The sequence below is a fragment of the Hordeum vulgare genome, chromosome 4H (genome assembly GCF_904849725.1).
Source record: "Hordeum vulgare subsp. vulgare chromosome 4H, MorexV3_pseudomolecules_assembly, whole genome shotgun sequence".
Classification (NCBI taxonomy): domain Eukaryota; kingdom Viridiplantae; phylum Streptophyta; class Magnoliopsida; order Poales; family Poaceae; genus Hordeum; species Hordeum vulgare.
The window spans coordinates 581,359,599-581,431,687 of NC_058521.1; the positions used below are offsets into that span (position 1 = coordinate 581,359,599).

The following is a 72,089-nucleotide window of genomic DNA, read 5'->3' on the forward strand; positions in this document are numbered from 1 at the left end:
ATCGCCTGCCAGAGACGAGCTACCCAGCTGACTGTTGACCGCCGGCTCACCGCCGGTCGCTGCATGCGGTGTCCAAGCTCCGAAGCCACGTTTGCTTCTACTTCTGCCACTACCAGCAGGTACCAGCACGCCGTCGACTTCCATCCAGGCGCTGGGCCAACCAAGATGGACCGGCTGACTTGGGCTCTACTCACACGTAGCACGTTTCCTGCTCCACACGGCAACGCTTGTCCCGCTAGCTGATGACCATGACTGGTGAGCCACTGTGGCTTGACTCGTTTGGAGTCGCACGAGCCAACTTTTGAGATCTAAGTGGGGGTAGTTCTGTTTTTTGCCCCTATGATTTGTGCCATCGATTGAAGATGGATTTCTTTTCGTGCATTTGATCAATTAGCAAATAAATAAAGATGTGATATTTAAACAACGCACGGGCATTTAGCTAGCGCACACATGTTTATTGTTGACCTTGTGCGCTCGATTGTAAAAGGCATGCCATCGCAGACATATATACGTACGAAAGATGCTATCAACACTTTGATAAGACACTGATATATACAATGCCATATTAATATATTTTGTAAATAAACAAACCCAAATGGCGTTTTTTTTAACAACAGAGGTGGCAGTGGCACATACCGAACTAACCCCAGAAAATTTATATTAGAAGTGTGTGAGATAATTGTCTACACAAAATTACGATGCATTGAAAACCTTGAAAATACTACTAGGACTAGTTTTTTTGACGGCTTAAGAGAACAAGTTGCCTCCTTCTTAGTTTTTCTCATAAGCTGGATTTTTGGTTCATTGTCTTAACAAATTTTAAGAGCGACTTCAAGTTGGGGAGACAAAGAGTATGTCCCACGGACCAAATCAAAATATAATGTGCTTTTAGCGGTAAATAACTAACTGTGTCCCCGTGTTCCCCCCCTCCCCTCGTGTATGTAACACATGTACTCTCGGTCGCTGTTTTATCCGAGCCTCATGGCTCGCATATATGGTAATATATTCAGGTGGGAAGAGTGGCGGAGACAGGGGGGGGGGGGGGGGGGGGGGACAAGGGCCTGGCCTTCCTTAATGTCATTGATTTAAGCCTAATACTAGTGTAAACATTGATTTTATTTTGTTACTGTTAGACCGGTGTATTTTAATGAACTGGCTATCTTCAACAAGATTTAGCAACGTTTGGTCCTTTCCATTTCATTTTCCTAGCTTCACCACTGGGTGTGAAGAACTCCCACCCGTTGAAAATTAAAAAAAAAAGAAGCTAACTGTGTCTCACATTGTGGAGTACTGCAAGTCCTGAATTAGTCCACCTTGACGCGCCAAACTAATCAGCCGTACGTCGTCCGTCGACGCCACCGCTTTCCGCAGCAGCAGCGAAGCAAGCGCGTGCTTCCCTCCCGCCCTCTCCTCTCCTCTCCTCTCCTCTCCGCGGCTGCCGCCTCGCCACGCCGCCTCGATGAGGAGCAACAGCAGCGCCGGCTCGGCGCCGAGGAGGAGGCCGACGAGCGACCTCATCGGCGCCAGCGACGACCTCTCCCGCTGCTCCGTCGCCACCACCACGGCCTCGTCCGAGCGCTCGTCCGGCAGCGGCAGCGGCCGCGCCGCCGCCGCCTTGCTCGACGCCTTCCGCTCCTGCTTCGCCCCCGGGGACGCGCGCTCGCCGGACGCCTCCCTCTCCGACGTCGACTTCGACGCCTCCCACCAGCGTACGTCCTGCCCGCACGCCATCCCTGGACTTTCTTTTCTCCGGCAGCCCCTCTGCTATCCCAAATTCCAATCCTAAGATGCCATTTTTCTCTAACTTCTTCTTCTTCTAATAATTTCGTTTTGTGATATACACCTTCTGTCCGGAATTACTTGTCACAAAAATGAATACAAACAGATGTATCTAAAACTAAAATATAAATATTTTGTTTGTCAACTCTGCCTGGTCAACGCGTACGATTGTACTTCAACTTTGCTTTTTATTTTTTAACTGGGTACTACGACTTCTAGGATCTTTGCAGAACACTGTTTTGTGTAGTAATCATGTAGCTTAAAACTTGACGTACAGTCGAATGCTAGGGAAGAGTCCCCCTCGTACAGTCGCATGTGTACGGCATAATAAGAATACAAAATGCATTTTCCTTTAGCATGTACTTTCGTACTCCTTATTAATATAAAAAACGCTCTTATACTATAGGATGAAGTTCGTAGTTACTACTCCCTCCGTTCCTAAATATAAGTCTTTTAAACGATTTATTAACGGTCTACATACGAAGCAAAATAATTGAATGTACACTTTAGAGTATGTCTATATACATCCGTATGTATTTTATTAGTGAAACCTCTAAAAAGGCTTATATTTAGGAACGGAGGAAGTAGTACTTATTATAAAATTATACTAAAGCAACGACAATTAATATGGATCGAAGGGACTATTTTTTCCAAGGCATCTGTTCCATTTGATTTGTCGTGATTTGATCGTGACAGAACCCATCTTGGTCAAAATGTTCTCTGTTTCACAAAGTAAGCAAACCCTCATCATATAAAACACCATTTGCATTTGCTAATTCCTTCCCTGTTTCAAGGACATAGGGCTCCTTTGATTCAAAGGAATTCTATAGAATTTTTTAAGGATTGAAATCCTTAGGAATTTTTCCTACATTGGTCCTTTGATTGATAGGATTGGATCCAATAGGAATTTTTCCTGTGGAATCTTTTGTACTACATTTCATAGGAAATCTAACATCCACTCCAACCTCTTTTTACAGTTCCTTTGTTTTTTTCCAGTGGCATCAAACACTCCTTCCTAATCCTATAAGGTTCAAATGAACATGCCACTCCAACCCTTTATTTTTTCTGTTCCTGCGTTTTCAAAATCCTGCAAATCAAAGAGGCCCTAACAAGGCCTGATACTAGTCATGATAGCCTCTTGAGTGAAAATCGGATTCGTTATGAGATACTATCGTGGAATGGAATGCGGTCATGCGGATAAAACTTTGTGTACAAGAATCATCGTTAAACTCTCTGTAAAACTTCAGATATGACGGTTCTTTCTTATGAATCTACAGACTCGCAGTCGCTGAGCTCTCAAGGTTCTACCAGCGGGAGCACATTCGAGAGCAGGAGATCAGCTAGAGGGCCGTATGGCTCCACCCTCAGGAACACTTCAGAAAGGGAGATACCTGGCGACAGGAAGTTCACCTTGCCAGAGATCCAGAAAGCAACAAAGAACTTCTCACCCAACCTCAAGATTGGGCAGGGTGGTTCTGGGACAGTCTACAAGGGTCAGCTCAGCGATGGCACCGTCGTCGCCGTCAAACGGGCCAAGAAGGTCTGCAAGCACATACTCACTTCTTATATACGATCAGTTCTCATAACTTGGTGACAGTCACATAACATGGCAATGTTCGTCTTCTTTGCATTTCAGAATGTGTATGACAAGCATATGGGCCACGAGTTCCGGAACGAGATCGAGATGCTGCGATGCATCGAGCACCTGAACTTGGTCAGGTTCCATGGGTTCCTTGAGTTTGGTGGTGAGCAGTTGATCGTCGTGGAGTATGTTCCCAATGGCAATCTTCGGGAGCACCTTGAAGGTAGAAATCATAGGACCCTGCCCATTCCTCCTATGTGTATGACAGGTGCCAATAATTTCTTTTTGCTAATTATACCTTACCGAGTTTAGACGTATGCAGGTCTGAATGGAAAGGTTCTGGAGTTCTCTGTCAGATTGGAAATCGCGATCGATGTGGCCCACGCTATTACGTATCTTCACACCTACTCTGGTAATGCAGATTAATTATAAATGTTTCCTTGCATTTTGGTTTCAAGTTTGTCAGGTTATTTGGACGATTATTGTTCCTATTTTGTTCATGCATCTGAAAGGTTCAGTAAATGATTATTGGACACTGGGTGGGCAGGTGGCCAATACTTGTTTGTGATCAGAAATGATCATCGAGAAGTTAAAGAAAGATCATTAAGAATTTAATTTAGCACTTCCTTGTTTTAGTTCAGATATGATGATATTGCAGAATCCTTTAGGAAAAAACAGAGCACTATAGTATCTGTTGGTCTGCTTTTGCTTAACTTCACAAGGAAGATATAGCTGAAACCTGTGTTGAATATTTCTGGAACTGCCATCACAACAACCAGCGCCTAGGGTATTTTCTAGCACCAATAGGAAATACAGCCTATATTTAAACTGGGATTCAACTCCCAAAACAAATTTAGATTGGAACTATCACTGGTGGGCTGTGTGCATCACAATGATGCAGAGGCTGTGGGTTTCAACCTCCTTTTTGAAAAAAAAAGAACTATCACCGGTGATAGAAGAGGACCACATAGTTTTTATGTCAAATATCTCAATTCAAAAGGGAAAACTACAATTCATTGCACTATTAGGATCTGATCTGCAGATGCCCCAAAACAAACATATATGACCTGTGAAGAACCACAAGATCAGTTAGATTCTGACCAAATATTTCACGTATGCAGATCAGCCGGTCATCCACAGGGACATTAAATCCTCAAACATTCTTCTCACGAACAACTGCCGAGCTAAGGTCGCTGATTTTGGATTTGCGAAACTGGCTCCAACTGACGCTACACATGTCTCTACTCAAGTGAAAGGAACAGCAGGTTATCTCGACCCAGAATATCTCAGAACATACCAGCTCACTGAGAAAAGTGATGTATATTCCTTTGGAGTGCTGCTAGTGGAGTTGGTTACCGGGAGGCGCCCAATAGAGCCAAAGAGGGCGATCGTGGAACGCGTCACCGCGAAATGGGTTAGTTTGTGATGTTCTTATCATCATCTTTGTATCCGCACTGGTTTCAGAATCAGATAAAATCTACTTATAAAAATTCATTTATACATGACACTGATCAATATCTCTGGTTTTGCTAAGTAAGCGTGCTCCATTTATGGTCGGCACAGGCAATGGAACAATTCTCGAAGGGCGACGCGATATTAACACTGGATCCGAATCTGGAAGTGAACGACGCGACCAACCTGGCGATCGAGAAGATGTACGAGCTGGCACTGCAATGCTTAGCTCCCAAGAAGAGGAACCGGCCGAGCATGAGGCGATGCGCAGAGATCCTGTGGAGCATACGTAAGGATTACAGGGAGTTGGCTCAGCCAACCTCCTCTTGAACCAAGGCAGCTGATATGGAGCAATCAATCAAGAAAACAAAATGCAACAGCATGCCAGTTTGTCTCACTTGAATTCAAAGCATGGAGGTAGGGGCGAGGCGAACCGATCGTCGAGCTACGGTCTGCCAAGCTGTGAATAATGGGGCTTGTGGTTGTGGCCTTCCTAGAAATTGTGTGCTTATTAGGTAGCAGCCAGGAAGAGTTACATGGAACTTCTCCTACACATGAGCATGCGGTAAATAGTCGCCTTAGCAAACACAAACAGTTTCAAATTCGTATGAATATACTGTGCGATGGTGTTTGTGTGTTGTAGAAAATATATAGTATGATTTCTGAGGAGAGCATACGTTTCCCATGGATTAGATGCTTTCTCCTGTGATGATGAACAAAATTCAACAACAGTAGTAAGTAGTATATCTTACTTTCTGGGTGTTTTTGTGCATCATTATCAATGTTTGGCATAGTGGCGCGGAAAATTACAGATGGAGGTCGTATTCAAAACTGTCTGCTCGCTCGTGTGTGTGATGGTGCATCTTGCAGTCTTGCTCCACTGCCTCCGCACCAACCCGCACGGTCAAATAATGCCATGATCAACGGCGGAGGTGTGCTCTTCAATAAGAGTATGAACCCAACGCTCACCCCAGACCCAGAGGCGGTTTGCGTACGTGTTGAGCATGTTAGCATGCCACCAACTTGCAGGCTAGCCTATATATGCCCGGTGCTTTTCTAACTGCGTGTATCTAAGGCTTGACATACCCAGCACTAGAAATCTTGATTCGAGCATGCGCATTCTGCAATGTGTTTTCAGATCGGGGGAGATTGGGGTGATTAGTTTGTCAGATCGGATTTTGTGCTAGCTCTACGACCCTAACCGAACCTTAGTAGATCTATGTGTTCCTCTTTGTTATTATACATAGCTACTAGCTAGATGTTGCGTATTTGACATGCATGGTTAGCTTCTTGCAGTTTAGCATCGCCTTTTATTCTAACATTCATGTGGCCAACTTCTAGTAGTTTCGCATCGTTTACACTTTCAACATACTAGTAACAGTGCACGTGCAACGCACGTGTCCATAAACATGAAGTTCATAGCCACAACCGATGACATGGATAGCTTCCTTCAGAAGAGAAGCAGGACTATCACACCTCAGGGTTCCACCATTCTCAAGAAGTGTGGATGCAACAAAAACGGCAGACTGGCCAAATTTCTTCTCTAGCTTCTGTTGGTTTACAATACCAGCCTTCTGAGTTTCAGCTCCTGCCGAAAACATTGCAACATAGATCATGTTAATACTAACTAATGAGGATGTTCCTAGAATAACCACAATGCTGGAAGTTGAGTGGTACTTGCGGCGGCTTCGTCAATTTCACTAAGTGCGTACGCAGGTGATTGATTCTCTTCCTTCTTGAAAAACAACCTCTTCTTCTTTTCTGTCTTTGGCTTGGTAACCTTCTTCTTGTTCTTCGTGGCAGGGGACGTCGGTAGGAGCGTGCGTGCGCGGCGGTGGCGGCGAGGAGCACGCGGGGCGGGGCGGAGCGGCGAGGAGCACGCAGGGCGGGGTGGGGCGCCGCTGAGCGTGCGTGCGTGGTGGCGGCGGCGGGGAGAGCGCGGGGCGGCGGCGGGGAGCGTCTGCGAGAGAAGATGCTTTTCGTGTGATCTGCGGTAGCCGTTCACGGGAAGAGTTTTTTTTTTAGATCGATCAGTACGAGGGAGTTGTGAGGGAAACAACCGAGGGCGTTTTCGTTAGCGAGAATTTCCTTAACAGCGTCATTAGACCGTTGATAACATGATTAGACGCTCCAGATCTGTAGTTGGATCTGCCCTCTCGTGCTTTTAATAGTACAGATACGTGCTAGTTGTTGCAGTTTAACATGATTTACACTTTTAACGCTTAAGTAGTTAGTTCTTGCAACTGAATTCGTTTATACTTTCAACATTTGCGGTCAAGTTCACACACACATTATGAATTTTATAAGGATGGAATTTCAGGATGAGATGCCTTTGATAACTACATTGTGCCTATTGCCTGCAGGGCCGATCTATATGCAACTGTGATGTCATAGAGAAATTCAATGACGAGCCGATCATGAATGAAAAGCTCAAGAAAGATGAGGTTGCCGGATGGACCAGGATGTCTCATCTCAGAGCACCTCCACTCCCCCCCCAACAGCCCCCCAGGGCGCCTTTTTAGCGCCAGCGATGCAAAATCAGCCTAGTCGCGCCCCCAACTCCTCGTTTAGCGCCGGTTTGGGTCAAAATAACAGCCGGCGAACCCGTGTCGAACTCAGCCGGGGGGGGGGGGGGGCGCTTGGGAGCGTCGGTCGAAGCGAAAAGCCAAGCGGGCCCGCTCTATCGGCGGCAGCCGGGCCATTCCCGCCGTTTTCTCCCCCTTCATCCTCCATTTTCCTTCATTTCCCCGCCTCCTCCCGCCATTCTTCTCCCGCCCCCGCCATCCGGCTGTTGGAATTATGCCCTAGAGGCAATAATAAATATAGTTATTATTATAATTCCTGTATCAAGATAATCGTTTATTATCCATGCTATAATTGTATTGAATGAAGACTTATATGCATGTGTGGATACATAGACAAAACACTGTCCCTAGCAAGCCTCTAGTTGGCTAGCCAGTTGATCAAAGATAGTCAGGGTCTTCTGATTATGTACAAGGTGTTGTTGCTTGATAACTGGATCACGTCATTAGGAGAATCACGTGATGGACTAGACCCAAACTAATAGACGTAGCATGTTGATCGTGTCATTTTGTTGCTACTGTTTTCTGCGTGTCAAGTATTTGTTCCTATGACCATGAGATCATATAACTCACTGACACCGGAGGTATGCTTTGTGTGTATCAAACGTCGCAACGTAACTGGGTGACTATAAAGATGCTCAACAGGTATCTCCGAAGGTGTTCGTTGAGTTAGTATGGATCGAGACTGGGATTTGTCACTCCGTGTGACGGAGAGGTATCTCGGGGCCCACTCGGTAATACAACATCACACACAAGCCTTGCAAGCAATGTGACTTAGTGTAAGTTGCGGGATCTTGTATTACGGAACGAGTAAAGAGACTTGCCGGTAAACGAGATTGAAATAGGTATACGGATACTCACGATCGAATCTCGGGCAAGTAACATACCGGAGGACAAAGGAAATGACATACGGGATTATATGAATCCTTGGCACTGAGGTTCAAACGATAAGATCTTCGTAGAATATGTGGGATCCAATATGGGCATCCAAGTCCCGCTATTGGTTATTGACCGAGGAGTCACTCGGGTCATGTCTACATAGTTCTCGAACCCGCAGGGTCTGCACACTTAAGGTTCGACGTTGTTTTATGCGTATTTGAGTTATATGGTTGGTTACCGAATGTTGTTCGGAGTCCCGGATGAGATCACGGACGTCACGAGGGTTTCCGGAATGGTCCGGAAACGAAGATTGATATATAGGATGACCTCATTTGATTACCGGAAGGTTTTCGGAGTTACCGGGAATGTACCGGGAATGACGAATGGGTTCCGGGTGTTCACCGGGGGGGGGGGGGCAACCCACCCTGGGGAAGCCGATAGGCCTTGGGGGTGGCGCACCAGCCCTTAGTTGGCTGGTGGGACAGCCCAAGAAGGCCCTATGCGCCATAGGAAAAAAATCAAAGAGAAAAGAAAAAAAAGGAGGAGGTGGGAAAAAGGGGAAGGACTCCTCCTTCCAAACCTAGTTGGATTCGGTTTGAAAGGGGAGGACTCCCCCCCTTGGCTCGGCCGACCCCCTTGAGGGTCCTTGGACCCCAAGGCAAGGCTCCCCCTCTTCCCCCTATATATACGGAGGTTTTAGGGCTGATTTGAGACAACTTTGCCACGGCAGCCCGACCACATATCTCCACGGTTTTACCTCTAGATCGCGTTTCCACGGAGCTCGGGCGGAGCCCTCGTGAGATTAGATCACCACCAACCTCTGGAGCGCCGTCACGCTGCCGGAGAACTCTTCTACCTCTCCGTCTCTCTTGCTGGATCAAGAAGGCCGAGATCATCGTCGAGCTGTACGTGTGCTGAACGCGGAGGTGCCGTCCGTTCGGCACTAGATCATGGGACTGATCGCGGGACGGTTCGCGGGGCGGATCGAGGGACGTGAGGATGTTCCACTACATCAACCGCGTTCACTAACGCTTCTGCTGTGCGATCTACAAGGGTACGTAGATCGAATATCCCCTCTCGTAGATGGACATCACCATGATAGGTCTTCGTGCACGTAGGAAATTTTTTGTTTCCCATGCGACGTTCCCCAACAGTGGCATCATGAGCTAGGTTCATGCGTAGATGTCTTCTCGAGTAGAACACAAAAGTTTTTGTGGGCGGTGATGTGCGTTTTGCTGCCCTCCTTAGTCTTTTCTTGATTCCGCGGTATTGTTGGATTGAAGCGGCTTGGACCGACATTACTCGTATGCTTACCAAAGACTGGTTTCATCGCTACGAGTAACCCCGTTGCTCAAAGATGACTGGCAAGTTTCAGTTTCTCCAACTTTAGTTGAATCAAATTTGACCGAGGAGGTACTTGTATAAGGTTAAATAGCAATTCATATATCTCCATTGTGGTGTTTGCATAAGTAAGATGCGATCCTACTAGATACCCATGGTCACCACGTAAAACATGCAACAACAAAATTAGAGGACGTCTGACTTGTTTTTGCAGGGTATGCTTGTGATGTGATATCGCCAACGTTGTGATGTGATATATTGGATGTATGAGATGATCATGTTGTAATAGATAATATCGACTTGCACGTCGATGGTACGGCAACCGGCAGGAGCCATAGGGTTGTCTTTAAACTAACGTTTGTGCTTGCAGATGCGGTTACTATTTTGCTAGGATGTAGCTTTAGTAGTAATAGCATGAGTAGCACGACAACCCCGATGGCGACACGTTGATGGAGATCATGGTGTGGCGCCGGTGACAAGAAGATCGTGCCGGTGCTTTGGTGATGGACATCAAGGAGCACGTGATGATGGCCATATCATGTCACTTATGAATTGCATGTGATGTTAATCCTTTTATGCACCTTATTTTGCTTAGAACGACGGTAGCATTATAAGGTGATCTCTCACTAAAATTTCAAGACGAAATTGTGTTCTCCCCGACTGTGCACCGTTGCTACAGTTCGTCGTTTCGAGACACCACGTGATGATCGGGTGTGATAGACTCAACGTTCACATACAACGGGTGCAAAACAGTTGCACACGCGGAACACTCGGGTTAAGCTTGACGAGCCTCGCATGTGCAGACATGGCCTCGACACACATGAGACTGAAAGGTCGATCATGAATCATATAGATGATATGATTAGCATAGGGATGCTTACCACTGAAACTATACTCAACTCACGTGATGATCGGACTTGAGCTAGTGTAAGTGGATCATGAACCACTTAAATGACTAGAGAGATGTACTTTTTGAGTGGGAGTTTAGCGAGTAATTTGATTAAGTTAAACTCTAATTATCTTGAACATAGTCTAAGTCCACTTTGAATATATTTGTGTTGTAGATCATGGCTCACGCGACAGTCACCCTGAATTTTAATACGTTCCTAGAGAAAGCTAAGTTGAAAGATGATGGAAGCAACTTTGTAGACTGGGCTCGTAATCTTAAGCTAATCTTACAAGCTGGGAAGAAGGATTATGTCCTTAATGCTGCGCTAGGAGATGAACCACCCACTACGGCTGACCAGGATGTTAAGAATGCTTGGTTAACACGTAAGGAGGACTACTCAGTAGTTCAATGTGCAGTCTTGTATGGCTTAGAACCGGGACTTCAACGTCGCTTTGAGCGTCATGGAGCATTTGAGATGTTCCAGGAGTTGAAGTTCATCTTTCAGAAGAACGCCCGGATCGAGAGGTATGAGACCTCCGATAAATTCTATGCTTGCAAGATGGAGGAGAACTCGTGTGTCAGTAAACATGTGCTCAAAATGTCTGGGTACTCAAACCGTCTAGTTGAGCTGGGAATTGAACTCCCGCAAGAGGCTATCACTGACAGAATTCTTCAATCGCTGCCGCCAAGCTATAAAGGCTTTGTGTTGAACTACAACATGCAAGGGATGAACAAGTCACCCGGCGAGTTGTTTTGCGATGCTGAAAGTCGCAGAGTCTGAACTCCGTAAAGAGCATCAAGTGTTGATGGTGAATAAGACCACTAGTTTCAAGAGAAACGACAAAGGCAAGAAGGGTAATTCAAAGAAGAGCGGCAAGCCTGTTGCCAATCCGACGAAGAAACCCAAAGCTGGACCTAAGCCTGAAACAGAGTGTTACTATTGCAAGGGTATGGGTCACTCGAAGCGCAACTGCCCCAAGTATCTGGCTGATAAGAAGGCGGCCAAAGAAAAATCAGGTATATTTGATATACATGTTATTGATGTGTACTTAACCGGCTCTCGTAGTAGTGCCTGGGTATTCGATACCGGTTCTGTTGCTCATATTTGCAACTCGAAACAGGAACTGCGGAATAGACGAAGGCTGGCGAAAGATGAAGTGACGATGCGCGTAAGAAATGGTTCCAAGGTTGATGCAATTGCCGTCGGCACGGTTTCACTTCAGTTACCATCACGATTAGTTATGAACTTGAATCATTGTTATTTAGTGCCTGCGTTGAGCATGAACATTATATCTAGATCTTGTTTATTGCGAGACGGTTACTCTTTTAAGTCACAGAATAATGGTTGTTCTATTTCTATGAGTAACATCTTTTATGGTCATGCACCCAATGTGAGAGGATTGTTCATATTGAATCTTGATAGTGATACACACATACATAGCATTGAGACCAAAAGAGTTAGAGTTAACAACGATAGCGCCATATTTTTGTGGCACTGCCGCTTAGGTCATATTGGTGTAAAGCGCATGAAGAAACTCCATGCCGATGGACTTTTGAAGTCACTTGACTTTGATTCACTTGACACGTGCGAACCATGCCTCATGGGCAAGATGACTAAAACTCCGTTCTCCGGAACAATGGAGCGTGCAAGTGACTTGTTGGGAATCGTACATACCGATGTGTGCGGTCCGATGAGCGTAGAGGCACGCGGCGGATATCGTTATTTTCTCACCTTCACTGACGATTTGAGTAGATATGGTTATGTCTACTTAATGAAGCACAAGTCTGAAACATTTGAAAAGTTCAAACAATTTCAGAGTGAAGTAGAAAATCATCGTAACAAGAAGATCAAGTTCCTATGGTCTGATCGTGGGGGTGAATATCTGAGTTTCGAGTTTGGTGCTCACTTAAGACAATGTGGAATTGTTTCACAGTTGACACCGCCTGGAACACCACAGCGTAATGGTGTGTCCGAACGTCGTAATCGTACTTTATTAGAGATGGTGCGATCTATGATGTCTTTTACCGATTTGCCGTTATCGTTTTGGGGTTATGCATTAGAAACAGTTGCATTCACTTTAAATAGGGCACCATCAAAATCCGTTGAGACGATACCATACGAACTGTGGTATGGCAAAGGGCCAAAGTTGTCGTTTCTTAAAGTTTGGGGATGTGATGCTTATGTCAAAAAGCTTCAGCCTGAAAAGCTGGAACCCAAAGCGGAAAAGTGCATCTTCATAGGTTACCCAAAAGAGACAGTTGGGTACACCTTCTATCTCAAATCCGAGGGCAAAGTGTTTGTTGCTAAAAACAGAGCTTTTCTCGAGAAGGAGTTTCTCTCGAGAGAATTGAGTGGGAGGAAGATAGAACTTGATGAGGTTGTCGAACCTCTCATCCCTCTAGATGGTGGCACAGGGCAAGGGGAAACCTCTGTCATTGCGACGCCGGTTGAGGAGGAAGTTAATGATGATGATCATGAAACTCCGGTTCAAGTTCCTGTCGAACCACGCAGGTCGACGAGACCACGTGCTGCTCCAGAGTGGTACGGTAATTCCGTCATGTCAATCATGTTGTTAGACAACAATGAACCTGCAAATTATGAAGAAGCAATGGTAGGCCCAGATTCCAACAAATGGCTAGAGGCCATGAAGTCCGAGATAGGATCCATGTATGAGAACAAAGTATGGACTTTGGAAGTACTACCTGAGGGCCGCAAGGCTATTTAGAACAAATGGATCTTTAAGAAGAAGACGGACGCTGACGGCAATGTAACCGTTTATAAAGCTCGACTTGTGGCAAAGGGTTTTTCACAAGTTCAAGGAGTTGACTACGATGAGACATTCTCACCCGTAGCGATGCTTAAGTCCGTCAGAATCATGTTAGCAATAGCTGCATTTTTCGATTATGAAATCTGGCAGATGGATGTCAAAACGGCGTTCCTTAACGGTTTCCTTAAGGAAGAGTTGTATATGATGCAACCCAAAGGTTTTGTCGATCCTAAGAATGCTAACAAGGTGTGCAAGCTCCAACGATCCATTTATGGGCTGGTGCAAGCATCTCGGAGTTGGAACAAATGCTTTGATGAGGTGATCAAAGCATTTGGGTTTATACAAGTGGTTGGAGAATCTTGTATTTACAAGAAAGTGAGTGGGAGCTCTGTGGCGTTTCTAATATTATATGTGGATGACATATTGCTGATTGGAAACAACGTAGAGTTTTTGGAGAGCATAAAGGATTACTTGAATAAAAGTTTCTCTATGAAGGACCTAGGAGAAGCTGCTTACATTCTAGGCATTAAGATCTACAGGGATAGATCGAAACGCCTGATAGGACTTTCACAAAGCACATACCTTGATAAAGTTTTGAAGAGGTTCAAAATGGAACAGTCCAAGAAAGGGTTCTTGCCAGTTTTACAAGGTACGAGATTGAGTAAGACTCAGTGCCCAGCAACTGATGAGGATAGAGAGCATATGAGCACCGTCCCCTATGCTTCAGCCATAGCTTCTATCATGTATGCAATGCTGTGCACTAGACCAGACGTTAGCTTGGCCATAAGTATGGCAGGCAGATTCCAGAGTAATCAAGGAGTGGATCACTGGACGGCGGTCAAGAATATCCTGAAGTACCTGAAAAGGACTAAGGAGATGTTTCTCATGTATGGAGGTGACAAAGAGCTCGCTGTAAAGGGTTACGTCGATGCAAGCTTTGACACAGATCCGGACGACTCTAAGTCGCAGACCGGATACGTATTTATTCTTAATGGGGGTGCGGTAAGCTGGTGCAGTTCCAAGCAAAGCGTTGTAGCAGATTCTACATGTGAAGTGGAGTACATGGCTGCCTCGGAGGCGGCTAAGGAGGGTGTCTGGATGAAGCAGTTCATGACGGATCTTGGAGTAGTGCCAAGCGCACTGAATCCAATAACCTTGTTCTGTGACAACACGGGTGTCATTGCCCTAGCAAAGGAACCACGGTTTCACAAGAAGTCCAGACACATCAAACGACGCTTCAACCTCATCCACGACTACGTCGAAGGGGAGGACGTAAATATATGCAAAGTGCACACGGATCTGAATGTAGCAGACCCGCTGACTAAACCTCTTCCACGGGCAAAGCATGATCAACACCAGAACTGTATGGGTGTTAGATTTATTACAATGTAATTCGCATAATGATGTGAGAGCTAGATTATTGACTCTAGTGCAAGTGGGAGACTGTTGGAATTATGCCCTAGAGGCAATAGTAAATATAGTTATTATTATAATTCCTGTATCAAGATAATCATTTATTATCCATGCTATAATTGTATTGAATGAAGACTTATATGCATGTGTGGATACATAGACAAAACACTGTCCCTAGCAAGCCTCTAGTTGGCTAGCCAGTTGATCAAAGATAGTCAGGGTCTTCTGATTATATACAAGGTGTTGTTGCTTGATAACTGGATCACGTCATTAGGAGAATCACGTGATGGACTAGACCCAAACTAATAGACGTAGCATGTTGATCGTGTCATTTTGTTGTTACTGTTTTCTGTGTGTCAAGTATTTGTTCCTATGACCATGAGATCATATAACTCACTGACACCGGAGGAATGCTTTGTGTGTATCAAACATCGCAACGTAACTGGGTGACTATAAAGATGCTCTACAGGTATCTCCGAAGGTGTTCGTTGAGTTAGTATGGATCGAGACTGGGATTTGTCACTCCGTGTGACGGAGAGGTATCTCGGGGCCCACTCGGTAATACAACATCACACACAAGCCTTGCAAGCAATGTGACTTAGTGTAAGTTGCGGGATCTTGTATTACGGAACGAGTAAAGAGACTTGACGGTAAACGAGATTGAAATAGGTATACGGATACTCACGATCGAATCTCGGGCAAGTAACATACCGAAGGACAAAGGGAATGACATACGGGATTATATGAATCCTTGGCACTGAGGTTGAAAAGATAAGATCTTCGTAGAATATGTGGGATCCAATATGGGCATCCAGGTCCCGCTATTGGATATTGACCGAGGAGTCACTTGGGTCATGTCTACATAGTTCTCGAACCCGCATGGTCTGCACACTTAAGGTTCGACGTTGTTTTATGCGTATTTGAGTTATATGGTTGGTTACCGAATTTTGTTCGGAGTCCCGGATGAGATCACGGACGTCACGAGGGTTTTTGGAATGGTCCGGAAATGAAGATTGATATATAGGATGACCTCATTTGATTACCGGAAGGTTTTCGGAGTTACCGGGAATGTACCAGGAATGACGAATGGGTTCCGGGTGTTCACCGGGGGGGGGGGGGGGGCAACCCACCCCGGGGAAGCCCATAGGCCTTGGGGGTGGCGGACCAGCCCTTAGTGGGCTGGTGGGACAGCCCAAGAAGGCCCTATGCGCCATAGGAAGAAAATCAAAGAGAAAAAAAAGGAGGAGGTGGGAAAAAGGGGAAGGACTCCTCCTTCCAAACCTAGTTGGATTCGGTTTGGAAGGGGAGGACTCCCCCCCTTGGCTCGGCCGACCCCCTTGAGGGTCCTTGGACCCCAAGGCAAGGCGCCCCCTCTTCCCCCTATATATACGGAGGTTTTAGGGCTGATTTGAGACAACTTTGCCACGGCAGCCCGACCACATATCTCCACGGTTTTACCTCTAGATCGCGTTTCTGCGGAGCTCGGGCGGAGCCCTGCTGAGATTAGATCACCACCAACCTCCGGAGCGCCGTCACGCTGCCGGAAAACTCATCTATCTCTCCATCTCTCTTGCTGGATCAAGAAGGCAGAGATCATCGTCGAGCTGTACGTGTGCTGAACGCGGAGGTGCCGTCCGTTCGGCACTAGATCGTGGGACTGATCGCGGGACGGTTCGCGGGGCGGATCGAGGGACGTGAGGACGTTCCACTACATCAACCGCGTTCACTAACGCTTCTGCTGTGCGATCTACAAGGGTATGTAGATCGAATATCCCCTCTCGTAGATGGACATCACCATGATAGGTCTTCGTGCGCGTAGGAATTTTTTTGTTTCCCATGCGACGTTCCCCAACACCGGCCGCCATGCCACCGAAGAAGAAGTACAGCTTCCCTCGCCCCACAACCGCTGTTTATTCCAGTCAGCCGAAGCAGAGGAAGCCGATGCCTAGGCCGGTGGGCGTTTTAGACGACGAGTGGAGGGCGGATGTCCAGTGCCGCAGGCGGTCAAAACAGAAAGGCGAAGGAGGCTCAACGCTAAGAGGACCAGGGATGCGGCGGAGGCGGCGACGGTGGCGGCGACCACGGTCATCAGGAAGAGGCATCCCACGCGGGGATGATGAATCCGTCCGGCCGCAAGCCGCAAGCCACATGGAGGGGTCGCCAGGGTGTTGCGCCGACCACCCTCTCGCCGATGATGCCCCCCTAGGGGTACGTGCCCTCACCTGGCTACTCCGACGACGATGCGCATGGCGGCTTCAATCCCAACACAACCTTCCCGCACGGCGCACCGCAACGTTCCTCCCCCACCAGTTTTGGCCACGAACCGCGCACTCCCTCACCCCGCGTTCAGCGCCAGCCTCAATACCGAGTACAGCTACTCGCCGTCGGCGTACTCGTCAGCAGCCTCGCCTGCGCCGTGGTGTCCTTCCATTCGCGCCCACTCCGTCGCTACAGTTTAACTACACCGATGCCGACATGGACGAGATCATCACGAGCGGCTCCGTCGCCGCCACGTCGCACCCGGAGTTCGCGTGCAGGATGAAACCATGGACACCGCCGGCGACATCGACGACGAGCTCGACGATGCCGATGAGGAGGAGGGAGAGAAAGAGGCGGTGGAGGTGGAACTGGAACCAGTGCCATAGAAGAAGGGAAGGAAAAGAAAGTGGGCGACGAATGCCAAGCCAACCGAACCACGCGTCAAGTGGACGTCAAAGGAAGATGAGTGCCTTGCCGAAGCGTGGAAGACCATCAGCATCGGCCCGATCATTGGCACGAATCAAAACACCGACACGTGCTGGGGGAGAATCAAAACGACGGTCGACGAACGCAAGCTGGTCGACCCCACTTCGCCAACATCCACATGGACCGCGGCGAGAAGCCATGACAAACCACTGGTCAACGATCCAGACGGCCTGCAACAAGTGGCATGGCATCGTTGAGGAGGTCGCTGCTTGCCCGAAAAGCGGCGCCAATGTCGAGGGTCAGGTATGGCCAAAGTTCGCCGGCCCTAGTTCGTCGCGTCGCCGTGTACTTTGCCGACATGCTTTTTCCGTGGTTTTGTGCAGATGATTTGGATGTGTTCGAATTAAACCGAGGAACGTGGTCAATCCATCGAGGAACAAGCAATCACAACGCGATAACGACACCGAGATTTGTTAACGAGGTTCGGCGAACTCGCCTACTCCCCAGGGCAATGACTACGGGCGCTCCTCCCCGAGATACCGCAACACCGGCCACCCGGGCACCGGCACAAGCCACCGGCTCCCCCTTGCGAGTCTGTCGCTATCTAGTCGTCATAGGTTACAACGTGGGGTGCCTTCTCATATATAAGAGGCCAAGGGTACGACGTGTCCGACTACGACACTACATGTATCCTACCCACACTACAACACCAAGTCCATATGTAACCCAACTCGTACATCAATATTCGACACAACTCTAACAAACTCCACCTTGGCCAATAATTTCACCACTTTGAATTTGTCCATGCATCAAACTTCCATGTACTCCGGACTTGTGTTGTCTTCTTCGTAGCTTACCGAGAACTACCCGACGAGTCTGCCCGACACCCACCGCCTCCGTGGGAACCTGCTGCTACTCCTGCAACTCCAGTCTCCGTGACTCCACCTGCAATAGTGCTTCCTTGCAACTTGTAAAGATGCGAAGCCGTCCTCGCTCCAATCATCACGGTCACCTTATCTTCCATGATTTCCATGGTCTTCTTATCCTGATCACAACGGAATACCATACCACCATCATGAAGAACTCCAAGCGAAATTAGATTCCTCCTTAGCCCCGACACATGCCTGACTCCCCGAAGCATCCGCTCAACTCTGTCAAACATCTTGATTTTGATGTCACCTACTCCAGCCACACGATAACCAGTGTCATCGCCCATATAGGCTAAACCAAAATCACCAGTCTTGTACGAAGAGAACCACTCCTTGTTGGGTGTCGCATGAAAAGAGCAAGCTGAATCCAACATCCACGCTTCACTTTTGGTTGACCGCCTGTGTGATACTACGAGGGCACCACTACTGCTGTCTGAGTCATCACCATGAATTGCCATATTAGCACTTGACCCACCATTGAGCTCTGGACAGTCCTTTTTAATATGTCCCCACTGCTTACACTTGTGACACTGTATTTCTTTTTTCTTTTTCTTGTTCTTCCCTGCCTCATATCCCTTCCGCCACTCTTCGCCCTTGACTAGCAAACCTTCACCATGAGTGACTTTCATCGCATTCTTTTTTCTCATATGATAAGATAGCAAGGCTGCAGTAATATCCTCATTCTTGACGGTCTCCTTGCCGTGCGTCAGAGTAGTGATTAAATGGTCATAGGATGATGGCAATGAACAAAGAAGCAGAATTGCCCTATCCTCGTCGTCAATCGTTGCACCCAAGCGTGCTAGATCCGTCACGACTTGATTAAAGGCGTTCATATACTCCACAAGATCCGACCCCTCCTGCATCTCCATCCCATACAACTTTTGCTTCAGATATACCTTGGTCGTCGCAGTCTTGGACATAAATTGACTCTCCAGCTTCTCCCAGATCTTCTTCGGCGAATTCTCATCCATCACATGATAAATAACCTGGTCCGACAGACACAACCGTATAGTTTCGGCTGTCCTCAACTGTAACTCCTCCCAGTCCTCAGCCTCCATCTTAGCTGGCTTGGATTCCTGCAACAACGCCTTCAAACATCCTTATTGTGCCAACAAATCTTTCATCCTTGTCTGCCATAACCCAAAGCTTCCAGTCCCGTCGAACTTCTCCATCTCAAATCTGGTACTCACTGGCGCCATGGTTTTTTGTATGGCTGACTGTGTGAAAAAATAATCCGAACTTCCAACACGTGTTCAAGTACACAAGATTTACTAGTAGCAAATTCCTATCAAAAAATCATCCCTGTATTCACGAGCAGTATCTCTTAAGCACAACTACCGATGCTGAGCAATTTGCTTTGCCTTGCCCTTGCCTTTCCGATGGATGGATGCAACGATGGACTTTTTTCTTCCCTGATTCGATCTGCTATGCGTCTTGTCTAGCCGCCGCTGCTTTTAACATGCATGCGTACAGGTGCAGCTGTCCGGCCGGCTCGAACACGAACTGTCCTGGGACTCGGTCCCTTCTTTTTCAAAAGGAAAAAAGTCCAAAACAAACCTTGAATTATAGACGAAAGCTAAATCAAATCCTAAACTTTGAATCCCTGAAATTGGCACACCGAACTCACTGATCCTGGTCCATTTTAAGGCTTGACAGAACTTAGCCGGGATTTGCTGAATTGGACCGGGCCCATTAGCGCAGTTGCGCACGCGCGCACCCTCTGCTCTGGTTTTTTTTGTTTTTTCATTTTCTTTTTGCTTTTCCATATGTGTATATTTTTTTTCAGTATCCAATGTATTTTTTAACACATATATGTATATTTTTTGATAAACTTTCAATATTTTTCAACACATTATGTGCATTTTAAAAGTACATCTTACAAAAATAATACATGATAATATTTTTCTAAATAAATATTTTATAAATAACAATAAACATTTTATAAAATTGATATATATTTTTTTGAGGTATAAATAACAATAAACGTTGAATGCTTGGCGCTAGGATTATGCTCCTACAAATTTATAAAATGCATGTTGGTATAGAATTTGTGACAAAAATAGAAAACATAAATATTTTTAACTTCTGAACGATTTTAAAAATGCGCAAACTTTTTTTAAACTTCGTAATTTTTTTTGTTAGTGGGCCGGTCCAATTTCTGTCTATAAGAGTAGCAGCCTAGCAGGTTATCCCGGTCGGGATTGTGGTATTGCCAGAATCCCGGTGTGCCAAACGGGCCTAGGGTTCAAAATAGACCGGGATTATAAGTTCGGAGTGCCAATTTCAGGGATTCAAAGTTCAGGGTTTGATTTAGCTTTCGTCTATAACTTTAATATTTGTTTTGGACTTTTTCCTTTTCAAAACAAACTCGGTCCACTGTTTCCGATTGCACCATGTATCGCTAAAATATGTACGTCTCGACCGGTAGAGTCCACGCTCGGCCGAACTAGCACGCGTCCCCGCTGGATTGCACCTGCTTGACCCAACTGCATTGTCGTAGGCCCCCGCGTCGTTTCTTCTGATCTCGTCGGTGACAGATTTTTCCACGATATCTTTGCCTCTGGATCAACCGAAGAACCACCTCATAACCTAGCTCATGATACCACTTGTTAGAATTAAACCGAGGTACATGGTCGATCCATCGATGAACAAGCAATCACAACGCGATAACGACACCGACATTTGTTAACGAGGTTCGGCGAACTCGCCTACTCCCCGGGGCAATGACTACGGGCGCTCCTCCCCGAGATACCGCAACACCGGTCACCCGGGCGCCGGCACAAGCCGCCGTCTCCCCCTTGCGAGCCTGTCGCTATCTAGTCATCATAGGTTACAACGTGGGGTGCGTTCTCATATATAAGAGGCCAAGGGTACGACGTGTCCGACTACGACACTACATGTATCCTACACACACTACAACACCAAGTCCATATGTAACCCAACTCGTACATCAATATTCGACGCAACTCTAACAGGATGCTCGCCATGTATCACACCGACAACGAGGACCAAGAGTTCACGTTCCTTCTCGTGTTTTCCAGGATCGAGTCGTGCGAGAAGTGGAGGGAAGCTGGGCCCACTCTCGACAAGGCTAATGAGACCTACAACCCGGACGTGCCTGCCCCGCCTGCGGCAGAAGGGCGCCCAGAAGGCACCAAAAAAGCCACCACGGCCAGGGACGCGGCACCCGCTGCCGAACGACTGCAAGCTTCGATCGAGCAATGCATCACCAACGCCAAGAGCAGCGCTGCCAAGAGGGAGGAGAAATCCGACGCGCGGTGGTCGGCGTTGATGGCGAACCAGCACGTCAACCTCGACCTTGTGGCATGATGATCGTCGAACTTGTAGCGTCTTTTTGACAGCGTGAAAGACAAATTTAAAAATGTTGGCGCCTGGAGGCTGAAACCTGGAGGCGCGACTGAAAACTCGCTCGTCTCCAGGACGAAAAAATCTCCGACGCAACGACAAAAAGGCTTTCGTCGGGATGCGTTGGAGGCCAAACGGCTGGAGATGCTCTGAGCTAGCTCAATTGAGCATGGCATCTAGCTTCAATGAGGGCAGCTATGGACGCAAGAAGAACAATGTGCGTTATGGCTGGGGAAAGTATTACCCCGACTACCATTCGGCCGATTCCGAAGGAACGCGAAATCTGAGTGGACAACAAAACCGATGATCAAAAGCCAGGTGCTATGATGCCAACCTAGCTAGGTTCCATTGATAGTTTCGTGTTTGCTTGTTTGCGGCATTAGCTTGGATGCTATCTTTCTTTCTTTTATCGAATCGATTGTGTGACCTCTGAGTGTGTTGTATCAAATATGTCTAAATAAACATCTCTTTGCTCTATTTTCGTCTTCCCCGTCTCTGTTTCTCCTTCCTATCTCTATCTACAGCTCTCACTGCTCTATCTCTCTACTGTGACATGTGTCAAAATGTTTATTTAGACACATTTGACTCATCAGCCCAACTGCTGATCACAGGGCAGCTTGAGTATACATGCATGTAATACTGACAGGGTAACAAACATACAGCTTTATGAGACGCAAGTCTTTCACTTCCACCCAAGAAAAAAAACTTTGAAGTCCAAAAGATACATAACATTGGTACCTGACGATCAGCATGATAATCAAAATCACAACCATATTGTTTCTCATACCGGTTACTCATCTATTAAGATCATTGTACCGCAAAGAGAGAGAGAGAGAGAAAAATTGTGTACCAGACCGTCTTGAGATGAAAAGAATAAATGCAAACACCCGACATAGACACCTGCCTATCCATTTCCCCAGTGATGCTACTTTGCTCATTTCTATTCGATGCCGATATTCACAAAACAGTTTCTTTCTGTGGTTAAGTGCTAAACAAACAAGAAAATAAGCAAGATGGTTCCATCTCATCAATTGCAGCTTATTAACAACTCCCTGTATGAGAAACCAAATATCAAACTGAGCAGGAAAAGTGGTTAATATCATCACTGCAATTTGTTGTTTCTGCTGCAATCAATACAAATATGGGCATTTGTTTTTTCTATTGCAATCAGTACAAGATGTTAGTAACTCTACTCCAGGACCCAGAAGCTCAAATGGGCATTTGTTTTTTTCTTTTGCAATCAGTACAAAAACATTATCACATGACAAGTTAATCGAAGTGATATTATTTTGAGGTCAAGTGTTCAATCCAACATACAAAAAGGAGTAAATGACAAGTTAGTTCTCACCGCTCTGTCACAATGTACAGCTCTGAATTACTGTGGATAGTGAATAGATAATGAAACATGAAAGGGTGCCCTAATTAGCTCTGGGTTATTATTACATTACACAGAGACCACGGGTCAACCAAAAAGAACAGTCACATAACATGAACTGATGCTAATGCTAGCATGACTGCAGACATATAACATAAATCAATCATCCTTGAGATATATGCACACGCAAGCTATCCAATATCATCTAGAGATGCAAGAATATATGCTAACATCTGTCAGAGATACTCGCCTATCTTGAGATGCAATAATACATATATATATATGGTAACATCTGTTAGAGACCCCTGTCTATCCATTTTCCCAGTAATGCTACTTCGCTTGTTTTCATTCGATGCCGCTATCTACAAAGCAGTTCTTTGTATGGTTAAGTACTAGATAAACAAGAAAACAGGCGCTCGTTCCATATCATCAGTTGCAGCTTATTAACAGCACCCTGTATGAGAAACCAAATGTCAAACTGGGCCTGGAAGGTAGTTAATACCATCAGTGACATATAGGTAGCTACTCCAGGGTCCAGAAGCTTAAATGCAGTTAGATTTTTCTTTTGAAATCCATACAAAAAATATCACAGAATGCATTTATGTACTGCTGAATGCTAAGCATATGGTTTTGCCTTTTCCAAGCTAGTTGAAATCTACCAGATGCACTAAATTTTACCTTTATGCAGAAGCCAGGAAGATCGCTGATAATTGTAAAGCAGAAAAACCAGATTTAGTACATACTCATTTCTACTACATCGCTAGCAAGGTAAAAGAAAAAAATTATGTGTTAAAGCAAATTTAGAACATGTTCCCAAGACAAGGAATGAATCAGGTGGGATCCAAGGTGCCGCGAATATCAAAGCCTTGACAGCTCCTGCGCAGCTGTTCTCTACCATATGAAAGGGCAAGTATTCTTAGGTTGCGGTCATTACCAGTTTGGTTGATACCATCCAGTGCTTCATGATTTACGTAGTTTTCCTTCTAGAAATGCACAGAAGAAGCACTTTCAATAGAGGTGCACAGTATTTATTTTCAAAGCTCTTCATGGAAGTGCAAGCATTGCAGCAGTTAATGATTGAACAACTTCATGGCTTATTACACATCCAGGAAGATAACTTCATATGGCTCAATATAGGTGGATAACTAAGCAAAATAAACAGGCGATCTTGTATTTTGCTGCAAATGTTCAAGCATGCAAATCTGTAAATGGATAGGCATTGGAGTAGTATCCTGGAACAGAATAAAAATAACTTCTTATTTACAACTCTAGGATTTGATATATCACCCCTGTGAAGAACAGACATCACCATTGTAAGAAACAAACACAAGGGATCTTATCAAACAGCTTTCGGAAATGTACACCGACATTCAAGAAAAGCATAGCTAAAGCTTCTAAACTAAAGATTGTGACATTTTTTCTTCAATAAAGAAACAACAATCCCGCTATAAGTTGTCAGAACTCAGAACAATTGGACCAAGGAACTTCCAACAAATAATAAAGCCATCTACAGTAGCAAGCACGGGCTTTACTCCTAACTCTGCAATGTTGAGCAAGATTTTACCTCTGCGGTTTGCACCTCCTCCTATGCCGGGTAAAGTCCGAAACATACTTATATATCTTGCTACACCCAGGCGTCCTGCATTTATAGGGCTTTTCCCCTGTATGAACTTCGAAATGATCAGCCAGAGCCCATGTCCACTTGAAAGCCATACCGCAACCTTCCCACGGGCACTTGTACGGTCTCTCCTCGTTGTGAATGCTCTGGTGGCGTCTCAGATACTTGTGGGATCTGAAATGTTTGCCACATGACTTGATTGTGCACATGTTCTTCTTGTGGAGAGAAAGTTCGTCTCTTTTCTTGAATGTCATGTGGCAGTAGTCAATGTCACATTCAAATCGTCCCTTCCTCTTTTTGCCCTTGCTTGAGGCTGAATTGTCCACAAGACCTCTCTTTATGTCGGCGAGTTTAATGTCTGCAGATCCAGCGGTTGACATCGCACTCTCATAAGGAACAGTTATGTCAAATGTCGCCTTTTCTTCACACTGACCATAGATGTCACCATCACCCATTTCAAGTTGGTCTGTCGTTGTTTCTTCCATATCCAGCTTTCTTTTACCTCTGCGCCTAGCATAACATATGACATCAGTTCTCCCTGATTTACCAACACTTCTAACAACTAAGCCTGATACGCATGAAACACTGGGTGCGTCATCCTGTGGTGTTGCTTCATCAAAAGCTGGACCCTTGTCAGTAACAGGACAAGTGCTCATGGCATTCACAGAACCAACAACATCTCCTCCATCGTCTCTAGAAGGCTGCACTTCGGTGGCAACAGACTCTCCTGCATTTTCAATCTGCACACTGACACTATCCAAATCGCAATCAAGAGTGTCTGGCTCATTTAAAGCAGCATCACTGTCTCCACTACGAGCAGAAGCTCGACGAGTAACTTCTGGTTCCGTAGCAGCATCGGTAGCAATAGAAACCCCCCTTGTAATTTCCAATTCGGTAGATTCATTTATAAGAGAAGGTCGACCTGTATCTTCCGGTTCCATGGAAACTTCAGTGTCGAGGTTAGCAGCTCCTGTAACTCCTGTCTCAGTGACAAGAGAAACTCTTCCTATAAGTCCAGGATGAGTTGTAGCTTCAGTAACAAGTGAGCCTAACAGTACTGAATCCATTTCAGCAGTAGATTCATTCGCAAAAGAAGGTCCAATTTTAGTTTCAGGTTCTGCAGTGCCTTCACTGTCAAGGGGAGTTCCAGTTGTAACTTCCAATACAGTGACTACACCTGCTGCCTCAGCTGCAGGCTCACTCACAAGCGAACCTGCCTCTGAAACTTCTCGCTCAGCAACAGCTTCATTAGCAAGAGAAACTCTTTCTGGTAGTCCTGGATGAGTTGCAGCTTCAGTAACAAGGAAACCTGGGTGTACAAAATCCATTTCAGCGGCAGATTCTTTGGCAGGAGAAGCTTCCATTTTAATATTTGGCTCTACAACACCTCTGTTGACGAAGGAAGCTACAGTTGTAACTCTCAGATTGGTGACTACATCTGCTGCCTCAGTTGCAGTTTTAGCAGCACATTCATTGACAGGAGAAGCTCCCATTTTAATATCTGGCTCTGCAACACGTTGGTTGTCGAGGGGAGCTCCAGTTGTAACTTCTGGTGAGGTGACTACGTATGCTGCCTCAGTTGCAGCTTCAGAAGCAGATTCATCGACAGGAGAAGCACCCATTTTAATATCTGGCTCTGTGACACCTTTGTTGTCAAGGGGAGCTCCAGTTGTAACTTCCGACACGATGGCTACATCTGCTGCCTCACTTGCAGCTTTAGAAGCAGATTCATGGATAGTAGGAGCTCCCATTTCAGTATCTGGATCTGCAACGCCTTTGTTGTCAAGGGGAGCCCCAGTTGTAACTCCCGATGTGGTGGCTACATCTGCTGCCTCAATTGCAGCTTCACTCACAAAACAGAGTCCCGCTGAAACTTCTGTCTCAGCAACAGCTACATTGGCGAGAGCAGCTCCACTTATAACTTCTGGCTCATCGATCGATCCACTCACAAGAGAAACTCGCTCGGCAACAGCTTCATCGGCGAGACAAACTCCATTTATAACTTGTGTCTCAGTGATCAATCCACTCACAAGAGAAGCTCCCCCAGTAACCTCCGGTTCGGTGTAAGAGCCATCCACAAGAGGGGTTGCCACTCCAACCTCCTGCTCAGCTGCAGCTTCATCGGCAACAAGGGCTCCTTCCATGACTACCGGCTCAGCAGCAGCTTTGCTGACAAGGGTAGTCTGCTCCTTACCTTCGGGCCTCCTCGCAGAACCTTTGCTGGCAGAGTGGTCATGGCCTACCTCGCATTCTTGAGCTGGAATCATTTGTCAAGCACCAGGAGAAGAAATGTTTCAAGCATTAGTAGCAAGCCAATCGATTTTCTTTTCTGAATAAAAAGCCAAGCATTTTAGTTTCGAGAATAAAAGCAAGCTACGCGTTTGAAGCAGTGAGTGACCCGATGGGGCAGGGCAGTTGGGTGTGGCAGCAGCGTAGCGTAGAACGCACGCACCTTGGAGGACAGGAGGTCGCTGAGGCAGGCGGGCGCGGCGGTCCTCGTCGGTCTCGAGCGGCTCGCCCTCCGGCTGCTGCAGGCCGGCAATGTGCCCCTTGTGCTTAACCCCGTCGGGAGCAACCTGCGATGCCGCGGAACGCGCAGCCGGCCGTAAGGACCCCTTTCCGGCGCTTTCCCCAGAGGGCAGCGCGGCGTAATGCGGATGGGGGAGGAGGGGGAGCGGGGGTACCTGCGGGTCGGAGCCGCGGGTGAGGTCGCAGAAGGCGCAGTCGTCGTCGGCGGCGTGGAGCCAGGGCGCGGGCGGCTGCGGGGCCGCGGCGGCGGCCGAGGAGGCGAGCAGGCGCGCGGCGTAGCGCCGGATGCGCATGGCGGTGGCCGCGGGGGCGGGGGCGGGGGCGGGGGCGGGGCGGAGGGGGTGGGGGTGGGGGTGGGGAATTTTGGGGGGGAGGGAGCAGCGCCGCGTGGGGAGGTGGAGGTGGGGGGAGGGAGAGGGGAAGGGGGGGAGAGAGAATTTTCTGGTGGCGTGGCGTGGTGCGGTGCGGTGGCTCCTCTCGCTCGGGTCCGAGCTCCTGCTTGGTGCTTGCTGTGGGGGGTGGGGGCGTCAGCTAGGGTTGCTGCCGTGACCCGACCGAATTGACGGGGCGCCGTCTGCCTCCTCCCCTTGTTCCAGTGGGTGTGGGTGTGGGTGTGGGTGTGGGTGTGGCCTCCGCGGAGGACGAAGTGCTCTTCCCCTTGTTCCTCGAAACCGGGTGCCGCTGGAATTAGCCGTATTCTTTTACGTGAAAAGGCGGAGGCTCTCTCCATTATCTAACGTCGGATTCTTATAAAGGATGGATTTTATTGAGTGGAAACTACATCAGGAGGATAAAAACTCAAAAAGCACACACATGATCTCTTCACAGTTAGAATGCACATGGTCAGCATCGACACGGCAAATGACAGAGTTGTATAAGATCAGAGTTATGCGTAGACGAGGAAAACTAAAAAATTCCAAAGCGACCAGATCCTTGCTCGGCAAACTACAACAATAACATCATCCCCACGCTGCCTCCGACACGTGAGAGTCCCTTCTCACTCTCGTGGAAGCACCATGTTCACCGCTGGCGGATGCTCCTACCCACTCTCGTGGAACCACCACGCTGGACGTTCGCGGATGCCCCATGCCCAGTCATGGCAGGCCTTTTGACAATGAGGACGCTTTTCAGCGGCAGCAACCTCACGCCGACCGTGTCTATCACGGCAGCATTTATGTGACCTTTTTGAGGGGCGCCTCTAGGCCACAGCCTCACGCTAACCCGTTTCAAACATGATAACATGTACCTTTCTGTTATGTAATGAACCTCCTTCATGCATCAGTAAAGCTCATTTCCCTCAGAATCCTTGTGCTCTTGCATCTGAGTATGCCTCAGGAGGGGTGCGCGCTCGTGATCTCCCCTGTGACTGTTTCGCAAGCGGGGGCTAGGTAAAGTGTTTGTGCTCGGATCAGTCCCTGCAGCACTGCAAAACCCAAGTGCATGCTCCCGTGTATGTCACCTCACTAGGTCCTTGGTGCTCTTGCCTCCTTGCACAACACCCACAGGCGACCCCGCGAGCGCACCCCGTGGCATTACTTGGCAATTTCCCTGGTGCAGGATAATGAAGGCCTCAGGAGCCCTCCCCTCGGAGGCCTCGCGAGCGGCGCCTCGCGACCAGAAGGCTTTGCAAGGGACCGTGCCCCATGAGCTGCTCCCTGCGAAGAATTTGCCCCAAGTCAGACAACCCAAAGGAGCTAAGTCAAAAAAAGACCTCTCAGATCTCCTCCCTCTCGTTTCCCTCTTGAGGCATCCTGGTTTTCCTGGCGCGAGCCGCCTGTGCGTCAAGGGGGGGGGACCCTGAGCACCACGCCTCAGGGACTCCTACCGCCCCAAGAGACCTACACCCTCTAGCCTTGTTGAGCGAATGCTCCAAGCATACCAGCGACGGTGTAACCCATCTCGGGAGCTGGGTCACAACGATGCAGGGCACGAAGGGAATGTACAAAACGAAAGGAAGGCCTCGGGAGGAAACATAGATGCATGAAACATTAAGTGCTTAAAACTTAAGACAAAAGTGTGGTACGGATGTTTTCACGCCCCCACGGGGCCAAGTAATTCATGATGCAACAAAAAAGGAAAGAAGATAAAGCCTCAAGAGGAGGAGGTGTCGTCTTTGTCGCCGTTGTCGGGGAGGCCCGTGTCGAGGCTGTCACCTTCTTCGGAGGGCTCGATCTGTGCCAACCCCTCGATCAAGGAGCCCACATGCTCGCGCACCACGTCCCTGAGTGGGCCCGGGAGTTCCGCAGGCACTGGCTCTACCATGCGGTAGAAGTCAAAGGCGGGGTTGTGGTGGCGAAGGTTGGAGAAGACATGCGTCTCGGCATAGTCCACGAGGTCGCGGGCGCCCCCATCGCTGACTTCGTTCACCTTGGAGACCCCCGAATCCAGCGCCTCCACCACCTTGATGAAGAAGTTGAGGTAGCCAAGTCATAGTCCGCGCGGGGCAGCGCCAGGACGTCCTCGACAAAGCTATTGAGCGCTCGCCCGACACGTGTGGCAAGGCCCAAGAACACGTGCATCGCTTGCATCGTTTGCGCGTGCGCTTCACTGTCCTTGGCCTTGTGCACGCCGTTTGCAGCTTCGTCAACCTGCACCTGAAGCGATGCTAGCTCCGCCTCGAAATCCCCTTTGCGTTCAATGGTGGCCTGGAGGTCCCCCTCGGCGTCCTGGAGCTGGGCCTTGAGCTCGTCGACCTTCTTTTGGAGCTCGTTGCACTTAAGGTGGAAGCAGTCCTCCTGTAGCGTCACCTTGCCGCGGTACTCCTCGAGGGCGATTTCCCGCTCCCTGGCAACCCTTGCATCGGCATCAGCCCTGACTGTGGCCTTCCTCCTCTCGAGCTGAGGGTTGGTCGTGTCACGCGTTGCCTCGAAGGTGGCCCTGTCTGCGAGGGCCTGGCCCTCCAGGTTCAAGAGGCGCTCGCGCTCCACCTCCTAGTCGAAGGTGGTCTAGAGTCCTCTCGCTCTCGGAGGGCTATGTCGGCATCCCGGTCGGCGACGACCTCCTCCCTTTGGGCCAGCTCCTCCTCGCGGGCGGCGTGCTGCTGCTTGCGCACAGTGGTCACATCTTCATCTGCCCGGAGCTCCTTCTCGCATGGGGCAGCTTGCTCCTCCACCCTACGAGCGCGGGCTTCGGCCTCCGGGCACCACTCATTGGCCGCCTACGCCTCGCGAACGACGCGCTCACACAATTCCTTGGCATTGTGAGCAGCCTTTCCCCTCTTCTCCCAGGCCGCCTCATCTTGCCGCCGGCCCCACCTTGTCAGCCACCCTATGCTGGCGTCCACACGTCATTGTCACATGAGTGCAAAGGAGTACCTTGCGCTCTTCACCGACCCACCGACAAAGCATCATTGGATGGACCTCCTCGTTCCCGACCCCCTCAACTCGAGACGATGCTCGTACGAACGATGATTAGGAGGAAGATCCAGAGGAGCATGAGTACGAGACCGAGCACTCCACCACTTGAGTCCGAGAACCCCTAGGATAGGATAAGTCATGTACCCCTCATGCGAAGTCGAGTCTGTGTAATTGTTCATATGAAACCATGTGTGTTTGATGTTTGTTTTTGTTTGTGTTCTAATGCAAGTCGTGCTTTTGCCTTAGGCAACATGTAAGCGACTACATCGCCTATCTTATCCAAATAATATGTCTTTGGTCATTCGACCTCTGTTTTATCACACTTGCACTATACCGACCCCCTCAAGCGCATTTACCTCTTATTACTTTTTTCCGTCGTCTATTCTAGTTGTTTGACTTGGCTGTGTTGGAAATATGCCCTAGAGGTAATAATAAATTAGTTATTATTATATTTCCTTGTTCATAATAATCGTTTATTATCCATGCTATAATTGTATTGATTGGAAACACAAATACACGTGTGGATACATAGACAAAACATTGTCCCTAGTAAGCCTCTAGTTGACTAGCTCGTTGATCAAAGATGGTCAAGGTTTCGTGACCATAGACAAGTGTTGTCACTTGATAATGTTGGGTAACGTAGCATAAATTCAAAAAAATTCCTACGCATATTCAGATCTTCCTATGGAGAGACCAGCAACGAGAGAGGGGTGAGTGCATCTTCATACCTTTGAAGATCGCTAAGCGGAAGCGTTGCTAGAACGCGGTTGATGGAGTCGTACTCGCGGCGATTCAGATCGTGGTGTGATTCCTATCTAGTGCCGAACCACGGCACCTCCGCGTTCAACACACGTGCAGCCCGGTGACGTCTCCCGCACCTTGATCCAGCAAGGAGGAGGGAGAGGTTGGGGAAGATCTCCGGCAGCACGACGGCATGGTGTCGATGGAGAGACGAGGTCTCCCGGCAGGGCTTCGCCAAGCACCGACAGAGAGGAGGAGAAAGAAGAGCAGGGTTGCGCCGAGGGAGAGGAAGATTGGTGTCCCCAACAGCCCAAAAGTGCCCACTATATATAGGGGGAGGGAGGGGCTGCGCCCCCTTGAGGGTTTCCCTCTCCTGGGAGGGGCGGCAGCCCTAGATGGGAGGAGGTGCGGCGGCCAAGGGGGGAGGAGGGGTGGCGCACCCTTATGGTGGGCCTTAGGCCCACCTGCGCTAGGGTTCCCCCCTCTCCCCTCCTATTGCGCCATGGGCTGAGTGTGGGGGGCGCACCGGCCCACCTAGGGGCTGGTTCCCTCCCGCACTTGGCCCATCTAGCCTCCCGGGTGGTGGCCCCCTTCTGGTGGACCCTCGGGGCCACTTCCGGTGGTCCCGGTGGTCCTGGTACGTTACAGGTGACGCCAGAAACACTTCCGGTGTCCAAAACCATCCGTCCTATATATCAATCTTTACCTTCGGACTATTCTGGAGCTCCTCGTGACATCCGGGATCTCATCCGGGACTCCGAAAAACTTTCGATAACCTCGTATAACAATTCCCTATAACCCTAGCGTCATCGAACCTTAAGTGTGTAGACCCTACGGGTTCGGGAGACAGATAGACATGACCGAGACACCTCTCCGGTCAATAACCATCAGCGGGGTCTGATACCCATGGTGGCTCCCACTTGCTCCATGATGATCTCATCGGATGAACCACGATGTCAAGGATTCAATCAATCCCGTATACAATTCCCTTTGTCTGTCGGTATAGAACTTGCCCGAGATTCGACCGTCGGTATACCTATACCTTGTTCAATCTCGTTACCGGTAAGTCTCTTTACTCGTTCCGTAGTACGTCACCGTGTGACTAACTCCTTAGTCACTTTGAGCTCATGATGATGTTCTGCCGAGTGGGCCCAGAGATACCTCTCCGTCACGCGGAGTGAAAAATCCCGATCTCGATTCGTACCAACCCAACAGACACTTTCAGAGGTACCCGTAGTGCACTTTTATAGTCACCCAGTTACGTTGTGATGTTTGATACACCCAGAGCACTCCTAAGGTATCCGGCAGTTGCACAATCTCATGGTCGAAGGAAAAGACACTTGACATTAGAAAGCTTTAGCATACGAACAATACGATCTAGTGCTACGCTTAGGATTGGGTCTTGTCCATCACATCATTCTCCCAATGATGTGATCCCGTTATCAATGACATCCAATGCCCATGATCAGGAAACCATGATCATCTATTGATCAACGAGCTAGCCAACTAGAGGCTTGCTAGGGACACATTGTGATCTATTTATTCACACATGTTAATACAATTATAGCATGAACAATAGACAATTATCATGAAGAAAGAAATATGATAATAACCATTTTATTATTGCCTCTAGGGCATATTTCCAACAATCTCCCACTTGCACTAGAGTCAATAATCTAGTTACATTGTGATGTATCGAACACCCATAGCATTGTGGTGTTGATCATGTTTTGCTCGTGGAAGAGGTTTAGTCAACGGGTCTGCAACATTCAGATCCGTGTGTACTTTACAAATCTCTATTACTCCACTCTGGACATGGTCCTGGATGGAGTTGTAGCAGCGTTTGATGTGCTTCGTCTTCCGGTGAAACCTGGGCTCCTTGGCTATGGCAATGGCCCAGTGTTATCACAGAAGAGTGTCATTGGACCCGACGCGCTTGGAACCACTCCAAGGTCGGTGATGAGCTCCTTCATCCAAATTCCTTCATGAGCCGCTTCTGAAGCAACTATGTACTCCGCTTCACATGTAGATGCTGCCACGACTTCTTGCTTGCTGCTGCACCAGCTCACTGCCCCACCATTCAAAACATATACGTATCCGGTCTGTGACTTAGCGTCATCCGGATCTATGTCGAAGCTAGCGTCGACGTAACCCTTTACGACGAGCTCTTCGTCACCTCCATAAACAAGAAACATTTCCTTAGTCCTTTTCAGGTACTTAAGGATATTCTTGACCGCTGTCCAGTGTTCCATACCGGGATCACTTTGGTACCTCCCTACCAAACTTATGGCAAGGTTTATATCAGGTCTGGTACACAACATGGCATATATAAGAGAGCCTACGGCTGAAGCGTAGGGGACAAAACTCATCTTCTCTCTATCTGCTGCCGTGGTCGGCGACTGAGTCTTACTCAATCTCATACCTTGCAAAACTGGCAAGAACCCTTTCTTTGAGTTTTCCATATTGAACTTCTTCAATATCTTGTCAATGTATGTACTTTGCGAAAGACCTATGAGGCGTCTCGATCTATCTCTATAGATCTTGATGCCTAATATGTATGCAGCTTCTCCAAGGTCCTTCATTGAAAAACTCTTGTTCAAATAGGCCTTTATGCTCTCCAACATCTATATATTATTCCCCATCAATAATATGTCATCCACATACAGTATGAGGAAAGCTACAAAGCTCCCACTCACTTTCTTGTACAAACAGGCTTCTCCGTAAACCTGTATGAACCCAAACGCTTTAATCACCTCATTAAAGCAAATGTTCCAACTCCGAGATGCTTGCACCAGCCCATAGATGGAGCGCTGGAGCTTGCACACTTTGTTAGCACCCTTAGGGTCGACAAAACCTTCTGGTTGCATCATATACAACTCTTCCTTAAGGTTCCCGTTAAGGAACGCTGTTTTGACGTCCATTTGCCAAATTTCATAATCATAAAAGGCGGCAATTGCTAACATGATTCAGACTGATTTCAGCTTCGCTACGGGAGAGAAAGTCTTTTCGTAGTCAATTCCTTGAATTTGTCGAAAACCCTTTGCGACAAGTCGAGCTTTATAAATGGTTACTTTACCGTTTGCATCAGTCTTCTTCTTGAAGATCCATTTATTTTCTATGGCTCGCCGGTCATCGTACAAGTCCACCAAAGTCCATACTTTGTTCTCATACATGGATCCTATCTCGGATTTCATAGCTTCAAGCCATTTGTTGGAATCCGGGCCCGCCATCGCTTCTTCATAGTTCGAAGGTTCACCGTTGTCTAACAACATGATTTCCATTACAGGGTTGCCGTACCACTTTGGTGCGGAGCGTACCCTTCTGGACCTTCGCGGCTCAGTAGTAACTTGATCCGAAGCTTCATGATCATTATCATTAACTTCCTCTTCAGTTGGTGTAGGCGCCACAGGAACAACTTCCCGCGCTGCGCTACCATCCTGTTCGAGAGGGGGTGTAATCACCTCATCAAGTTCTACCTTCCTCCCACTTACTTCTTTCAAGAGAAACTTTTTCTCTAGAAAGGATCCGTTCTTGGCAACAAAGGTTTTACCTTCGGATCTAAGATAGAAGGTATGCCCAATAGTTTCCTTAGGGTATCCTATGAATACGCAATTGTCCGCTTTGGGTTCGAGCTTTTCTGGTTGAAGTTTCTTCACATAAGCATCGCAACCCCAAACTTTAAGAAACGACAACTTAGGTTTCTTGCCAAACCATAGTTCATACGGTGTCGTCTCAACGGATTTAGATGGTGCCCTATTTAAAGTGAATGCTGCAATTTCTAATGCGTATCCCCAAAATGATAGAGGTAAGTCAGTAAGAGACATCATAGATCGTACCATATCTAATAAAGTGCGATTACAACGTTCAGACACTCCGTTGCGTTGCGGTGTGCCAGGCGGTGTTAGTTGTGAAACGGTTCCACACTTCCTTAGGTGTGTGCCAAACTCGTGACTCAAATATTCTCCTCCATGATCAGATCGTAGACACTTAATTTTTCTGTCACGTTGATTCTCGACCTCACTCTGAAATTCCTTGAACTTTTCAAATGTCTCAGATTTGTGTTTCATCAAGTAGATATATCCATACCTACTCAAATCATCGGTGAGAGTGAGAACATAACGATAGCCACCGCGAGCTTCAACGTTCATTGGACCACACACATCAGTATGTATTATTTCCAATAAATCGGTTGCTCTCTCCATTGTTCCTGAGAATGGAGTCTTAGTCATCTTGCCCATGAGGCACGGTTCGCATGTGTCAAATGATTCAAAGTCAAGAGACTCTAATAGTCCATCAGTATGGAGCTTCTTCATGCGCTTAACGCCGATATGACCAAGGCGGCAGTGCCACAAGTATGTGGGACTATCATTATCAACTTTACATCTTTTGGTACTCACACTATGAATATGCGTAACATCACGATCGAGATTCATCAAGAATAAACCATTCACCAGCGGAGCATGACCATAAAACATATCACTCATATAAATAGAACAACCATTATTCTCTGACTTAAATGAGTAGCCGTCTCGCATTAAGCAAGACCCTGATACAATATTCATGCTCAAAGCTGGTACTAAATAACAATTATTAAGGTGAAAACTAACCCCGATGGTAGATGTAGAGGTAGCGTGCCGACGGCGATCACATCGACCTTGGAGCCATTCCCGACGCGCATCGTCACCTCGTCCTTGGCCAGTCTCCGCTTATTCCGCAGTTCCTGCTTTGAGTTGCAAATGTGAGCAACAGCACCGGTATCAAATACCCAGGAGCTAGTACGAGCGCTGGTAAGGTACACATCAATAACATGTATATCACATATACCTTTAACGTTGCCGGCCTTCTTGTCCGCTAAGTATTTGGGGCAGTTCCGCTTCCAGTGACCCTTTCCCTTGCAATAGAAGCACTCAGTCTCAGGCTTGGGTCCATTCTTTTTATTCTTCCCGGCATCTGGCTTACCGGGCGCAGCAACGGCTTTGCCGTCTTTCTTGAAGTTCTTCTTACCCTTGCCCTTCTTGAAACTAGTGGTCTTGTTGACCATCAACACTTGATGCTCTTTCTTGATTTCTACTTCTGCGGACTTGAGCATCGAGTACAACTCAGGAATGGTCTTCTCCATCCCTTGCATGTTGTAGTTCAGCACAAAACCTTTGTAGTTTGGTGGGAGAGACTGGAGGATTCTGTCAATTATAGCATCATCCGGAAGTTCGACTCCAAGTGAAGTCAGACGACCGTGTAACCCAGACATTTTGAGTATGTGCTCACTGACAGAACTGTTCTCCTCCATCTTACAACTAAAGAACTTGTCGGAGACTTCATATCTCTCGACACGGGCATGAGCTTGAAAAACTAGCTTCAACTCTTGGAACATCTCATATGCACCGTGTTTCTCAAAACGCCTTTGGAGCCCCGTTTCTAAACTGTATAACATGCCACACCTAACCAGAGAGTAGTCATCACTCCGCGTTTTCCAGACGTTCAGAATGTCCTAGGCTGCTGCGGGAGCGGGAGGGTCACCTAGCGGCGCATCAAGGACATAAGCCTTTTTAGCTGCTTCAAGGATGAGCTTCAAGTTGCGAACCCAGTCCGCATAGTTGCTACCATCATCTTTCAGCTTGTTTTTTCTAGGAATGCGTTGAAATTGAGGTTGACGTTGGCCATCTATAATATTCGAGGTCATGTCTGTACATGCTAAGCTCGTCGAGTCAACCTAAGTGTTTCACGTGTGTAAATCTGGCTTACACCAGTTGTATGCGAACGTTAGAATCTATCACACCCGATCATCACGTGGTGCTTCGAGACAACGATCCTTCGCAATGGTGCACACTTAGGGGAATACTTTCTCTAAATTTTTAAGAGGGATCATCTTATTATGCTACCGTCGTTCTAAGCAATAAGATGAAAAACATGATAAACATCACAATGCAATCATATAGTGACATGATATGGCCATTATCATCTTTGCTCTTTCGATCTCCATCTTCAGGCATCGCATGATCATCATTGTCACCGGCGTGACACCATGATCTCCATCATCGTGTCTCCGTGAAGTCGTCACGCCAACTACTACTATCACTACTACTATAGCTAACCGTTAGCAATGAAGTAAAAGTAGTAAGCACATGGCGTTGCATCTCATACAATAAATTAAGACAACTCCTATGGCTCCTACCGGTTGTCATACTCATTGACATGCAAGTCGTGAAACCTATTACAATAACATGATCATCTCATACATCATACATGCAACATCACAACTTTGGCCATATCACATCACATGTCAAACCCTGCAAAAACAAGTTAGACGTCCTCTAATTGTTGTTGCAAGTTTTACGTGGCTGATTTGGGTTTCTAGCAAGAACGCTTTCTTACCTACGTGACAGCCACAACGATGATATGCCAAAGCTATTTACCCTTCATAAGGACCCTTTTCATCAAATCCAATCCGACTAGAGTAGGAGAGACAGACACCTACTAGCCACCTTTATGCACGGTGTGCATGTCTGTCGGTGGAACCAGTCTCACGTAAGCGTACGTGTAATGTCGGTCCGGGCCGCTTCATCCCACAATACCACCGGAAAAGAATAAGACTAGTAGCGGCAAGCAATTGACAAATCATCGCCCACAACCTTTTGTGTTCTACTCGTGCATAGAATCTACGCATAGAAAACCTGGCTCGGATGCAACTGTTGGTAACGTAGCATAAATTCAAAAAAATTCCTACGCATATTCAGATCTTCCTATGGAGAGACCAGAATGAGAGAGGGGTGAGTGCATCTTCATACCTTTGATGATCGCTAAGCGGAAGCATTGCTAGAACGCGGTTGATGGAGTCGTACTCGCGGCGATTCAGATCGCGGTGTGATTCCGATCTAGTACCGAACCACGACACCTCCGCGTTCAACACACGTGCAGCCCGGTGACGTCTCCCGCACCTTGACCCAGCAAGGAGGAGGGATAGGTTGGGGAAGATCTCCGGCAGCACGACGGCATGGTGTCGATGGAGAGACGAGGTCTCCCGACAGGGCTTCGCCAAGCACCGGCAGAGAGGAGGAGAAAGAAGAGCAGGGCTGTGCTGAGGGAGAGGAAGATTGGTGTCCCCAACAACCCAAAAGCGCCCACTATATATAGGGGGAGGGAGGGGTTGCGCCCCCTTGAGGGTTTCCCTCTCTTGGGAGGGGCGACAGCCCTAGATGGGAGGAGGTGCGGCGGCCAAGGGGGGGAGGAGGCGTGGCGCACCCTTCTGGTGGGCCTTAGGCCCACCTGCGCTAGGGTTCCACCCCCTCTCCCCTCTTCTTGCGCCATGGGCTGAGTGTGGGGGCGCACCAGCTCACCTAGGGGATAGTTCCCTCCCGCACTTGGCCCATCTAGCCTCCCGGGGTGGTGGCCTCCTTCCGGTGGACCCCCGGGTTCACTTCCGGTGGTCCCGGTACGTTACCGGTGACGCCCGAAACACTTTCGGTGTCCAAAACCATCTGTCCTATATATCAATCTTTACCTTTGGACTATTCCGGAGCTCCTCGTGACGTTCAGGATCTCATTCGGGACTCCGAACAACTTTCTATAACCTCGTATAAAAATTCCCTATAACCCTAGCGTCATCGAACCTTAAGTGTGTAGACCCTACGGGTTCGGGAGACAGGCAGACATGACCGAGACACCTCTCCGGTCAATAACCATCAGCGGGGTCTGGATACCCATGGTGGCTCCCACTTGCTCCATGATGATCTCATCGGATGAACCACGATGTCAAGGATTCAATCAATCCCGTATACAATTCCCTTTGTCTGTCGGTATAGAACTTGCCCGAGATTCGATCGTCGGTATACCTATACCTTGTTCAATCTCGTTACCGGTAAGTCTCTTTACTCGTTCCTTAGTACGTCACCGTGTGACTAACTCCTTAGTCACTTTGAGCTCATGATGATGTTCTACCGAGTGGGCCCAGAGATACCTCTCGGTCACGCGGAGTGACAAATCCCGATCTCGATTCGTACCAACCCAACAGACACTTTCAGGGGTACCCGTAGTGCACTTTTATAGTCACCCAGTTACATTGTGACGTTTGATACACCCAAAGCACTCCTACGGTATCCGGGAGTTGCACAATCTCACGGTCGAAGGAAAAGACACTTGACATTAGAAAAGCTTTAGCATACGAACAATACGATCTAGTGCTACGCTTAGGATTGGGTCTTGTCCATCACATCATTCTCCCAATGATGTGATCCCATTATCAATGACATCCAATGCCCATGATCAGGAAACCATGATCATCTATTGATCAACGAGCTAGCCAACTAGAGGCTTGCTAGGGACACATTGTGATCTATTTATTCACACATGTATTACTGTTTCATGTTAATACAATTATAGCATGAACAATAGACAATTATCATGAACAAAGAAATATGATAATAACCATTTTATTATTGCCTGTAGGGCATATTTCCGACAGATAACGGGATCACATCATTAGGAGAAACATGTGATGGACAAGACCCAAAATATGAACATAGCATATTGATCGTGTCGTTTTATTGCTATTGTTTTCTGCGTGTCAAGTATTTGTTCCTGTGACCATGAGATCATATAATTCATTGGCACCGGAGGAATACCTTGTGTGCATCAAACGTCACAACGTAACTGGGTGACTATAAAGGTGTTCTACAGGTATCTCCGAAGGTGTCCGTTGAGTTAGTATGGATCAAGACTGGGATTTGTCACTCCGTGTGACGGAGAGGTATCTCGGGGCCCACTCGGTAATACAACATCACACACAAGCCTTGCAAGCAATGTGACTAAGTGTAAGTCACGTGATCTTGTATTACGGAACGAGTAAAGAGACTTGCCGGTAACGAGATTGAAATAGGTATGCGGATACCGATGATCGAATCTCGGGCAAGTAACATACCGAAGGACAAAGGGAATGATATACGGGATTATATGAATCCTTGACACTGAGGTTCAACCGATAAGATCTTCGGAGAATATGTAGGATCCAATATGGGCATCTAGGTCCCGCTATTGGATATTGACCGAGGAGTGCCTCGGGGCATGTCTACATAGTTCTCGAACCCACAGGGTCTGCACACTTAAGGTTCGACGATGTTTTAGTATAGTTGAGTTATATGTGTGGTTACCGAATGTTGTTCAGAGTCCCGGATGAGATCACGGATGTCACAAGGGTTTCTGGAATGGTTCGGAGACGAAGATTGATATATAGGATGACTTCATTTGGTTACCGGAAGGTTTCGCGCATTACCGGGATTGTACCGGGAGTGACGAATGAGTTCCGGAAGTTCACCGGGAGGGCGGGGCAACCCACTCGGGGGAAGCCCAATGGCCCTAGGGGTGGCGCACTAGACCTTTGTGGGATGGTGGGACAGCCCAAGAGGGCCTATGCCCTAGGGAAAGAAAACCAAAAAAAAGAAAAAAAGAGAGGTGGGAAGGAAGAGAAGGACTCCACTTTCCAATCCTAGTTGGAGTAGGATTGGAGTAGGACTCCTCCTCTCCCTTGGCCGGCGCACCCTTGAGGGCTTGGCCCTCAAGGCAAGCCTCCTCCCCCTCCCTCCTATATATAGTGGTGATTTAGGGCTGATTTGAGACAACTTTTGCCACGTGCAACTCAGATCAAGACACCATAGTTTTACCTCTAGATCGTATTTCTGTGGAGCTGGGCGGAGCCTTGCAGGAGTAGATCCTCACCACCACCGGAGCACTGTCACGCTACCGGAGAACTCATCTACTTATCCGTATTGCTTGCTGGATCAAGAAGGCCGAGATCATCATCGAGTTGTACGTGTGCTGAACGCGGAGGTGCCATCCGTTCGGCACTAGATCAGAATGGATCGTGGGACGGTTCGCGGGGCGGATCGAGGAACGTGAGGACATTCCACTACATCAACCGTGTTTCTTAACGCTTCCTGCCGTGCGATCTATAAGGGTACATAGATCAAAATCTCCTGTCGTAGATGGACATCACCATGATAGGTCTTCGTGTGCGTAGGATTTTTTTTGTTTCCCATGCAATGTTCCCCAGCAGGCTGCTCCAAATAGGATGGTGACTGCAGCCCGCACTAGCACTTTTGCCAACCGAGCACCGACAACTCTAGCCAGTAGTCGGGGGCTGGTGGGTCTTCTCAGGCTGGAGATCACCGGGAGCAGCTTGATACTCGTGATCTGCTTGGGTTTTCCGTGAAGAGGAACATATAATCTCAACACAAAGTGGGTAAGTATTTCCCTCATATATGAAACCAAGGTTTATTGAACCAATAGGAATATCAATCCACAACCGTCTTCAACAGTTGCACACAAAAGAAAAAAACAGGTTGCACCCAACATGGGCAAGAGGGTTGTTAATCCCCTTGTCTCATTATTTGCAAGCGAATGAGGTGTGTAGGTAATTGTAAATAATCATAAAATGTAAAACAAAATAAACGCAAATAAATGGCAGCAAGGTTTTGGAGGTTTTAGCAATATATTGTGAATAGACCTGGGGCCATAGCGTTCCCTAGTGGCATCTCTCATGAAAATAAGCATACAGCGGGTAAACAAGTCACTCTTGGGCAATTGATAGAAGAGCGCATAGCTATGCGATTTTCACGGCAATGATCATGTAAATATAGTCATCACGTCCATAAACAAATAGGCCTACTCTTGACTACACCTATTACTATTACTTCACATCAAGAACGCTTCTATGCTTGCCTCTCTATGTATTAAGTTCATGATGAACGAAGTAATGCTTGGAGTAAGATGATATGATGTTGTGGCACCCCGACTCAAAGCGGCCGGTTTACCTTGCATTGCCAGCCCATGGATCATGTCTTCTGGCAACACAAAACAACTCGGTACAGAAATACAACCGCTTTATTGATTCTCTAGCGGGTACATAGGTTCAGGATTACATAAAGAGGCGATGCCCAGTGCACACTTGGTGCGGCTAAACAATATGTACATTATTTAGTAGACACACATGGGGCCTCAATGATCATGACACAACTACTTGGCAACAGAAAGACGTCGTAACGAAATTCCATATCACAGGGACACTGCTAGGACACGGCCTATACTGCGACGATGCAACTCAGACTCCAGGTAAGGCTTCTCCTGGAACTGGCATGACACACCAGGTGAGTACTTTGAATGTACTCGCAATCTCACAACAAACAATACAATAGTGACAAACACTGATATGACATTTAGGCAGGTTATATGCAAGATATGACAAACTACTCATGATGTGCAAGTGATAGCCAATTATGTTCTCTCTTACGAGTATGGTTACCGCGTAGCCTTATCCATCATCTTACCACAACGATCACCTTCGGATCACAAAAGAAACCATCTCATTGATCTCGACAAACCATATACCATGTGCCATGATTATATCATTAATGTGCAAGTTAATTATTATTTTTGATCCACGGTGTGACTTAATATGAACTGTGTTCATGAACGAGGATGCGGCTATCAATAGATCATATACACACGCTGCAGAGTTTAGTACATTGTACCGACACCACAGAACCCATGGCCTCGTGTTCCCATTTGGGTGGACCAATGGCGTTCTGACAAAATCAATCTACTGCATGACACTCTCCGAGCCACTCTGACAAACTCCCCTTTGGGCTATGTCATGGGTGGCCCCGGATGCGACTCTGGACATCACCTGGACACCGTCGTGGCAAAACAAAATAGTCCCAAACGGGGATAAAGGTAGCAAAACAACTATGGGCACACACGGCTATACATGCCTACCGGGACACAGTAGCACAACCGCGTAACCTTCCGTCATTGGAGGCACCAACAGTGAGAGTCATGTTAGCAGACCGAATAAGGGCCTTCCTATAAAGGCAAATGTGGTTGCACTGGGAAGCTCGATTTGGTGGCACCATTACTCGATCAACAACATGTTCATGTTATATTATTAACATTTTTATTTTGAAATAAAAATTTATTTGAGCCATAGTATGTCATGAAAATGCCATGAAATGCAGATGCACCAACTTGACCGAATGACATTGCTAACATAAGTAACCTTATGATGAAACTACTATACTCATAAACTTAACCAAGTAACTATCTTACTCCTATCACACTAACATGATTATCATGAAATTTTAGTTAGCACAAGTGAGGCAAATTTTAATTGATTATAGGCCATATAGGAATTTATGTTCAAACAAAAATCATAGTCATTGCAAGTCATCCTTGAAAATGTCTGTGCTCGCTTGCCTTAGTTTAGAGGAGGGTCACAAAACGGTAGGTCCTCTTCAAGGCAAGTTGAACCTTCTGAAAATAATCAAAATACAAAAAGGAAAATGTCACATAAAGCATTTTAATGCACCGGAAAATATGTACAACAAGGAAAATCTCAAATTTTGCATGCTCACACATGGGCTTAATACAAGACTGTTGCAAAAAAGAATCATCTCATTTGGACCTATGGTTTAGGAATTAGAGCTGGTCAAAGTACAGTCAAAGTACAGTCAAAATAAATGAATTAAACACAAAATAGGAAATTCCAGAGAGGACCACGTCGAAGGGGTATTTTCAAAATGCGACTCCACTTATAATGCTTCCGGAGCAAGGGGAGAGACTCACAGATGGGGCCCTCCTATCAGATTTATAAGAGAGAAAGGGGGACAGGGACGGCGGCTCGGTCGGTGATGATTCTTAGACGAGGGGGCACGGGTGCCGTCGGTGCGGAGGGGAATGGGTGTATCTCATCACGGCGAGCATGTACGTACCAGGAAGTCAAGCACGGGCGGACGGATGGCTTTGCAACGTTCTTCTCCACAGACGGCGAGCGGCGGAGCTCGTCGGAGTTGGGGATTCCGGCGGGGCTGAGGGGGTGTAGAAGCTCCGCCACACTCCAAGGAAGGTCACGAGCACGCCCGAGGGGTTGGAGAAGAGCGAATGGAACCGGAGAAAGCTGCCGATGGGAGGAGATCTGCGGCCAACTCCGGCAATGATTCGATGGCTGGATGCCCGCCCGGCCCTGCTATGGTGCGTCTCTAGGTGATTTGAGGCCACAGAAGGTGAGTGGGGTGGCTAGAATGGCTCCGTGTGGGTCCTATTTAGGAGAGGACTGAGCAGAGCTCTCGGCCGCCGGTGAGCTTTCTGGAGCAGTGAGAGGCGACGAGCAGGGCTCAGACGGATGGGAGAGCTCACACGAGATCCTCCAAGCAAAGTGGCAACACCGGGCTAAGAACAAGACACGTGGGCGAGACAAAGCGATCACGCGATCACTCTTGTCCCTGCGTCACCGTGTCCGCATCTGCTGAGCCCGCCGTCGGTATCGGGGAGCAAAAGAGAGAGATGGGGAAGATCGAGATGAAGCAGCAGGAGGTCGAAAACACATCAGGGCGTCACGGGGCACGCTCACGGGCGAGAAAGGGCTCTGGCCCACGCGCAAAGCGCACCAAGCGTGTGTCGAACACCTTGGTGACACGCGGTCACCGCGTGCATTAGGGCTACATGCGCACCAAGGCTGCCAAACCATGTCTAGGCTCAAGTCCCTTCAAGGGTAGTCCCATTTGTGATATTGGTTCATCCCCAAGCTACTTGGACATGAAATGAGATAGCTGGCAAGTTTCTAGAGAGAAACTATAGCAGCTTAGTTAGAAAAATCTAGAAAGAGTTAGGAGCTGAAACTTGGAGGCCAAGGCTTGGGTTGGAAGGTAGCAATGCTAGAAAAAAATCAACTCAAATGGGGCAAGAAAAAGTGCACTTCCTTCACAAAGTGACCCTTTTGTCCAGAAAAGAAAATATTTTATTGAGCCAAAATTATTCACATGACCATCGGATATTTTTGCATAAAAAGGTGAGGCATGACCTAAATAATACTAGGGAATTTGTTCATATTTTTTGGGAAAGAAAAATGAGGGTTGCTTTGGAGCATAAGAGGGAAATAGTCATTTTGAGGGAGAAAATGAATATTATGTTTAAAAGAAAAATATTACAAATCAAAGTAGCGGAATAACTTATAGCTGTGGAACAATTACGATGGCGATGGGCTAAGATGGAAATGACATGGTCTTGAGAAGGATTTGAAAATGACAAGCCACTTTGGAGACTAGGAAGAGATGATCTTCCCAAGTTTTCAGATCACAGAGCTATAGAAAAGCAATTTCATATAAAATCTTAAAGCAATTCAAAAGAAAAAGAGAGGGCCAAAATCCAGGGTGTCACAAACCTCCCCCCTTAAATAAATCTCGTCCTCGATATTTGGTTGCTCAGGGAACAAGTATGAATATTCTGACCTAAGGAAACCGTTTCCAACTCGGGTATCCTTTTTCCTTTATATGATGTTCCCATAGCATTCTTCATAAGACTTGACTGTCTCTCTCCAGGGTGGTTTGTTTTACTGTATCCTCATTCTGACAAGTATTACCTCACATGTTCCTGCTTACACTATCTCCAATTCCTTTCATATATGTCGGCTTAGCTGAGCGCGATAGATTATCATGACTAAGATATATCTCATTCTCACAAGTTCGAGAGTGATTTTTTGATGGATGTGGCATCCAACACTGACAACATTCCATGGAGTTGTGAACAAATTTTCTCGATGGACACGAAACCTTTTACTCCGTGCATTGGGTTTCTCAACTAGGTGTTTGTCCTCCGTGTTCATAACAGTGTTGTGAATCATAACCGGTTTCCTGGTGGAATCTGACTTCTTGCTGGGATTCCTGAATCATTTCGGATGTCTCCATTGTCTTGAGTATCAGGTTTGTACCAAAGTTTTGATTGTCATCTGTCTTGACTAGTATAAAGGAGTACAACCTTATAATAGTAGCATCTCGAGACTTGACGGGCGGTGGTTGTGACAGAAGAATCTTGTTTATGGCAGTCTCTCCTTTAACTGATTCCCCTATGTGAGGGCACATGCTTTGAGTCTGTTGCTCACATTCAGCTTACTCATTCTGTCGATATATCCATGTGGATAGTAGGTTGTGTGATGCTTTGACATGATCACTGAAGTCGACCTGTTGAGCTGGCCTTTGGTCTGACGTGACCGACTTGGATAGTGGATACTGACAATTCTGAGCATAATAGTTGGTTGAGTGGGTTACCTTGATATGAGCTCCTTACAGATGGAGTAGACCCCCTAGGTGTATATTCCTGGTTATCGATACCGAACCTGACTGTCCCGGGTATGTGTACCATGTTGGTCATGCAACAGCTACCATACATGTACTGCCAGTCTTGATCCTTCATTATTGTTTTCTTTGTGTGGATTCTTTGATGAAAGAGCTTGGGCATATTTCTTCTTCGTGTGATGATAGGTACTATCAGTAGCAATATTCTGGCAATCGTAATTTATCCTTGTTCATGGGCCGGGTTATCGAATATATACCAGGTTCGCGTACCTTGTACAGAGTCCATTGTAATCATACCAGACAGTGACAAAGGTTAATGATATTACTTTGTTGGATGGGAGGGGACTCGCCTTGACAAGCACTACAAAAATTGTTGCCTCATGTTGTCTTTCTTGACAGCTTGTCAGTCCTTGCATCACCCAGTGAGGTGTATAACTGGGTTTCTTCCTCTTGTATAACTGGTGAGTTTGTCGGATTCTTAAAGTGACTTGATCATCGTACCCGTGACTTGCAAGAACTCGGCAGTAAGCTCGCCATATATATATGAGAACACATGCAGTTGATCACTCGATTCCCGAGGCAGACACTTGTGTCCTGACTTATTTCTTGTTTCTGATAAAATTGTTGTGGATCTGATCCTTGGGATACACTGCCATATGTCCTTGGGATCCAAAAAGTAAGGGTTGCTAACGCGGCAGGTTGGATGACACAATTCAGGATAGAAACATGGCTATAACCAAAACGATGGGTGTGGCCGAAGAAAAGATATCTACACGATACTTGAGCATAAATCATGTAGAGGGTGTCTCAAACACTAGGCACCTTGGCATCACTCTGGTGTGATATGCATGACGCAAAACACCGAAAAGCATGTATGCAAAGATGGAGGATGCAGGTAGTGGATCGAAACCGATGCCACTTATACTCACAAAATCAACCCTTAACAATAAGATAAAAATCTATATGCATGTTATGTAGCAATCAAATGCATCAATCAAATGCGAAAAACTCACTAGACTCTATACTTCCGGTTTCTAACGCTTGTGCGGGCTAGGGCATCCTATAGCCAAAACTGCTCTAATACGTGGTACCCCAGCTCTGAAAGATCGGAACACCCCGTATTCCAGCCCAAAGATAAAGTCTTCTAGAATGCGACAATGCTTGGCAAAGGAAAAATCAGCTCTTTATTACAAATGATACAGATACACTGATTCCTATATCACAATGAATTACATCGGTATGACGACACTACGCCTGCTCACGTAGCTCTATGCTAGCAGCAGGACAAATCGAAGCAGCGGAACAACGACGATGGAAATGGGCTAAAATGGAAATGACATGGTCTTAGGAAACATTTGGAAATGACAAGCCACTTTGGAGACTAGGAAGAGATGATCTTCCCAAGTTTCCAGACCATAGAGCCACAAAAAAGCAATTTCAAATAAAATCTTACCCTATGTTTGTATGTAGGGAAAACTACTTGGAATTGAATTGTCCTGTGAATTCTAAATCCAAGCTGGAAAGGAAATGAGCTGTAATTCCAATTCTGTTGTTCGGTTGTGCCTGGAATTTTCTGATGGAATCAAAGGGTCTGACCCAATTCCAATTCATGTTTGGATGTATACAACATGGAGCAACAACAGAACGAAGACGTGGAGCTGGTGCGTGCGGGGGCAGCTGACCGAGTGGAGGAATCAATAGGCGAGACCGCGCCTGAGCTGCTCGGCCGGCCATGGCCTGAGGGGTGGGAAATCCCCTAATGCATCTAGGGTTTTAGGAGCTCACGATGGCGAGCCATGGAAGGAAATATGAGGGGCAGACGAAGAGGGCGGATGGAAGGGAGAGGGAGAGGGACGGAGGGGAGTGGGGCGGAGGAACTGACGAGCGACGGCGACGACGATTGCTTCCGGGAGCGCTCGCGAGTCGCGAGCAACGAAGAGTCGCGAGCAGGGAGCCTTGTACACGAACATGTACGTGCAGGTAGTTTTTCCAAGTGTTTCCGAGGGGAGGAGCTAGGAATTGTTGCGGGAAGGACCGACGCACACGCGGGGTCGCGTAGAATTGGACCGCCATTTCCGAGCCAAATTTCAGTACCACACCAAACAGTAAAATTCGGCTTCGCAATTCCAAATTGTCAATTCCATGCCATTTTTCCTACGTCCAAACAGGGGGTTAAAGAAATTCAAAAGAAAAAGAAAGGACCAAAATCCAGGGTGTCACAAACATCTTCACATGACCATGGGATATTTTTGCATCAAAAGGTGAGGCATGACCTAAAGAATACCATGGAATTTATTCAGATTTTTCTCGGCAAGAAAAATGAGGGTTGCTTTGGAGCATAAGAGAGAAATACTCATTTTCATGGAGAAAATGAATATTATGTTTAAAACAAAAATATTTAAATTGCAATATCAAGGGAGATATGATATCTCAAGATGGTTTGAGGGAACTAGGAGTCACTTGGTGATAATCAAAAGAATGCCCAAGTGGAAATCCCCATGAGATGATTCAAAAACTCATTTCCAAATCAAATATTCAATAAAAATAAAAGAAAAGAAAAAGGCAAAAATCAGGGTGTCACAGATGTAGACAAAGTAAACTCAACTAACATGGATAAACCCCATCATTTTACCCTTAGTAGGAGCAACACAAATCCACAACTTGTCCCCTTCTGTCACTGGGATATAGAAACCGCCCGGTTGAACCTACTACAACACACTTCTCTCGCCGAAGAAATATATAACCAGTTGGCCAAACTATTTCAATAGATCAGAGAGAATTACGAAGCTATCATAATCACGCACACAAGAATCATATTATATATCGGAGAAGACTCAAATATTTATCATGAATAAATTGAACATAAACCCATAATTCATCGGATCCGAATAAACACACTGTACAAAAGAGTTACGTCATATGGATCAAAGTGAAGATGTGATGATCATTGTATTGAAGATCGAAGAGAGAGAGATATGCCATCTAGGTACTGCCATGGACTCATAGGTCTGTGGTGAACTACTCACACATCATCATGAGGGTAACAAGGTTGATGAAGAAGCCCTCCGTGATCGATTTCCCCTCTGATAGAGTGCCAGAACGGAGCTCTAGATGGCCTCCCATCGGAACAGAGACTTGCGGTAGCATAAAAAGTGTTTTGGGACCTCCTCTGGATTTTTAGGGTAAATAGGAATTTATAAGCGAGAGAACAGGGTTGGGAGAGCCAGAGGCAGCCACAAGCCATCAGGATGCCCCCAGGCCGCGGTTTGATGGCTTATGGGGGCCTCGTGTGCCTCCCGACCTTGTTCCGATGCTCCACGATCTTCTTTTGATTCAAAAAAATCACAAAAAGTTTCAGCTCAATTGGGCTTCGTTTGGTATCGGAACCTGAAAAGTGGAAAAACATGCACAAAACAACAACTCGCACTGGGCACTGGGTCAATAGGTTAGTGCTCAAAAATAATATAATTGGTATATAAGTGCCTAAAAAGTGTTCTAAAATGATAACATAATAGCATGGAACAATCAAAAAATACATATACATTGGAGATGTATCAAGCATCCCCGGGCTTAATTCTTGTGCGTCCTTGAGTAGGTAAATGATAAAACCATAATTTTTGATGTGACATGCTATCCATGATGTATTCTTATGCATGTATGCTCATTGAGAAATGATGAATTAACAAGTATTAGCACGACAATATTTATAAGTATAAGCAACAAAATAATTAATCTTTCAAAGTATACAATCCTCAAATATTGTTTCAAGCCTTTCCATATTTATTATATTAGAAAGGCATGGCTCCATCTTCATCACAAAACTACAAACGTATGCACCATGGTGCCCAAGTCAGGCAGTTGGATCGTACTTTTTCAATATGCATCAACTTTTTATTCTTCACACAATACATGAGCGTGAACCATTAGACATAACATATAGGTGGAATAGAGTAAGGTGGTAGGTTTCAAAAGTGTTGAAAGGTGAAGAAGATAGTCTCGTATCAACTAGGTGTACCAACGGGTTCCGAGAGTGTACGACGAGTAGACACATTGTCAGGCCCAGGTGTATCGCTTCCCGGGCGGTGGCCAGAAAGGGTTTGACAGCAGAAGAGAGGCGGAACCTAGTTACTTTAGGTTGACGCTAGCGCGAGAGATGAACCGGAACCGGCGCTTCATGTGCTGCATAATTCCGTTCTTACTCATAGTGATAGCTCTTCTCTTCTATTTCATCATTTTGATGGATGATGATGTAGTTGCATGTATTTGAGACATGTCATAACTTGTATCGCTATTTCAAGATGATGAGGAGAGACATCATTTGTGTTAGATGATCATTATGATGATGACATGATTTGATGAGACTCTTTGTATGTGTATGATATGATTAAATATGTATGTGTATGATATGATGTGACTATTGTGTGTATGATGTTTGATAGAGACTGCAGTATAAAACCTATACAAATACATAGGAAACATCCTTAATTTGTTTAGAAAATAGTAGTAGTAGCATGGGTTTGGTTCCTAGCAACAACAAGGCATTAACATTAGCGACATCATAATAAACGCGTTGCAGATTTTAGCAACAACGCGGCTCGGTAAAACTCGCTACTGCTACCTATAGATAGTAGTAGTGATGGTCGAAACACGCTATTGCTAAAAGTTAGGTCTAGTGTTGTATCAGTAGCGGAGGAACCCGTGCTACTTATATGAAAAAAACCAACGCTACTACTAGGCTTTTCCCAAGTAGTGGCAAGATCAAGATAAGCATCCCGAAGGATTACATGCTTGAAGCTTGTGTGTGATCACATGATGGGCATGTGAAGATAGAATGCAATGAAATGGTCCCCGCATACTTATGGGGGCACTATTTGAAGTCTTCACCAAATGGCGCGAGCAAGGTTATGCTTCCATCATGAGCCAAGAATAAATGTCAACATCAAGCTCAAGTGGAATGCTCAAGCCAAAGGTATTAGTTCCTTTGGTTGTAGTTGCATGGATCAACAACCATCGGAAAAGATATGTGCACAAGAATAGATTTTTGGAGGCTATCTAGTATAGCTATTTTATGATTGTTGGAGATCCCACACTATTAAGAGAGGCTCAAAGGGTTTTTTGATGGACTTGCTCAAGTCAACATATTCTATACACAATTTTAATCCTATCATATATCCCAAATTAAAACTGTAATCCAAAACAAATTTACCAAATTCTATGCTCAAACATTTGCATTGATTGCATCATTCATTCTATTTTATATTGGGTGGTTCTCTATGCGAGAACCTGGAGCTTTTCAATAGCCACAAAACGACTCCAAGATCATCAATATCGGAGTTCGTAATTTAAAAGTTAAGCATGTTTTACTATTGGTATGCTCGCTGTTTATTGGGGGGCCCGGAATTCTAGGATTGACACCCTAAAAGTTTTGGGGTAAACAAAAAGTTTGCGAAAACCTACCCCAAAGGGAGTCCAGAAGTTTCGGTGCAAGTTCCAAGCTAACGAGAAAGTTGACACCATCTGCCCCAATAGGGAGCCCGAAAGTTCGTGGCATGCCCAGAAGTTCCGGGCTGCGTTTTTCTGTGCATAACGGGAAGGTTTTGTGGGTGCACTATATAAGATACCCTTCTTCCCCAATGAGTTAGATCGACTCCTTTTGGATCTAAGATTTGCCCATCATTTTGAGCTCTCTCCTCCTCCCCAAGCCTCAAAACTCTAATTCATTTGGGGGGAAACTATCCCATGGATCTAGGGTTCATTTGTTGACCTCCTCCATTTTCCTCTCCTCTCCTATCCCTCCATAGCATTATTTGATTTGAGAGAAAGGGATTTTAGCATTCTTGTGGTAAACCTCGAAGAGAATTCTGAGAGTTCTTAAGAGAGATTTCATCCAAGCATACATCCACTCCTATCTTTTTTTACCAAAGCAATTTGTGATTTGAGCAAGTCTTGAGCATTTCTCCTTGATCTTGTTAATCTTGGAGGTTGGAGACTCCTAGGAGGTAGGAGTGCTCCGATGAGTAATCAACTTGTGATTTGTCCCTCGGGAATTTTGTGAAGGTTTGGAGGCCACCCAAGGTCTACCACTAGTGGTTGGGAATCGCCTTCGCGGTGATATCTCAAGGAGGATAGGGCGAGCCTTCGTGGCGTTGGTGTCCTTAGTCGTAACATCCACCTCTCGAACAGTGACTAGCTTCCCACTAAGGAAGTGAACATCGGGATACATCCTAGTCTCCGTGGTTTCGGTTATCTCTAACCCTAGCCACTACTTATGGTTTACTTTGGTCACTTGACCTTGCATACACTATATATTGTTGTCCTCATTATATTGTGTTGGATATTTCCCTGTAGATATCATTTAGGCCTACACTTTATATCCCACAATTCATACTTTCTATTATTGATATATCTTGTGATTAGTGCGAGTTGTGAACTTGTATCTTACACTTCCATATATTGTGATATTGTTCATGTAAGTTTGTGTAACTTACTTGTGCTTGTTAGCATCCATGTTGTGCTCATCTTGTTTAGATTAAGTTGTTGGTGCACTTAGTTGAGCCTAGTATATTTAGGAATTGTGCTTGACAAGTACCCTCTTAGTTTATTTCTGCATTAGTATAAAGCCAAATTCTTAGAAGCTTTTAAAACACTTGTTCACCCCCTTCTAGGAGACATCGTGGTACTTTCAATATCTTGAGGGTTTTTAGATCGAAGGAGATTTTTAAGAATAAGATGGTGGTGAGGGGTGCATGTGGACCACACCACCCTAGGGCTAGTGTGCGCCACGTGGTATGTGGCCCCACCTGCCTCCTTGGGGGTGTAGCCCTTTTTCTAATCCAACACTTCTTCATGGTGTTTTTAGATTTTTCTAATCAACTTTAATTCCTGCACAAATAAGTAACACCATATGAAATTATGCTAAAAATGGCACAAGATCAACAACTATTATTCAAAATAAATAAATTTATAGGAGAAACTATAAGGAAAGTGGTTAGAAAAGTGGATATGTTTTAGACGTAACAAGTTCTAAAGATCCTTGGATATTTTTAGTGGTTCCTTGTTCTTCGAAACAAGAAGAGCATGGACTAAGTGTAGATTCCAAGAGAGATTTTGATTCTCCCTTCAAGCCTTCCATGCATAGCATTTCATCATCGTTTGAGATGGAAGTGTTAACAAAAGTTTAGTATATGGAGCTTGATTTGCCAATTTATGCTGCTCTAATAAACACATGCATCAACTAGTGATATGATGCGTCCATTTTGCATCATGTTTTTCTACTTTTATTTATAATGCTTTTGATCAATATTTCACTTTATGATGCAATTCTTATGCCTTTTCTCTTAATTTGCAAGATACACATGAAGAGGAAAATTGTGGGCAGCTGGAATTGTGGACCTAAAAGGGCTACATCAGATATAACTATTTTTCGAAGGTCCAAATAACTTGAAATTTCACAGAGATTTATTTTGAAATATATAAAAAATACACGAAGAAAGGAGTACATAAGAATATCAACCATGGGCCCATAAGGCAGGGGGCGCGCCCTACCCCGAGGGCGCCCTACCTCTTGTGAAGCCCACATAGGCCCTCCGCCCCCATATTCTACTATAAGAAGTCATTTGCCCTAAAGAAATAAGGAGAGTACTTTCGGGACGAAGCACCGCCGTCTCAAAGCAAAAACTGGGCAGGAGCACTTTTGCTCGTGAGCGGAGCAATTCCTCTAGGGAAACTTCCTTCTTAGAGGAAAAATCAAAGCCTTGATTATTACCAACATTCCTATCAACGGGGAGGACTCGTCTCCATCAAAATATTCACAAGCACCATCTCATCTCCAAACCCTAGTCAATATCTTGTATTCAATCTTTGTCGCAAAACCTCAGGTTGGTACCTATGGGTTGTTAGTAGTGTTGATTACATCTTGTACTTGATGCCAGTTGGTTTACTTAGTGGAAGATCATATGTTCAGATTTTTAATCATATATTTATCTTCTCTGATCATGAATATGAATATGATCTTTGAGTAGTTCCAATTGTTCTTGAGGACATGGGAGAAGTCTTGTTATAAATTATCATGTGAAGTTGGTATTTGTTCAATATTTTGATGACATGCATGTTGCTCTTTCTCTAGTGGTGTCGTGTGAACTCAGGACACTTCACCATGTTTGTGCCTAGGGGAAGGCATTGTGGAATTAGTAAGTATATGACGGGCTGCGAGAGTGACAAAAGCTTAAACCCTAGTTTATGCACTATTCCATAAGGGCTGATCTGGATCCATATGTTTCATGTTATGGTTAGATTTATCTTAATTATTTTTTCGTAGTTGCAAATGCTTGCAAGAGGGGGTAATCATAAGTGGGTTGTTTGTTAAAGTAAGAACAACACCCTAGCATCGGTCCATCCACATATCAATTTATCCAAGTAATGAACCAAATCAACTAAAACATGATGATCATGACTAGACAAAATTCACATGTGTCCTCAAGAATGCTTTAATCACTATAAGAAGCACTTTTGGCTTGTCCTTTTCATAATTAATAAGGATTAGGCCACCTTGTTGTACCTTCTTACTTTGGTTACTTGTTACTTGCTACAAAATAACTTGCTACCAAACTACCCGTTACTACTCTTTTACAACACCTGTAGAGATTACCTTGCTAAAACCCCTTATCAATTCCTTTTGCTTCTTGTTGAGTTCGACATCTCACTTATCAAAAGGATAAGATTGATCCCTAATTCTTGTGGTTCATTAGGGCACTTGTTCTTAAGATTTCTCGATCGAAACCTTATAAGTGTGTCCTTTTAAATCAGAAAGCTAATTTTAGTCACACTACACAAAAAAGACTGGGTTGCGGATTTGATGCTGCGTGATAGAGCTTTTTTTATAAGAAGAGCACGACATAGCCAACAAAGTACGGTATGTTCTACCTCACTGACTTTTCTTAGAGATATCTAGAGAGTTGGCATAATGAATGCCTTTTCTTAGGAAAGGTGGGAGAGTTGGGCTGCTAAACTTGCTCGTAAAGAGATTAGTGTTGTCTTTTGTTAGCACACTGAACATGGTTTCCATTTTATGCAACAATGTGACGTATTTCACCTCATTTCTATTGTGATATTTTGGTGTACAAATCATTTTTTATGTTAGAAGAGTGTTTTGTGTAGTGCTGCTAAAATTTTATGGCGGTGAAGTTGGTCGACTTGGTGCCATCGCAAAAAAGAGGCCGGATAGCCACAACTCTAGTTATGAAAACTAGAGCAGCTCTTTTATTTAGTAACTCAAATCTTTGCATACTCGAAAAGCTGGATAGAGGCCCTAAGATAACATTCCCGCCATCTCTCTTGCATAGCGTTTTTTTTATCAATAATGTAATTCATTTAAATCCATGTCTCGAAGGAAAGGATCTATGATGATCCAAAACTAAAAATGAAGAGATGAGATGGGTAGAGTTCAAATAATTTATGATGACAACATTATAACTACTCTATGAAGTGCAACATGCAATGCATGTATATGATGATATGTATATGCGTGTATGTGATGATATGCAATGTTTTTTCTTGGAACGAAGGCTCCAAAAGAGCCTGACTTTGAATGAACAAAGGCATAAACCGGCCAGGATTACATCGAACAACAAAAAAAACAGAAAAGAAACAACAAGACAATACAAGGTGTTGTGTAAATAGGTAACAGACTACCACAAACTACTAGCAAAGATATGGAAGCTAAAGCACAGCTACAGCTACAGCTAGAAGTTGAAGAAGCCCTCCAAAGCGAGTAGAGCCCCACGTAGGACACGAGCAAAAACTTGGGGAAGAACCAATTAGTAGCTGGAGGAGCGCTGGCCGACGATGTCAACCTCCACCTCCGAAGGGGGCTCCCTACCCCCTCGCCCGACACGAAGGGCGCTGATCCGTCGAAAGGTGGAGACACCCACCCGAGGGCTGAGCTCGGCGTCATTGCCAATCGGAAGACCACACGAGGATACCACCACCAAACAACGTCGAGCTCAACCAAGGGAAGCATCAGCACTTCATGTGAACTACACATGGGGAGAAGCAAAACTACACGACGAAGCTGCTGACGACCAAGCAGCAAAGGAAGGAAGAAAATCGCAACGAATCTAGAACTGAGCCCATTCCACCAATGGCGAGCAAAGACACATCCGGGAGGGGAACCCTATCCCCTACCCGATTGGCCGATGACAAACACTAGTAACGCGGAGCATCCACAAAATGATATGCGATGTTGATGGCTTGTTTGTGATAATATGCAAGATTGGATACATTGTAGGCATTGTTCATGTGTATGTATCTGTGTATGACGCGGTACATTCCGAGTCATGAGAGCCAACACCAGGCACCACTGGTGGACCAAAGTGGGATAGTCGATAGGTAGTGACCTAACCTTAAAAGCTGAGTCAACAGTCATCATTGATCTATTATCCTATCAGTGATGTGTGTCAACACGGATGGATCGACCAACCGGTTGTGCTAGTGTAGTTATCATTGACGGATAACCGGCTAGTTAGTGATAATGGTTTTTGGTTGGCAAGTCATAACTTGGTTTTCGATTGGTTACATTAGAGTTGGATATGTGCGTCTTTGGTTTTTGAAATGTGTAACCTGTCCATTTAAAAACAAAGATTTAGAGATAAAAATAATATACTAAAGTTTTGGCGATAAATAAAAACAATGCAATTTGTAAAAAAAAATCCACATCAACCATCATGTATAAACTCAAAAAATAGTAAAAAGAATATGAAATAAAAATAATAATAAAACTAGCCAATTTTATACAATGGGGTTGCCTGACCTTCTATGTGACAGGATCACAAAAAGCTCATCACTTAATCAACAAACCATCTTGATGAATGTTTGTAGTGTTGTATGTGTCTCTATCGGGAAAAAGGTAAATTTAAAAATTTAATTAAAAACTCAAAACCAAATATCTGATTTTTCTTTTCCAAATTTGTTCTATTCAGGCCAAGTACTAAAAAATAAAATCAAACTCCATAGGAAAATTTTACAAGAATCGAGTGGAGGTATACTTGAAAATTGAATATTATCATTGTATCCGTTGCAAATTTCGGAGTTAGCAATGGAAATATTTAAAAAGAATAAAACATAAAATTGATAATAATAATAAAAGTAAACGGAAAGACAAAAAGTAAACACGACTACTAGTCTTGATGTAGGCCCACTCAAGAACACACCCGTCCATTTCCTAGAAAACCACTAGCCCTACTGCTGCAAAATTGCAAATGAATAGAAAAAAAACGAACATGTTTAAATTAGAACTAACACTTGATAACAAAAAAATATGACAACACATACATTACCATAAGATGACATATATTGTTATTTTTGATAAAATTGATAAGATAAATCTGCTCATTTTTCATAACCAAAAGGCATACAGAATAATACGACTATAGTATTTTGACAGTGCGACCACCGTCCTAAAAATATGCAAATAACGAGAAAGTAAAAAATATAAAAAGAGCAGAAGAAAAAGGTATCTTAATCTAAAAAATGACTAAGAAAAATGTGTCTTCAAAGTGGCACTGATAGAAAACATGAAAGTTAAAATAATATAAACGTTAAAAACAAAAAATGTGCAATCTTATCTATGGGAATATGCAAACTACCCCGGTTGCATATGGCCGTCACTAGACTTGCACATGTATTATTTGTGCAGCTATAGTCTTATGAAGGTGCAACAAACATAGTGCAATGTTTCGGAGCTCGACCTGCATGGAGTTTTAAATCTTTGAAAAAATCAAATTTTTTTGTTTAAAAAAATTGAAAAATCATACAAGTATACAAGGATGTGATGTGTACATGCTTAAAATTTCAATATGAAATACCTTGAAACGCGATATGTGCAAAAACAAAAATTTCACGGATAGGTGATGAATGGTATCATGTGCTGGAAAGCCATGAATTTGGTTTTGAACAACCCTCATTTCAACATATTTTGTCCTAAAAATTTACACACATTTATCTTATGCCTCCATGTATATCTTTATTTTTAGAATTATTTAAATTTAAAAATTTATGAATTTTGACTTTAAAAAAAAACACTGTGGAGCTCGGCCTCCAAAAACAATTTTTGCAACAAACACGATGACATAAATGTAAACAAGATTATTTTGTGCAATTTAGTTTTGGAAATGGGAAAATTGGTGTCGTTGCATACTGTTATCATTATAGTTGCATATATACTTTTTGTGCAATGTTATATTCAAAATTTGCATATGAGATGCAACAATAGAATAAAAAGAAAGAGCATGAAAGAAAAATATAACAAACAAATTGTGCACATCCCAACCGCGGTCTTAACAATGTGGAAATCACATGAGAAAATGAAAGTAACAAATGAGAGGAAGAAGACGAATATTTTTTTTATGCAATCACAGTCTTACAAATGACAACATATCTCTAGTTTTACATTACTACTACTAGGGTTGTACACAAATCATTGGTGCAACCAATGTCTTTGAAATGCGTTACTAACAACAAAAATAAAACTAAAAAAGAGCATAAAAGTACAAAAAATTATTGCAAACTTAGTTATTCGTGTATGGACATTAATCCAATTATGTATCCCTATTAATACATTTGCACAAATGTAATTTTTGCAAAAGTAGTCCAAAAGTGTGCAACTCACTCTAAAAAACTAATAAGAAGAGAGCATGAAATCATTTTGTGCACTCTTAATTTAGAAACTGTAAAATAACCAGTGTTTCACATCCCTGTTAATAGAGTTGCCCATATATAGTTTGTGCAGCTAAGACACAAAAATTAAAATAAGATAGTATGATAGAAAAGGACAACAAAAAGTTGTGTAATTTTAAATTTATGAATGAGAAACAATCCTAACTGTACATTGCTATCAATAGAATTGTACATATATTTTTTATGCAACTGTGATCTTAAATTGTGCAACTCACACAGAAAAAGTAGCAATAGAAAAACACAAAAAAATATTTTGTAAAGTCTTTATATGAAAATGAAAAGGAATGACCCTAGTTGCAATTATATTATTTGTGCATTCATGGTCTTTAAATTTTGCAACATGAAAGGAAAAATAAAATTAGAAAGACATAAGAAAAACTTTTTTTGGTAATCTTGTCCATAGGAATACGGAAAAAATAGTTGCACATCCCTATCACTAGACCTGCATACATATTAGTTGTCAATTGTGGTTTTAAAAATGTATAACTGACCTGGTATTGCAAAACTAGTGTATTCAAAATGTGCAATTGACATGAAAAAAAGCAACAAAGAACACAAAAGGCTTTTATTTGAAGTAAATTTTAGGAATATGCAAATTCCATTGTTGCACATTCATATTACAGGAGTTGCACATATATTTGTGCAATTGCGGTATTTGAAAATGCAATTGTCATGGAAGAATAAAATAAAAAGAGCAATAACGAAGGATTACAAAAAAATAATATCCACACTCTCTCTTCCTCTCCCCCCATGTATGTTGGGGCGAAAAATAAATCAAGAACAAATGAAAGCTTCAAATGAAAAATGCATAATCTATCTCATAGCCTAACCCGTGGAAAAGCCAAAAACTGTACAAATGAACACACGTAAGAAACTTGGACATTAACGGACAACAACTATATGTCTTACACAGAAAAGAAACCATAGAAAGAAGGCCCATATGTATTATTACAACATGGTTCTCAATGTCCAAACCAAATTGAACACATATAAAATACCAATAAAAAAGTATAAAATATAGTGTCACAAAGAAAGAAATGCTGATAACAACTATGTGTGAGTGTAAAAAAACATAGAGAAAAAACGCACACGAGATATTATATGTCAATAAAGAAGCATGGGACACGAACATCCAATTTTGAGCCCGGGCTCATTTGCACCTGATGAATAGTAAATAAAAAATAAAGAAAAAAACCCCCAAAAAATGTGATTATTTTTCATGGAAGATGTTTGAGTGTGTGACTTCTATGTAAATTCAACGCATTCGGACATCTAGGTAGCACTAAACAACAAAAAGTCGGTCTGAACAGTGCAAAACAAAGAAAAAAATTTAGACCTCAAATTTATCTTTTTGCTCAGAGCTACTCAGATGTCTAAATGCGCTGAAATTTGGCACGAACATCACGCACTGAAGCATATTGCACCACAAATAAAATCAGAATATTTTAATTTTCTACTATTTTAATTAATTAATTGTTCAGTCCCGGGCTCATTTGAGCATAGGAGCCAAAACATCGTGTTCACTGAGACAGGATGACAACAACAACAACAACAACAACATCACAACCAGCACCACCAACACCACCACCACCAACAACAACACACTGGGCTTAGAAGCCTACCCAAAACACAAGAGAGATGGCACACACCAATAGAATTACGACACCCAATCCAATGCCCGGTGTAAAAAACATTCCAATGCCCCTTGGTGTTAGCAATTCCCCTTTATAGACTCAATCTACTCTTAAAGAGACTACAACTTGGTTAGTAATGCCCTAACGAATAACCAGATGTACAGTTATAGTTTCACGGAGAAAGAACATTTCTGAATGAAAGAAAACATAATAAAGGAAAAATAAAGTATAAAAAGAAGGAAACAATGCTGGAAAAGACAAAACAAAAAAGAAGAAACAAAGAGAAAGAGATAGTATCAATGCCCAGGTTCAAACTAAAAGTAGTGCATGGATGCATGCCCGATAGAATATGCTGAATAATATTATCAGTTAGTTGGAGAGTGCACATGTGTAAAAGTAGCTAGTGGCCATGTACGTGAGAGCCGAGTTAATCACCGTGATCTTTTCCATATGAAAACCAGGCTGAAAAATTTATTGACAAACGTTGTCGATGAGGACCATGAATTCAGTTATTAATGCCCGAGTTGTTCCGGAGGAATATTGCACAAAATACCTTAAGATTGATGCAAGTTCTATTGTCTTGTCGGGGAAGGTATTCTTTGGGATTAGCGAATAAATAGTTAAGTTAATTTTAAGTATTCTAGTAACTCTTTGAACATTGGAATTGTATATTCTACAAATCTGTTCTTGAGAAACTGAATCTGTGCAACATCTATTCTTTGGCTGAATTAATGCTGGTAGTATGTGGTCAATCATATCTGAATTTTTTAATATCCGAAGAATACAATGCTTTAGTGATGTATCTTCCTTGTGGAAAGTAAACAAAAAAAGTCATGTGCTTAACTTGATCACTACTGCCTCCTTATGGAGTATTTGGACATTGATGAATGAATTTTACTTCCAGGGGCGTACTTGAAGAGGTCTGGGCTGCGGCCTTATTAAACTAAGAGGGATTTTGCAACAATGGTTGGTACTTTGCGACGCTGCACAAACGGACATTCTGAAGAGATTCATACTGTTGTTGGACAAGCATCGAGGGGAGCTCCTAAGGATTGCGTGGACACAAGCTACTGATTGATCTTCCCTGTTGGCTTGTAATAATAAAAGTTAAATCTGTTGTGGTTGGTCTTGTTCCAAGAATGCTTGGTTTAAACTTTCATGTAGTAAGTTTTAGGGGTTTCAGGCTCTGTTGTTATTCAAGACATTTCCTTTGTGTCATGCCTGATTGGGGAAGGTCCTTTTGATTTTCTTGTTTGCTGGTAGTGTTGAGCTGTAATGTGGATGTTGGCTGCTTCATTTCAATAAAATGAGGCAGGGGGAGACCCCTTTCTTTCAAAAAAAAGTTCTGTTCTTGATGGGACGGGAGCTGCAACTATTGGTGTACTGAATGATAGGAAATACTTCTTCCATGTCTGGCTGAGGATGTGCAAATGAAGCATTCCATCTTGGCAAGCTATATTTAGGTGACATTGAAGGTCTTAGGTCTACTGTTGGCACAAAGAGAAGTGGTGACATCGGATCACCTTGATGCACACCTCAGATGCAGAGGAGCAGATAGCTAGGGGGTTCCATTAAGTAGGATTGAGGAGGACCCTGAATTATACTCCATCCGTTCCAAAATAAGTGTCTTAACTTTGTACTAGCTCTAGCACAAAATTATACTAAGGTTAAGACATTTATTTTAAAACGGAGGGAGTACGTGTTAGGATCATATACAAGTTCCTTTGAAAGAGGAGAATCATATACTAGTAAAAAGTACAACTATATGCTGGACACCGTAGATACACTTGCATTAGCAACAATGCACCATTTTGTACGTCTGGCATACCCAGAAAGGGAAGAATCATAAATTAAACTCTGAGCTTGATAATTTCCTATCATTTTCAAACAATCTAGTGAACAACGAAAGTTGGTGCACAAGTTTATTATGGGATTTTTACGTAAGTTGAAAACTCATGATTTTCTACTTGTATTCATAAATGGCATGTTACACTCTCCATCTTTCCCAGCTTTCTGTTAGCAAATTCAAAATAATTTGAAACCTGCAGGTTCCGCTTTAACAGCACGGATTCCACGTTGAGAACGTGCTTAAGAAGCTAAATACCACACAAGTTCGTACGTAGCTCAAGCAGCGAATAGCTTCTACCTAAGTTATCTTTGATTCAAAGTATTTTTTGGACTGTAATAATTAGAACACATTTATACGAGGTAGTTTGTATTTGTGGAATAGGTCCATCTTTTCTTGCAGTATTTAGCAGAAGAATTTCCTTGACACGTAAATCTTTGAAAGATTGTTGTGTTTATCCTAAAATATTATGTAATCATGCTCTCCTTGGTTCGAATTCACGCGGTATTGGATCATATGCAATTGAAGAAGACATAACACCACTGTCCTACATTTTTATTCTTCCTATATTTCCTGAAATTATGCGAATCAGACAAGATATAAGTATATATCATATATGCGTGTATATTTGATATATATACATCGAATCATCAATCTACTCTTGTTGTTACGGGAAAAAAAATATATACATTCAGTTATGAACAAGCAGCAGAAGACAAGTAGCAATAATGATACTGTATTAAGCAGCAAAATAACTGAAGGAATAGTAGCTAGGAAGCCCACATATATATCATCCATAAATGATGCATATATATGAGTGCGTTTGCTTATGCGTTTGTGTGTATGAGTTGCACTAGCGGTACCGTACGAATGATCAGTTCCTGGGACGAGGCCCTAGCCTGAGCTCCAAGTCCAGCTTCCTCTCCGGCAGCTCACCGCCCTGACACCACTCCGAAGGCCCTTCCGGCGCGCGTGACTGCAGGTCGCCGTCGCCGCTCCCATGGCACCGAAGGCCCAGTTGCAAGTCATGATCATGAGTGCCGTCGTCCGCACCAAACAGGCTCAGCTCCCTCGGGACAGGGCTACCAGGGCTGACGGCCTCCGCTTTCACTCCGGCGCCGTTGTGCCGGGCGTAGTTCAACATGGAGAAGCCGCCGCTGCTCACCGGCGGCGCTGGGGGATACGCCAGGTTGCACTCTGCCGGGAGGCGGACGGGCTTGGCGCGGTCGCGGCGGTGGACGTTCATGTGCCCGCCCAGCGCCTGCGCCGTAGTGAACCCGCGCTTGCAGAACACGCACCCGTAGTACGGCCGGGCGCTAGGGGCCGACACGGCTGCCGCGTCGTCGACGTCGCCGTGCTGAGCTGCAGCCACCGCCGGACTGTGGGGTCTCACGACCGCCTCCTCGGCCTCGCTCGACGCCGCTTTGCTGCTGCCACTCTCCATGTTGCAAGCCAGCTGCTACGACGATCTACCGATCGATCGAGTCTGCGATCGATGACAAATTCGATCTAAGGGTTTGACGATCCAAAGATCTTCGATCGAGGTTGTGTGCAAGACCGGGCCGGGCTATATCAGAGCTTGGGAGGACAGCGAAGGCGAGACTGGGATTGGCGGGCAGCATTACTATAGTTTTTGACAGCAGCTTTGGGAATAATTAAAAGATTGTGCCAATGCCACGGCCGGCCGGCAGCTAAACCTCTCTATTCGTCGATGAATGTGCCCTAGCTGTACGTACGCTGTGCAACACCGATGGGATGTGGAGCTGCTTCAGACTGAAGTATCCTCTTGCGCAAAATACAATAACATACGTAGTACGTACATACATCACCACTGATGTGTCCTTCGAAATTAAATGGTAGAGTAGTTTGGACTGCTTGCATGCATATACAACATGACCTGGTGTGTGGGTGTGCCAGGCCAGGCTACACCTTGTGATTTTGACCAAGTATGCAGGCCTGGCCGGTGCCCCCCCGGCTAGCATATCTATGGCTCTATGCTGTTCATTTGAAAATATTGGCGTATAAATGCATAGCCCATCTTTTCCTATCAGGTTGAGCTTTTGATTGAGTGAACTTGGTTGGTGATGTGAGTGTTGACTTATAAATGCATATATAGGCCACATTTTCTCCACCAGTTTGATCTTTTTGGGTGAATTGACTGATGCGTGCAGTTCTACAGAAAACTGCTGATCACAGTTGAAATCCCTTGACTCCCAGAATTTGTGCCATGGAGTACCGAAAATTAATTCATTTTTTTCATAGTATGGCAAGAGTATTGGTAAAACATTAAAACCTATCCCACTAGATGTGATAGCTTTCTACTAGGGGCGAAGCACATTTATCGTACTACTCCCTTCGTTTCTAGAAATAAGCCTTTTCAGATATTTTAATATGAAGGACTACATATGAATGTATAGATTTTAATATGAAAAACTACATATGTATATATATATATATATATACGTATTTTAGAGTGTAGATTTATTTATTTTGGTTTATATGTTGTTCATATTGAGAACCTCTTCTCGGTGGAGTGGTGGACAGCGCAAAGGTTGCTGTCGCCAGCCTGGGTTCGAGTCTTCTCATCTTCTATAAAAATAAGACACGGAGGGAGTCTCCTCTGTGTTCTCATTCTTTTTTTATGTTGTTCATATTAAAATCTTTAAAAGAGCTATATATTTAGGAACGGAGAGAGTAGGTTGATGTATATATGGGTCTCTCTATTTACACACTCAGTTGGGTGCAGCTATTAGTCCTTCCGGTGTTAAGTTGCTGCCATATATACCTTTTTTATGTTGTTCATATTAAAATCTTTAAAAGAGCTATATATTTAGGAACGGAGAGAGTAGGTTGGTGTATATATGGGTCTCTCTATTTACATACTCAGTTGGGTGCAGCTATTAGTGCTTGCGGTGTTAAGTTGCTGCCATATATACCATTTAAGAATCAGCCTTGCCTGCAAGCTGCTCAAGTAAATGTTCTTGACTGACACATCACCGCCTCCGCCTCCCAGGTCGCTCGCGCGAGCGACTCCGGAGGCCCCAATCCTAGATCGAGCGGGCGGTCGATCTCTTCCCTCCCTCGACCCACTAGTAGAAAACAGGGCTATCGTTTGGCCCTGGCCAGCCCATTAGTCCCGGTTCTTCAAGAACCGGGACCAATGGGGGGTATTAGACCCGGTTCGTGAGCCCAGGGGGCCGACCGGGGCCTCGTGGGCATTGGTCCCGGTTCGTGTAGAACCATTTGTCCCGGTTCGAGCCACGAACCGGGACCAATGGTCCTCGCTGCTGGCCCACAACCATTGGTCCCGGTTCATGCCATGAACCGGGACAAATAACTTGCCTATATATACCCACCGCCGCGGTAGAGCACTCCACAGTGCTCTGTTTTTTCAATCCGGCGAGGTTTCTAGTTCACCTCCTATGCACATGAGGTGTTCACCTCCTATGCACATGAGGTGTTCGATGAAATGCCCGAGCCACACTAGTTAAGTTTTCTCCTCTCGAAGCTCGACCTAGGAGCACCATTTTTTTCGAGATTTGTCTAGATTTAGGGGTCCGTCACGCCCCGTCCCCATTTTCACCGCCGTTGATCGCCCGCGCCGATCTCGTCGCCGGCACCACCGTGGTGAGCCTCTTGTTCTTATCTTCTTTATGATACTTGTCTGATTTTCTTACTTTAGATAGATATTTGTCTGATTTTCTTAATTTTGACACACATAATTATATGTAATGCACGCAGATGAACCGGCAATGGATGTATGGTGACAGGCACACCTCCGAGTACATTAAGGGCGTGCATATTTTTCTCGAAGTGGCTGAGGAAAACAAGCAGAATGATTTTATGTGTTGTCCATGCAGTAAATGTGGGAATACGAAGTCTTACTCTGACCGGAAAATCCTTCACACCCACCTGCTTTACAAGGGTTTCATGCCACACTATAATGTTTGGACGAGGCACGGAGAAATAGGGGTTATGATGGAAGACGGAGAAGAAGAAGAGGACGATGACAACTATGTGCCCCCTGAATACGGTGATGCTGCAACGGGGGGAGCTGCTGAAGATCAAGAGGAACCAGACGATGTGCCCGATGATGCTGCAACGGGGGAAGCTACTGAAGTTCAAGAGAAACCAGACGATGTGCCCGATGATGATCTCCGCCGGGTCATTGTCGATGCAAGGACGCAATGCGAAAGTCAAAAGGAGAAGCTGAAGTTCGATCGCATGTTAGAGGATCACAAAAAAAAGTTGTACCCCAATTGTGAAGATGGCAACACAAAGCTCGGTACCGTACTGGAATTGCTGCAGTGGAAGGCAGAGAATGCTGTGCCTGACAAAGGATTTGAGAAGCTACTGAAAATATTGAAGAAGAAGCTTCCAAAGGATAATGAATTGCCCGACAGTACGTACGCAACAAAGAAGGTCGTATGCCCTCTAGGATTGGAGGTGCAGAAGATACATGCATGCCCTAATGACTGCATCCTCTACCGCGGTGCGTACGAGGATTTGAACGCATGCCCGGTATGCGGTGCATTGTGGTATAAGATCAGGCGAGATGACCCTGGTGATGTTGACGGCGAGCCCCACAGGAAGAGAGTTCCTGCGAAGGTGATGTGGTATGCGCCTATAATACCACGGTTGAAACGACTGTTTAGAAACAAAGAGCATGCCAAGTTGATGCGATGGCACAGTGAGGACCGTAAGAAAGACGGGAAGTTGAGAGCACCCGCTGACGGGTCGTAGTGGAGAAAAATCGAGAGAGAGTACTGGGCTGAGTTTGCACGTGACCCAAGGAACGTATGGTTTGGTTTAAGCACGGATGGCATTAATCCTTTCGGGGAGCAGAGCAGCAATCACAACACCTGTCCCGTGACTCTATGTATGTATAACCTTCCTCCTTGAATGTGCATGAAGCGGAAGTTCATTATGATGCCAGTTCTCATCCAAGGCCCTAAGCAACCCGGCAACGACATTGATGTGTACCTAAGGCCATTAGTTGAAGAACTTTTACAGCTGTAGAATGGAAACGGTGTACGTGCGTGGAATAAGCACAAACAAGAGGAATTTAACCTGCACGCGTTGCTATTTGTAACCATCAACGATTGGCCCGCTCTCAGTAACCTTTCAGGACAGACAAACAAGGGATACCACGCATGCACACACTGTTTAGCTGACATCGAAAGTATATACCTGGGAAGCTGCAGGAAGAATGTGTACCTGGGCCATCGTCGATTTCTTCCGACCAACCATCAATGTCAAAAGAAAGGCAAGCATTTCAAAGGCGAGGCAGATCACCGGAAGAAACCCGCCATGCGTACCGGTGATCGCGTACTTGCTATGGTCAGTGATTTACACGTAATCTTTGGAAAGGGTCCCGGCGGATTAGCTGTTCCGAGTGACGCTGGGGACACGCACCCATGTGGAAGAAGAAATCTATATTTTGGGACCTACCCTACTGGAAAGACCTAGAGGTCCGCTCTTCGATAGACGTGATGCACGTGACGAAGAACCTTTGCGTCAATCTGCTAGGCTTCTTGGGCGTGTATGGGAAGACAAAAGATACAGCTGAGGCACGGGAGGACCTGCAACGTTTTCACGAAAAAGACGGCATGCCTCCAAAGCAGTATGAAGGTCCTGCCAGCTACGCTCTTACCAAAGAAGAGAAGGAAATCTTCTTTGAATGCCTGCTTAGTACGAAGGTCCCGACTAGCTTCTCGTCGAATATAAAGGGAATAATAAATATGGTAGAGAAAAAGTTTCAAAACCTAAAGTCTCATGACTGCCACGTGATTATGACGCAACTGCTTCCGGTTGCATTGAGCGGGCTTCTACCGGAAAACGTCCGATTAGCCATTGTGAAGCTATGTGCATTCCTCAATGCAATCTCTCAAAAGGTGATCGATCCAGAAATCATACCAAGGCTAAGGAGTGATGTGGTGCAATGTCTTGTCAGTTTCGAGCTGGTGTTCCCACCATCCTTCTTCAATATCATGATGCACGTCCTAGTTCATTTAGTTGACGAGATTGTCATTCTGGGCCCCGTATTTCTACACAATACGTACCCCTTTGAGAGGTTCATGAGAGTCCTAAAGAAATATGTCCGTAACCGCGCTAGGACAGAAGGAAGCATCTCCATGGGCCATCAAACAGAGGATGTCATTGGGTTTTGTGTTGACTTCATTCCTGACCTTAAGAAGATAGGTCTCCCTAAATCGCGGTATGAGGGGAGACTAACTGGAAAAGGCACGCTTGGAGGGGAGACAATAATATGCAGGGATGGATATTCTTGGTCTCAAGCACACTCCACAGTCTCTACATAACTCTACTTGGTGACCCCTTATGTCGATGAACACAAGAACAGTCTGTGCTCCAAACACCCGGAGCAGTGCGACGACTGGATTAAATGTGAACACATCAGGACTTTCAGCAGTTGGTTGGAAACACGTCTCAGAGATGAAAACGCTGTTTGTGATGAGCTGTACTCGTTGTCCAAGGGACCATCCTCGACTGTTACGATTTGGAAAGGATACGAGATAAATGGGAATACATTTTACGCGATCGCCCAAGATCAAAAGAGCACCAACCAAAACAGCGGTGTCCGCTTTGATGCAGCCACCGAGAGGGGAAGTGACACATATTATGGTTACATAGTGGACATATGGGAACTTGACTATGGAGTAGATTTTAAGGTCCCTTTGTTTAAGTGCAAATGGGTCAATCTGTCAGGAGGCGAGGTACAGGTAGACCCACAGTATGGAAGGACAACAGTGGATCTGAACAATCTTGGGTACACTGACGAACCGTTCGTCCTAGCCAATGATGTGGCACAGGTTATCTATGTGAAGGACATGTCTACCAAACCGAGAAAAAGAAAAAAATAAGGAAGCGAATACATCATACGATGAGCCAAAGCGCCACATAGTTCTTTCAGGAAAAAGGGACATCGGGGGAGTGAAGGGCAAGACAGACATGTCCGAAGATTATGAAAATTTTCATGAAATTCCTCCCTTCAAAGTCAAGGCTAACCCAAGCATCCTGATAAATAATGAAGATTATCCATGGTTATGGCGCAATAAGGAAAGGACACAAGCAAATAAAAAGTGAAGACTTTCTCCACAACTATTATGATGATACCATGCCAACTTTCAACCTTTTTGTAGTTCATTTGAAATGCATGTTGTAAAAGACAAGTTTCCGTATGAAATCCTGATACTTCGAAAGAGATTGTCCGTTTTGTACACGAAGTGCATCCAGTTTTTGTCGTAACCCTCTCAACTTTCTTGCATATGCTATGTGGATGAAATGGTGATACCATGCCAAAATAAAAGAGAGGCGCAATGCTCACCTGCACGTTGCTTAGCTTCAGGCCAACGTGCAGGTGAGCACTGCGCTTCTCCCTTCATCGTCTCTACACTCAGGGCTTATAAACCGCTGCGAGTGCCTCTCGCTTGGCGAGGTGGGACTAAAAAACAGCTGCAGAAAGAATCAACTAAAAAACTCTTTTACCGGTTCATGCCACGAACTGGTACTAAAAGGTGCTCGTGGGGCCCCAGCCTTAAAACCTGTACCAAATAAAATGCCTTTGTAACAGCGTGAGAACTGGTACTAAAGGAATCAACTAAAAGGCTTTTATAAACCTCTAGTATTATTGAAACTACAATTATATAGAATTTTGTTACAAACTTTAATACTCCCTCCGTCCCAAAATAAATGTCTTAAGCTTAGTACAACTTTATACTAGAGCTAGTATAAAGTTGAGACAGTTATTTTGGGACGGAGGGAGTAGCAAAAAGAATTATCATAAAAGAAAATAAATAAGTAATTAGAATTTTTTTCAAAACATTAAAAGCAAAAAGAATTATCATAAAAGAAAATAAATAAGTAATTAGAATTTTTTTACAAACTTTAATAGCAAAAAAAATTATCGTAAAAGAAAATTAATAAGTAATTAGAAACAAAAAAGAAAGCAAAAAAACAGGATTTTTTTTAAAAAAAGTGCCACCTACAGGGCCACCATGGCCTGCATACGACTAGAAACCCATTACTAGGGCCAGGATGCAGGCCTGCAGTAGGCCCCATAGGCCCACAAGCACAGAGAGTGATTTTAGGCCCGTAAGCCTGCAGTAGAGAGGAGCTCGAAGTGGTTGGTTCGGCAGGGCTTATAAACCACTCCGAGCCCCTATCGGCTAGCGAGGTGGGACTAAACATAGCACCGCACCGCGCCAGCACACGCCCTTTGGTCCCGGTTGGTGGCACCAACCGGGACTAAAGGGGTGCATTGGTACCCGTTGGTGGCACCAACCGGGACCAAAGGTCTCTGTTTCCCGCCCTTTGGGCTGCTGAAAAGAGGCATTTGGTCCCGGTTGGTGCCATGAACCGGGACCAATGCTCTGCCTATATAAGCAGCACTCGTGAAAATTTGGTTCAGTTCGTTCTTCCCCGCCGCCCGACGCCGCCACGCTGCCCGTCCGTCTCCGCCTCGCCGTCATCGTCGTCGCCGTCCTGCACCGCCCCGACGCCGTCGCCGCCCCCCGCCCCGCGCCCCGTGCCCCGCGACGCCGCCGGCCCCTGCCCGTCGCCGCCCCGCCGCCGGCCCCTGCCCGTCGTCGCCCCACCCCGGCCCGCGCCGCACCTCACCGTCGACCGTCGCCGCGCCGCCCCGCCCCGCGCCGCACCTCGCCGTCGCCGTCCCCAACACCGTCGCCGTGAGCAAAGATTTTTTTTTCTGTTAAAAGATTTTTTTGGTGATATTATTGTTGAATATGCATGTTTGTATGTTCATATATATGCAAAGATCGAATATGTCAAATTTTTATGATTTTTTCTGTTCATAGAATTTGTATGATTTTTTTTCTGTTGTAATTTTGTTCATAGAATTTTAATCATTTTTTTGTTCATAGTATTTTCTTTGTCAATTTATGTATATGTTCATATTGTGTATGTATAGGAAAATTGTGCAACTATAGACTGTACATTCCTCTAGATAAAGCAAAGCCTGTGGCTATGAGCAAAACTTCTATATGCATGTTTACGGTCCAGTTTTTAGAAGCTTCACCAATACCTATACTTTATTGTTTATATAACCAAGATCATTGTCTTATCCTTGACTTGCAAAGAGCATGAAAAATCCATGGCCTATAGGACCATGGTCCAATTTTTAGAAGCTTCACCGATACCTATACTTTATTGTTTCTATAACCAAGATCATTGTATTATCCTTGACTTGCAAAGAGCATGAAAAATCCATGGCCTATAGGACCATAATTGTCTCATATAGTCAACACACACTCTTTCTAAATACCGTGATGTGGTGATGTGGTAATTTGTTATTTATTTTTAGAAGCACACTGATATAAGAAGTAGTTTATTTTTAGCAAGAAAATTAATATAACTAGTTTATTTTTTAGTTCATTTTACGATGCCTATCCCGCATCCTCGTCGTCGACTCGGCGGAGCACGACACCTGCTTGATCAGAGGGG

General features: G+C 45.1%; 3 protein-coding genes across 8 annotated transcripts; 1 reads left to right on the forward strand and 2 right to left on the reverse strand.

Annotated features, from left to right (window-relative positions):
• The first annotated feature begins 1,284 nt into the window (after positions 1-1,284).
• LOC123447236 (calmodulin-binding receptor-like cytoplasmic kinase 2) lies at positions 1,285-5,505 on the forward strand. Its single transcript, XM_045123823.1, has 6 exons — positions 1,285-1,709; positions 3,057-3,319; positions 3,416-3,584; positions 3,684-3,773; positions 4,483-4,775; positions 4,925-5,505. The coding sequence occupies exons 1-6, from the start codon at positions 1,460-1,462 to the stop codon at positions 5,141-5,143; spliced, it is 1,284 nt and encodes a 427-aa protein (XP_044979758.1). The 5' UTR covers positions 1,285-1,459; the 3' UTR covers positions 5,144-5,505.
• A 16,564-nt stretch (positions 5,506-22,069) lies between these two features.
• On the reverse strand, positions 22,070-27,480 carry LOC123449721 (zinc finger protein 236-like). 6 transcript variants are annotated; one of them, XM_045127039.1, is made up of 5 exons: positions 27,343-27,480; positions 27,111-27,234; positions 24,605-26,915; positions 23,975-24,020; positions 22,070-23,494 (listed from the first exon to the last, which is right to left on the reverse strand). In XM_045127039.1, the coding sequence occupies exons 1-4, from the start codon at positions 27,478-27,480 to the stop codon at positions 24,008-24,010; spliced, it is 2,586 nt and encodes an 861-aa protein (XP_044982974.1). In that variant the 3' UTR covers positions 22,070-23,494; positions 23,975-24,007. The 6 variants fall into 6 exon arrangements, with proteins under 6 accessions (XP_044982974.1, XP_044982972.1, XP_044982970.1 ...); XM_045127037.1 differs by having other exon boundaries at positions 23,975-24,023; XM_045127038.1 differs by lacking the exon at positions 22,070-23,494 and adding an exon at positions 23,616-23,743 and having other exon boundaries at positions 23,975-24,023.
• A 36,003-nt stretch (positions 27,481-63,483) lies between these two features.
• Positions 63,484-64,053, reverse strand: LOC123450823 (probable transcriptional regulator RABBIT EARS). Its single transcript, XM_045127899.1, has one exon. The coding sequence runs from the start codon at positions 64,051-64,053 to the stop codon at positions 63,484-63,486; it is 570 nt and encodes a 189-aa protein (XP_044983834.1).
• Positions 64,054-72,089: the final 8,036 nt, after the last annotated feature.

Bases quoted from the DNA above. Each gene is read 5' to 3' on its own strand.
- LOC123450823 (XM_045127899.1), bottom strand. From the start codon at position 64,053: ATGGAGAGTGGCAGCAGCAAAGCGGCGTCGAGCGAGGCCGAGGAGGCG.
- LOC123447236 (XM_045123823.1), top strand. From the start codon at position 1,460: ATGAGGAGCAACAGCAGCGCCGGCTCGGCGCCGAGGAGGAGGCCGACG. The intron at 1,710-3,056 runs GTACGTCCTGCC...ATGAATCTACAG, and splicing joins CTTCGACGCCTCCCACCAGC to ACTCGCAGTCGCTGAGCTCT. The intron at 4,776-4,924 runs GTTAGTTTGTGA...TGGTCGGCACAG, and splicing joins AACGCGTCACCGCGAAATGG to GCAATGGAACAATTCTCGAA.
- LOC123449721 (XM_045127034.1), bottom strand. From the start codon at position 27,480: ATGCGCATCCGGCGCTACGCCGCGCGCCTGCTCGCCTCCTCGGCCGCC. The intron at 26,916-27,110 runs GTGCGTGCGTTC...AAATGATTCCAG, and splicing joins GCGACCTCCTGTCCTCCAAG to CTCAAGAATGCGAGGTAGGC. The intron at 24,219-24,604 runs GTAAAATCTTGC...GAACATTTGCAG, and splicing joins AGGAGGTGCAAACCGCAGAG to CAAAATACAAGATCGCCTGT.